This window comes from Stenella coeruleoalba (genome assembly GCF_951394435.1).
Source record: "Stenella coeruleoalba genome assembly, chromosome: 11".
NCBI lineage: Eukaryota > Metazoa > Chordata > Mammalia > Artiodactyla > Delphinidae > Stenella > Stenella coeruleoalba.
In genome coordinates, this window is record NC_137157.1 from 73,538,094 (window position 1) to 73,610,182 (window position 72,089).

General features: G+C 43.9%; 1 long non-coding RNA gene and 1 pseudogene across 5 annotated transcripts; both read right to left on the minus strand.

The window, feature by feature from the left end:
- Positions 1-4,681: 4,681 nt before the first annotated feature.
- LOC307193908 (serine/arginine-rich splicing factor 3-like) lies at positions 4,682-6,190 on the minus strand (annotated as a pseudogene). The gene is made up of 2 exons: positions 5,995-6,190; positions 4,682-5,935 (listed from the first exon to the last, which is right to left on the minus strand). The product of its transcript is annotated as a serine/arginine-rich splicing factor 3-like (transcript).
- A 2,429-nt stretch (positions 6,191-8,619) lies between these two features.
- Positions 8,620-51,998, minus strand: LOC307194098. Of its 4 annotated transcripts, XR_013830498.1 has the most exons (7): positions 51,637-51,998; positions 35,348-35,475; positions 12,352-12,551; positions 11,748-11,880; positions 10,774-11,319; positions 10,596-10,679; positions 8,620-9,892 (listed from the first exon to the last, which is right to left on the minus strand). It is a non-coding gene; the product is annotated as an uncharacterized lncRNA (long non-coding RNA). The 4 variants fall into 4 exon arrangements; XR_013830496.1 differs by having other exon boundaries at positions 10,596-11,244; XR_013830497.1 differs by having other exon boundaries at positions 10,596-11,251.
- Positions 51,999-72,089: the final 20,091 nt, after the last annotated feature.

Genomic DNA, 72,089 nt, shown 5'->3' on the forward strand with positions numbered 1-72,089 from the left:
ATAGTGTATATGTCTATTGTAAATATTATGTGTATATGTGTGTAGACATACTGTATATATACAAACTATGCATTATATATATGTGTGTATATATGTATTTGCGTATTGCATATATGTGTATATGTCTGTATGCGTACTGCATATATACACAGCTGTATATTTTTGTATGCGTGTACATATGTACATGTGTGTGTATATACACACACACCCTATGGATTCTGTTTGTCTGGAGAACCCTCAATGATACGGACACTTATGACAATTGAGCACCTGCTCTTTGCCAGCCAGGGAGCCAAACGCTTGTCCTTTCTGTGTCTCCCTTAAGTGTCACAAGTCCCGGGAGGGAAGGTGATGCTGCTCCTACCAGTTGAGGTGCCTCAGGGTCACAGAGGTGCACAGGGCAGGGGGCTGGAGTCTGGTGGAGCCCAGGTGGAGTTCTAGCAGCAGTACAGCCTAGCAGTCCCACTTCCTCGGGTGCCTCTCACAAAGACGCCGAGGGAGAGACGGGGTCTGAAGGAGGGGATGAGGAAGCTTCCGTGGGTCTGCAAGCCCAGACCAAGGCTGACTCGTCAAGGGTGTTAGAGGTCAGGACTCTGGTTACCCTGGGGATGGGGTTACACAGAGCCATTCCCATTCTGAAAAAGTATCCATTCTGCTCTTGTTTGTATGTTTACCCCCTCCCCCAAATCTTTTAAAAACAGATTCTCTTGGTTGCTGGGAGCACACAAGGGGAAGTTGTGTGTGAGGGGGTGTGATCCAGGGGACAGGGAGGATAAGCTCCCCACTCGTAGGGCCAGGAGTGGCTCAGCTTTGTGAGCTAAGGATGGCCCGCGAGGTCCCAGAGAGAAGGATCCCTTCTCCGTCCCTGCTCCGTGCACCCCGTTCCCAGCCTGAGAAGTCCAGAGCCCACCCCCCCCCCCCCCCACACACACACACAGACACCAGGGAGGAGAGCCAGTCATCCTGGCTCCCAGGCTCCGGCTCCAAGGCTCCCGGCACTAGGAGCTATTTTCAGCTTTCATGCCCTAGGACAAGGCCAGAGCTAGTGTCTCCGGAAACTCTCTGTCTGTCTCTCGCCCGCCCGCCATCCCTCCCTCCCTCCCCCGCCTCTTCCCCTCCCGCTCCAGCTGTCCTGCCCTCCACCCTGCATTTCTACACAGGATGGCTCACAGACAGCTGCTCCCCGTGCCCACCCGCCACCATTCGATGGATGTCAAAGCAAGCCCTGGGGACTTCCCTGGAGGTCCAGCGATTAAGACCCTGAGCTTCCACTGCAAGCGGTGTGGGTTCGATCCCTTGTCAGGGAAATAAGATCCCACATGCCGCCCGGCACTGCCAAAGAAATAAATGAATAAAAAATAAAGTTATAGTGATGAAACAGCTCTAGTGGTGCAAGGATGGGATGTATAGCTCTATGGTAGAGAATAAAGGTCCAGAAACAGATGAGAACTTGATATGACAGAAAGTGGGGAAATTAAGGAGTTTTCAATAAATGGCATTAGGACAATTGCATATCCATGTGGGAAAAAGTAAATTAGAAAAAAAGAAAGCAAGCCCTGAACAGGTGTGACCTTGGGCCCAGGGCCATTGGCACACGTTGTCGTGTGGGATGTTCTTCCTTAGACTCCTCCCTCCCTCCTGTGTCACTGTCACTTCCTCCAGAACCTTCCTGGACTCCCCTACACAAGCCCGGGGTGTGCCCTCACCCGCCCACCCAGGATCACCGGAATTCCAATCCCGGCCCACCCTTCCCCGCCAGTTAAAGAACTGGGCCTGGTCAATAAGACCGTAGAGGTCCTTGGCCATTGCTATTGCAGTTGGAATTGTTACTGTGTTTACACAGGGTGACCAACACCCGTCCCCAGTTTGCCCAGGACCGCTCAGGTTTGAGCGCTGGAACTGTGGGGAAACCCTCATTTCCGGGGAACCCCAGAAGGCTGGTCAGCCTATTTAGGATGGATCTTTCACTTGATATCCCAACCCCCGAGAGCCAGAAAGGGAATCTCCCCCCTCCTTCCATGGTAACCTTCATTCATTCATCCACTCATCCCTTTATTCAACTCCTTTATTCAGCAAGTATTTATGAAGCATCTACTGCATAGCAGACACTCTTCTAGGTGCTGGGGACAGTAAACTGAGAAGGTGTGATTTGTTACATGGGGATGATGTCTCGGAGACCACTGCAGGGCATGGGAGGTGGGAGAGGGAAGGAGCAGTTCTAAACGCAGGCTCTGACAGGATTGGGGCAGACCTTGCCCTAAGCCAGGCTGGTTGCTTCAACACAGCTGTCCTCACCCAGGGCCATCCTGCTTCCGCCTCACCCAGTTCTTCGGTGATGTCTGGGGAAAATCTGTGGTGGTCACATCTGGGGGGGAGGGGCCCCTGGAATCAAATGGGTGGGGACAGGGATGCTGCTGAACCCCACACAGTGCCCAGGAGGGGCCCCCAGCAGAGAATGACCCGCCCCGAATAACCCCAGTGCCATGGGGGAGACCCTGCACTAATATTATTCAGACCCGCTGGTGCCCCTAGATTCCTGCACAGGCTGGGACTCTAACCGGGTCACCTCTGTATCCCGAGGTGACCTAGAGTGGGGCAGCCAGGAGGGCTGAGTATCAGGGATGAAATGACAAATCTCTGTGCCCACTCTCCCCACCGCACCCCAGGGTCGATGGCCTCTATCTCCTCCCTGTGCAGGTTGCTTTTCCCTGAGCCATTTCTTCTTGTCAAGGTCCCTGTCGCAGGTTGTGTTCCCCGAAGATGACGTTGAGAGCAAGGATTGGAGTGCAGGTGGTTGATGTGAGACGTGCAGAGAACAGACACAGCTGCCATAGGGTCCTGCAATTCCACTCCTGGGTATAGATCTGGAGAAAACTCTAATTCAAAAATATACATACACCCCTGGGATTTCCCTGGTGGTCTAGTGGTTAAGACTCTGTGCTTCCGGTGCAGGGAGCATGGGTTCCATCTCTGGCCGGGGAACTAAGATCCCACATGCTGTGTGACAAAAAAAATAGAAGAAAGAAAAGGAAAGAAAGAAAGAAAGAAAAGATACATGCACCCCAATGTTCATTGCATCACTATTTATAATAGGCAAGATGTGGAAGCTACCTAAATGTCCACTGATGGATGAATGGATAAAGATGTGGTACATATATACAATGGAATATATTCAGCCATAAAAAGAATGAAATAATGCTATTTGCAGCAACGTCGTGGATGGACCTAGAGATTATCATACTAAGTGAAGTAAGTCAGAAGAGAAAGACACATATATGATCTCTCTTATATGTGAAATCTAAAATACGACACAAATGAACTTGTCTACGAAACAAAAACAGACTCACAGACAGAGAACAGACTTGTGGTTGCCAAGGGGGAGAAAGAGGGAGGGAGGGTTGGATTGGGAGTTTGGGGTTAGCAGACGCAAACTATTAAATATAGGATGGATAAGCTACAAGGTCCTACTGTCTAGCACAGGGAACTCTATTCAATATCCTGTGATAAGCCATAATGGAAAAGAAAAAGAGTTTTATTTATAGGTTCCATCCCTAACTGAGCTGGCCCATCCCCTCCCATGGTTCTAAGTGCAGCCCGAGGCTGCAGACTTCCCACCGTGGTCTTCAGCTCCAGAGCAAGCCACCTGCAAACCAGCCGCATCTTCCCAGGGGCTGGCAACTCTCCTTTGCTACTGATTCCAGGACACATCCAGATAGCACAAATGTGACCATGAAAACAAACTCAGGCATGTTCAAATCAGGGAAATAACATTCTTATCTCTGTTTAGTAGTTGCTTAATTTTAGAATAGTTTAGAGTTACAAAGAAGTTGCAAAGATCTGTACAGAGTGTACAGAGTGCTGTGGACCCCCGACCCAGTAACCCTATTTCCAACACGTTAGTACGACATGCTTATCCAACTAAGGAACCGAGATGGATAGGTTATTATTAACTAAAGTCCACACTTTACTAGAATTTCCCTAGCTTTCCCCTAACATCCTTTTTCTGTCCCAGTCTCCTCTGGGCTGTGACATTTCTCAGACATCCCTGGGTTTTGATACCTTGAAAGTTTTGAGGAGGACTGGTCAGGTATTTTGTCCCTCAATTTGTTTGTCTGTTGGTTTTCTGATGTTTTTCTTATGGTTGGGCTGGAGTTATGGGGTTTGGGGCGGAAGATCCAGACACAGATAAAAATGTCATTCTCCTCAGGTCACATCATCAAGGATACACACCATCAAGGATACACACCATCAAGGATACACACCATCAACGGGACTTGTGACAAACAATTTTACCCTTGATCACCTGACCAGTATCGTCTTTTTTTTTTTTTTTTTTGCTGCGTTGGGTCTTCATTGCTGCACACGGGCTTTCTCTAGTTGCGGCGAGCAGGGGCTCCTCTTTGTTGCGGGCACGTGCTTCTCATTACAGTGGCTTCTTTTGTTTCGGAGCATGGGCTCTAGCTGTGCGGGCTTCTGTAGTTGTGGCATGGGGGCTCAGTAGTTGTGGCTCCCAGGATCTAGAGCGCAGGCTCAATAGTTGTGGCCCACGGGCTTAGTTGATCTGCGGCACATGGGATCTTCCTGGACCAAGGCTCGGACCCGTGTCCCCTGCATCGGCAGGTGGATCCTTTTTTTTTTCTTCCTTTTGGAACCAAAACTTTAATCTCAAGGAGTCTCACAAAACATATTACAAATGACAGCATGAAAAAAAAATTGCACAGTAACTCAAAGTTCAGCTCTACAATATACTCTTCATCTGGCAAGACATCGGTATCTTGATAATCTCAACTTCCAAAAAACACTACAAAGAGCTATGTATTCATGTACAGCAATCACAGAGGGGACTTATGACCTAACTCAAAGGGAAACTAACTTCCTTGAAACTTCTTAGATTCTAAACTCACTGGACAACCTCTTGTCCAGTGTGAAGACTAGTGGAATTCTTAACCCTCTAATCTAGGGTAAGTGTGCGGCTTTCATTTCTACCTGCTGGCTTGTGTTCACAGCACCTTTTAAAGACTGTTTGCTTAACTACAGCTGCATACCATATCCCAGCTACAGAAAGTCTTTTCAATGTTTGCCAGTGTTGTTTCCATAATAATAAACATCACACTTTAGGTGGGCAGGAGTTAGAGTTTTATTATCAGTCTAGGCAAGACCAAAAATTCAAAGCAAATTCAATTTTGCTTAAGAGAACATTGTAAAGAAACAATTCTTCATATTACATGCCTCATATGACCCATTTCAAACCATAGAGAATGACACCTTTATGTGTCACTGTCCCAAGAGACAAACAAATGTGAACAGCTAAAACATTTAAAAAGTGCATCAAGCTTCGGAAGTCTCAAACGAAACTTGAATTTTCTGTACATACTCCTGTCAAATGAAGTTATTTCCTGTGCACCACTCCTCTTGCAAAGTGGTCTGCTATTTCCTTTCATTTGACCTGGATCGGCTAGGAGACCTAGAGAAAGATCGGGACGGCTTGCGATTTCTCTCCTGGGACAGTGATCTCTCTCTTCTCCTATATCTACTAAAGGGACCTGCTCCGGCTGCGAGAGAAGCTTCTCCGTCTTGGAGATGTGTGGTGAGGGGGAGGATTCCTCCTCCGATAATCATCTCGAGGGCGACGACCCCAAGAAGGAGGCGGCCATGATTTCGACTTCTCCTTTCCCCATTCGACAGGTTCACTCTACTTGGCAGCCACAGAGTGTTCTCCCGTCTAGTTCTCAGACAGCATCCGCTGCATCTCGGGGATCTTCATTTTCAACAAGAGTGAAGCCGGGAGGGTTTTTAGCAACCCACACACTTCGGAGTGGTCCATAATATCCTAAAGCTCGTTCGAATTCAGTCTTGTTACCACTGTTTCCAAGATTCCTTACATAAACGTTACAGTCCAACGGACAGGAATCCCGATGCAAGACCCTCCTGGCTCCTGGGTTTCATGGGCCACAGGGTGATCCCGGGCCTCTAGAATCTCGCAGCTGAATCGACTCGCACAAGCTGTCCTGTGGGGATGCTTTTCCCCCTGTGTGTCCAGCCCGGGGCCCTGCTGTCTAGGCCCGACCTCCAGGGTGACAGGGTGAACCCCAGGTCCCTGGAGCAAACACTCAGAGCCCTGGTGACCAGACTCAGGGGGCTGGGGCGGCAGCTGGACATGTGTGGCCACCCTGGTGGTGTTTGGCCCCATCTGCAGTTCCAGTTCCAGCTGAGAAAGAGCCTCGCTGTGTTATTTTCTCCTGGTTGTGTAAGGATCCCCGGTGTCATTTGACAGAAATGTAGATGGTGTGTTCTTTCTCTCTTTTCTCCCTGCTTCCTCTCGTCCCTCGCCCCCTCCCTCTCCCCCCTCCCCGTCCCTCTCCCCGTCCCTCTCCCAACTCCCTCTCCACCTCCGTCTCCCCCTCGCTCTCCCACATCCCTCTCCCTCTCCCCACCCCCTCCCTCTACCTCCTCCCTCTCCCCCGTCTCTCTCCTGCCTCCCCCCTCCCTCTTCCCGCCTCCCCCGTCCCTCTTCCCTGTCCCTCTCTCCCTTCCTCTCTCCCTGTCCCTGTTTCCCTGTTCCGCACGCCCTCCCTCTACCTCTTTCCCTCTCCCTGTCCCTCCACCTCCTTCCCTCTCTGGAGAGGGAAGGAGGTGGAGGGACAGGGAGAGAGAGCAGGAGGCGGGGGAGAGGGAGAGAGAGGGGGGAGGGGGGAGAGGGAGAGAGGGATAGAGGGAGGGAGCGAAAGACGTCTCTCCCTCCCTCCCTCCCTCCTTCTCTCCCTCCCTCCCTCTCTCCCTCTCTCCCTCCCTCTCCCTCTCCCTCCCTCCTTCTCCTCCCTCTCCCTCTCCCTCCAACTCTCCTGCTCCCTCCGTCTCTCCATCTCCCTCACTCCCTCCCAGAGAGGGAGAGATGGAGAGGCAGAGACAAGGGAGAGGGAGAGAGGGAGAGGGAGAGATGGAGGGAGAGGGAGGGAGAGGAAGAGAGGGAGAGAGATATGGAGAGGAGAGGGAGAGAGGGGGGGGAGAGGGAGAGGGAAAGAGGTCTCTTCCTCCCTCCCTCTCCCTCTGTCCTCCTTCTCTCCCTCTCCCTCCCTCTCTCCCTGTCCCTGTTTCCCTGTTCTGCTCTCCCTCTCCCTCTTTCCCTCTCCCTCTCCCTCCACCTCCTTCCCTCTCCAGAGACGGAAGGAGGTGGAGGGAGAGGGAGAGGGAAAGAGGGAGAGGGAGAGCAGGAGAGGGAGGGGGGAGAGGAAGGGAGAGAGGGGAAAGGGAGAGAGGGATAGAGGGAGGGAGCGAAGACGTCTCTCCCTCTCTCCCTCCCTCTCTCCTTCTCCTCCCTCTCCCTCTTCCACCAACTCTCCCTCTCCCTCCATGTCTCCATCTCCCTCACTCCTTCCCACATAGGGAGAGATGGAGGGAGAGGCAGAGATAAGGGAGAGGGAGAGAGGGAGAGGGAGAGATGGAGGGAGAGGGAGAGAGGAAGAGAGAGAGGTACAGAGGGAGGGAGAGAGAGAGAGAGGGAGAGCGGGAGAGGGAAAATGGTCTCTTCTTCCCTCCCTCCTCTCCCTCTCTCCCTCCCTCTCTCCTTCTCCTCCCTCTCCCTCTTCCACCAACTCTCCCTCTCCCTCCATGTCTCCATCTCCCTCACTCCTTCCCACATAGGGAGAGATGGAGAGGCAGAGATAAGGGAGAGGGAGAGAGGGAGAGGGAGAGATGGAGGGAGAGGGAGAGAGGAAGAGAGAGAGGTACAGAGGGAGGGAGAGAGAGAGAGAGGGAGAGCGGGAGAGGGAAAATGGTCTCTTCTTCCCTCCCTCCTCTCCCTCTCTCCTCCGACTCTCCCTCTCACCCTCCCTCCGTCTCCCCTTCTCCTTCCCTCGCCCTTTCCCTTCCTCTCTCCCTCTTCCTCCCTCTGTCACTCCCTCTCCCTCCATCTCTCCCTCGCCCTCACTCCCTCTCAGAGAGGGAGAGATGGAGGGAGAGGCAGAGACAAGGGAGAGGGACAGAGGGAGAGGGAGACCGGAACAGGGAAACAGGGACAGGGAGAGAGAGAGGGAGAGGGAGAGAGGGAGAGAAGGAGGAGAGAGGGAGAGGGAGGGAGGAAGAGACCTCTTTCTCCCTCCCTCTCTCCCTCTCCCTCCCTCTCCCTCCCTCTCCCTCCCTCTCCCTCTCCCTCCATCTCTCCCTCTCCCTCTCTCCCCATCTCTCCCTCTCCCTCTCTCCCTCTGCCTTATCTCTGCCTCTCTGGGAGGGAGTGAGGGAGATGGAGAGACGGAGGGAGAAGGAGAGTTGGAGCGAGAGGGAGAGGGAGGAGAAGGAGGGAGGGAGAGGGAGAGAGGGAGGGAGAGAGGGAGGGAGGGAGAGACATCTTTCGCTCCCTCCCTCTATCACTCTCTCCCTCTCCCCCCTCCCTCTCCCTCTCCCCCCTCCCTCTCCCTCTCCATCTCTCTCTCCCTCTCCCTCCACCTCCTTCCCTCTCCAGAGAGCGAAGGAGGTGGAGGGAGAGGGAGAGGGAAAGAGGTAGAGCCAGAGCGTGCGGAACAGGGAAACAGGGACAGGGAGAGAGGAAGGGAGAGAGGGAGAGGGGGAGAGGGAGAGGGAAAGGGGGAGAGGGAGAGGGAAAGGGGGAGAGGGAGAGGGGGAGGGAAAGAGGGAGAGAGAGAGAGAGAGGGACAGGGAAGGAGGGACAGGAAGAGAGGGAGGGAGAGAGGCAGGGGGAGAGATGGAGGGAGAGGGAGAGTGAGAGGCAGCGAGGTAGCGGGAGAGAGGGAGAAAGGGAGAGAGAGAGGGAGAGCGGTAGAAGTGCTGAGGAGGGGGGCTCCCTCCCCCTCCCACTCCCATCCTCTCCCTACTGCTTTCTCTTTTTTTTGCTTCAACAAACACCAGGCGCCTTTTAGATCAGCCCTGAAGTCAACGTTGATGCTTGGACAGCCTGACCTCCCTGCTGGGAGAGAAGTCCCAGCCCAGGACCACCGCTGGGAGATGAAGTCTGCGGGGCCCTGGGCGCAGGCTGCACAGGCACCTCCCCTGATGCCCAATCTCTCCTCGTTTACGAGGCAGCCGACACTCCCCTCCCTGACTCCCCAAGATTTGGGGCCTTTTTAGTATGTGTCGATAATGCCATGAGCTACTATTTAACTCTTCCACGAGGACCCATCTCCCAAAATGCAGTGGTTTTCAGCCTTGGCTGCACTAGAGAACCCCCAGGGAAGGGAGAGCCATCTCTCCCTCCCTCTCTCTTTCTCTCCCTCTGTACTTCTGTCTACCTCTCTCCCTCTCCCTCTCCCTCTGGGGTGATGCCCGATGAGCTCAGAATCGCAGATGGCCCCCCCATCCCCTCTCTGTGGCTTGCATGGGGGATGCACCTTCTCACTGTGGCCCGGGCATGGCCTTGACATTCAGACATCGGGTCCTGCATGGACACTTGTGTTTGTTCCATAGCGCATGTGGCTGCAGTCTCTGCTTCTGTAGATGGGGGCTGTGCGTGAGCCCTTCATCTTCCCCGCAGACACCACTGGTGCTCGCTCGGCCTCGTGGGTGATGCGGGGGGCACGGGGGACAGTCTTGTGTCCCCACCTTCTTGGGCTACAGACAGGCCACGCTGGTCCTGTGGTGACTGGGGGCTCCCAGGAGAACCCCACTGCAGACCGGAGAGGTGGCCCCAGAGAAGGTGGCGTATGCCTGGGGCCGGGCCTCATCAGTGAGCCACGGGCCACCTGCAGCAACAGGTGTCTCACCGTCCAGGGGCTGGGTGTTCGGGCGCCGTGGGGTTGAGCTACTGTCTGCACGGCAGCCGTGTTTGTCTTGTTGAGCCCGGGGAGGCCCCTTGGTGGCTCCTGGAAAGACTGGCCGCATTTCTTCCTGCCCTTGGCCTTAGAGCCCATCACGTTCATGCCGTTTCTGGTTCCAAAAGGACCTGTGTTAATAAAGACCACGTGTTAGGATAGCACCAAAGTGTCTAGAAATCCGGGCCAGGAGGAGGAGGGAGGGGGATTGGCTGTGCCCGCCAGTGGCCTGGGAGCCCTGCCCGCCTGCAGAGACCTGGCCCGGGGCCCGCGGGGAGGGCGTGGCCCTCGGTCCCCAGCGCCTTCCGTCTCTGGGTTCCAGGAGAACTGCGTGATCCTCAGGGAGCTGGTGAGGCTGCAGGCCCTGAAGTCCCGCCTGCTGGGGTTCCGCACGCATGCCGACTCCGTGCTGGAGATGAACATGGACAAGACCAGCCAGGTGGTGGCCACTGTCCTAGGTAACACCACCTCCCCCTGAGTCCCAGTGGGGACGGGGTCAGGCGGACCTTGACCGGACGTGGTGCTGCCTGAGACCCCACTGTGTCAGCCCTTGGGGGTCACCTTCCCAGACCCTTCATTCTGCCTCGAGGGGCGCGGGGTCGGGGGTGGCTGGGGGGCCGCCCCAGGGACGTAGCCGAGCCTCTCCCCTCCGCCCGCAGGTGAGCTGGCCCAGAAGCTGAAGCCCCTCGGGGAGCAGGAGCGGCCGTGATCCTGGAGCTAAAGAAGGCCGAGTGCCAGAGGCGGGGCCTGCACTTTGACGGCCCCATCAACGCCTGGGACCTGCGCTACTACATGAACCAGGGGGAGGAGACGCGCTACCACGTGAACCAGTACCTGCTCAATGAGTCTTTCCCCATGCAGGCGCTCACACGCGGGTTGCTGGGCATCTCCCAGGAGCTGCTGGGGCTGACCTTCGACCTGGAGGAGGGCACCAACACGTGTCACGAAGATGTGAGGCTCTAAACGGTCTGGGACGCGGCCTCGGGTAAGGTCATCCATTGGCAAGTTCTACCTGATCTCTATCCTCGGTGCGTGCGTGGGGGAACCTGTCGGCCGTGGGCCGGGGCTCCTCTGTGCAAGCGGGGCCCCATCCACGTCCCTCCACAGGGTGGGGAAGTCCGGGCACGCGGCCTGCTTCGGCCTGCAGCCGGGCTGCCTACAGCACGATGGGAGCTGTCAGATCGCCATCGCGGCCATGGTGGCCAACGTCACCAAGCCTACGCCCAACCTGCCCTCCCTGCTGCAGCATGATGAGCGGGAGACCAACTTCCACGACGTCGGGCACGCGATGCACCAGCTCCGCTCCCAGGCGCAGGGCTGCAGGCAGGGGGCGGGGAGGGCCCGGGCATGCGTGGTCCTCAGGCAGGCCCTCGCCATGGGATTCTTTCACTGACATCACCCCGCACGTGGTGACGCCCTCGGTGTCAGCTTCCATCATCAAACCTCAGGCGCGTAAATAATGGAAATGGATGTCCTCGAGGCTCTAGAGGCTGGAAGACCCAGATCAAGGAGTCAGGGCTGGTTCCCTGCATGTTAAATACATGTACTCAAGAGTTGCCTTGAAAAAAGACAAAAGAAAAGAAAGGAACGTTGCCTGCAAGTCTGCTGACAGACGGTGATGAGAACCAGAGGGAAGGCTCTGGGGCCGGGGGCGCAGTGCCCTGTGAGCTCGGGGGCTGCTGCCAGTCTCCGTGGAGGCTCAGCAAGTCCCAGTGACTTCCCCACGTGGGGGGCGCCAGCTGAGCGTCTGGGCCCAGGACCCACTGCTCGTTCAGTCTTCCTGTGGTCTGCCCTTCAGCCTGAGAGCGATGCTCTCACAGGCTGCACCGGGGCGTGTGGGGACAGTTTACTGAGCTGTACAGACGTCACTACTGCTTTGGACCATTTCCGTCACCCCGAAAATGTCCCTCACGCCCTTAGCTATCACTCCATCCCCTCGCCAGCCCCTGGCAACCAGGAACCCACTCGCTGACTCTGTGGATCTACCTGCTCTGGATGTTTCTCCTCAGTGGGGTCACGCCCTGTGTGTCCTTCTGTGTATGACTTCTCTCGCTGAGCATCGTGTTCTCAGGGTGTATCGACGCGGCAGCGAGTGTCAGGGCGTCACCGCATTGCGTGGCTGAGGGACGTAAAGAAGACAAGAGAAAAGAAAAGAACGTTGCATGCAAGTCTGGTGACAGCCGGTGATGAGAACCAGAGGGAAGGCTCTGGGGCCGGGGGCGCCGTGCCCTGTGAGGCCCTGGCGCTGCTGCCAGACTTGGTGGGGCACGGGCAGCACCGTCCCTCAGGAGCTGCTGGACAAGCTTGTCAAGTCCCGGGAGGCCAACCCAGATGCGGCCAGACCGAGGGAAGGGAAGGGGGCTTCCGGTCTGCCCGGCTGGAAAGCGCGGCCTGGACACGGTGCCAGCCCCCCGTCTCCTTCCTCCCGCCCCCCAGGCCTCTTCAACCTGTGCCAGATCGTCCTGGCCAAGGTGGTTCAGGCCCTGCACACGCAGACGCCTGCGGACCCGGCCCAGGAGAATGCCCACCTCTGCCAGGAGATCCTGGGGTTCCCAGCCATGCCAGGTAGCCAAGCGCGCACTGGGCTCACCTCAGCGGTCGGTTGGCGGCTACTGCCCAGGTCAAGAGGATCGTCTGGCGCTGTGTGAATGGGGACCAACTGACGGGCTCCGGCCGAGGCCCGCTGACCTCTGGCCTCTTCCTGCCACGGTTCCTTGGCTGGTCCCTCCAGCTGTGGCCCGTGGAGTCCAAGGGTGGGGTGGGAGGCTCTGCACATGCTTTCTAGAGAGCCTGGAAGAGGCAGGAGAGGGCTTCATACCCCGAACAGAAGGCATCGACGAGGTCTGCCCATGCGTGGCGGTGCGGACACGCCGTTCACTCCCTCGTGAGCGCTTTAACCAGCGATCTCCCCGTGGTGGAGGGCGAGCCCTGACTCATCTCTCGCAGCCTCAGCAGCTGACCTTGTAAGAGGCTTAGGAGTGAACCCTCGTGAGCTTCAGCAGAAAGTCGGCAAAGATTTATTTGTGTCCCTCCACTGAACTGCCAGCGAGGTCCCCGTTTTCTACAAGTGTTGGGCCAATACTCTCTCTAGTGGCAGGGGACTCAGACAAGGCTGCTTTGGGGCCCCCACCCCCGCTCTGGGGCAGGGGCACTGAGCGGCCAGGGAGCCGGGCAGGAGCCCCTCCGCGTGTGTCCCAGTGACCCACCTGCCTGCGACCTTCGGCCGCTTGGCAGGAAGCTACGACGCCCAGTCCTATGGCCAGTCATTCCTGCAAGAAACACTGGAACCAGTTTCTGCCAACCCACCAAAAAAAAAAACCGACTTCAAAGGCAACGTGGTGTCACAGGAAGGGCTTGTTTCTGTGTTTCTTTGTTTTTAGTTCATTAGGCCTCACTTAAAATTCTGATTCCACAATGCACTTGTTTTGGGATCTTGAACAACACTCATAACCTCTGCAAGTTTCAGTATAGTAAGTTTATGTGATTACCTTCATCTGTAATATCCCTGTGTTGCAATCTTAATTAATTCAGATTAATTCATCTTAATCTTAATCTCAAGTTCAGATCAAAGACTAGTTCCTCTGTGACTTCTCCTCTGAACTGATTCAAAAGCCTCCTCTCCTGTCCTCATTTGGCTTCTCTTCTCTTCTGGAATCTCATAAGAACTTCTATGACCTCTTTGGTTTTTTGTTGTTGCTGTTGTCTGTCTGTTTGGTTTTTAATTGAAATATAGTTGATTTACAATGTCGTGTCCGTTTCAGGTGTACAGCACAGTGATTCCGTTTTCAGATTCTTTTCCCTTATAAGTTATTACAAAATATTAAGTACAGTTCCCTGTGCCATAGAGGAGATCCTTGTTGTATCAATTCTATGCCTTCTTTGAATGACCGTAGCACTTGTTGTCTGTATCATTTTTATGTCTGTTGTGGCTTTGTGACTGAAAATTAAAATTTTCTATTTGTTCATGTCCTGGCCCTTCCTTAAAAATGTGTTCATTTACCTATTTCATATTTATTGACTACATCTTAGACACCGTGTTAGCTGCTTGTTCTAGATGTTAGTAAAACATAGACCTTCCTGCTCAAAGGGTCACAGTATTTGTGGGAAAACAAAAAAACGAACAACTTACATCTCAAATAGCTTTGTACTTCCCAAAGAGAGCACACCTTGTAGGTACAATAAATATATGTATTATACATAAATGTATAAATAGTTAATGGCATTAAAAACTTGAGGTAACTGCTTTTCTATTCTGAGGAAATGATGATAATATTTCACCAGGAGCTCAACACCACTCTGAGAATGAGGGCTTAACCCCCGACCTGGCTCACTGCATCGTTTTCTTATATGAAAATAGACAAGTCTGTACATGCTCTCTACAAAAAGGCTTATCTGGCATGAATTTCAGATAGCAAGAAGAAAAATTCAAGAGGTTCAGAGAAGCATCCAGAAGCTCAGGTGATTGTCTGGCACTAATACAACTTGCTTGACAGGAAAATAGAGTGTAAATCTCACAAAATTAGATGATCTTCTAAGAATTTCAAAACCGCCTGCTATTAATTAGAAATCCTAGAAGAACCGCTTCTTTTAAAGCATACTGATAATATGCTTTACAGCTTAATATTCAGAAGCCTATGTTTTGGCTAAGTGAGCTTCAGGAATGAAGGAAACTTGTGGTTCAGTTCCATCTACTCTGGAACCTCTGGTCAAAACACCTACTTCTGTGCTCAGCCATCTTATCATCTGTAAAATGGAGGCAACTCTAAGAAAACATAGTTACAGAGATGTTGCACAGTTTCCTGTGTCACTGTCTTCATTTGTTTCAGAAAACCAATAACGTCTAAGCTACTACTGCAAAGAGTGCAGTGTTACTTGGGGTCATCTAGTGCAGCTCTGTCAAAGTAAAGAAAAGGAAAGGGGCTTAGAATAACTATAATTTTCCCAAGAGGACGCTATTATTTTATGGCAAATCTGAGTCAAGAACCCTGATCTCTTTGATGCCATTCCATTGTTCTTTCGTTGGGTCCTCAACAACACAGAGAAAGAAAGAGAAATAAAACTCCTATGTGCTGTGTCACTGGTACAGGACGTGGCAAGATTGGAATTGGAGAACTACATATTAACAGGTATTTGGGAAATTCTTCAAACTAATTAAGATATATACCAGGTACATAAAAAACAGTTATGTTTTCCCAAGATGATTCTGTGGAATGAACAGAACTGGTAACTGAAGGTGCCTGTGTGCTGCAGTTCCAAACAGGATGGGTGAATGCTTGTTTTCTGGCACCTTTAAGACTCCACCCCAATATACACATTAAAATAAAATTAACATTTCAACTGGGTCATATTTAATTCTGCATGCTCTTGTAAGTCAGCAAAATATTCCATATATCATTTAAGTTGTCACTCACTTTCTTTTCTTTTCTTTTTTTTGCGGTACACGGGCCTCTCACTGCTGTGGCCTCTCCCGTTGAGGAGCACAGGCTCCAGATGCGCAGGCTCAGCGGCCATGGCTCACGGGCCTAACCGCTCCGCGGCATGTGGGATCTTCCTGGACCGGGGCACGAACCCGTGTCCCCTGCATCGGCAGGCGGACTCTCAACCACTGAGCCACCAGGGAAGCCCGTCACTCACTTTTTAACTTGAGTTTTAATTTCTAAAAGTCTTTCCAGACACAAAACAGAGGTGGGAAAATGGTATATGGGAAGCTGCAGAGATGAAATAAGCTTACTTCATTCGGCATAAAGATGAATACCCAAACAACTTCTGCATAGCCGAAAGTGTCCAAATCTACTATCTTCGTTTTGTAGTCAAGGCTTCCGGAAAAATATGCTAACGGATTCCTAATTACCCAAATGCCCCATATCTGTTTCAGTAAGTATCATTATATATCATGGAAATTTTTCTCAGTGACAGAGAAAGACATCCTGGCCGAGCATGCCCCTGCCCATGACACAGAGATGATGGTCTCAAGCTACCTTGAAGGCGTTGGAGCCCACTTTATCCGTTACTAATATTAATGGAGGACAAAACTTCATATTCTGTTTGCTCTGTGTTTGTTAAATCACTTCTTCCCTTCATTAAAATGGATGACACATAATTGAGTCTGTAGTGTGTATATCACTGGAAACTGAACACATTTTTGTTGGTTTTATTAACGTCATAGGTTTCTAGGGAGGGTCTACTAAATAACTAAGTCTAGTTTCACAGTTACAAATAAATTATGATGTAATTTTGAATAAATTAAGCTCATCATAAAGGAAGGATACTGATAGTTGCTACTACCCCTTCCTTGAGGGGCTCTTGTAAAGCACTAAATAAAGTAACAGAGGTTTATATGCATGCATATATTTTCAATGATATTTGAACACACTTGAAAAGAACTCTACAGAATGCATTATAAAACCTCGATGCTGTGTGTCCCTAGTTCCCAGCTCTCTCGTTAAAACTATTTAAATGAACAAAATGTTATCTATTAGGATAGCTATCAGAGTACTCCAAATACTACTTCTTGCAGTACCCTGTCCCAACCATTTGCCTTCCTCTTCCCATTAGTCCTTAATTCAGAAACCCCAGAGATTTGTTCATTAATTTATGAACACATTTCTTCATTCAGCCAAGAAAATTGATGGATCCCTAACCAAATTTCAGGCACCCTTCTTCAGTATGTTTTCTAGGCATGTTCAGGAAACACAGCAGTGATTAACACAGATGAATACAGCCTCTCTCGAGCTGAAGGGAGAGACAAAAGTAAAGAAGCAAATATAAAATCATAAGTGTAAATATGTAAATAAAAATTGAATAAATGGGTAGAATAACTAGTATATCAGGTAAGTGCTGGAGAAAAACAGCAAGCAGGGAAGGGGGATGGAGATTGTTAGCTGGTAGGAGGAGGCTGCGATCTGAAACTAAGTGATCACTGAGGGCTTTCTGGGGAAGATAATTTAAGAGGGAACCTAAGGTTGTGAGAGGGAGCAAGGTGCATATCTGGGAAGTGAATAGTACAAGCAGAGGGAACAGTCAGATGGAAAGGCAATGAGGCAAGAGTGGGCTTGGAGTATCCAAGGAGCAGAAAGGATGTCAGTGTGTGGAAAACAGAGGGAGCAAAGTGGAGAGGAGAAGGAATCAGTCAGAGAGGAAACAGAGGCCCAGATTTCTAGGGCTGTGGAGGCACTTTGAGGACTTTGCTTTTCCTGTGAAGAAGCCATTGAAGAGACTTGAGTGACATGATCTGACTTATGTTTTAACAGGATCTCTCTGGATGCCATGTTGATTAGAGACTGCAGGAGAACAAGGACAAGCCCCAGAAGACCAATAGTTGATTCAAATGTCAAGAAACATTTATGCCTTCACCCTTCAACTTCACAAATGATGCCATTTCCATTGAGCTATTGAAAAATATAATCTGGCTTTCAAAACAATAAACCAGAAGGCATTTTCTCACATAAGCAAGGTCACAAACAACTGTCAGCTAAAGTTGAAATAGCAACGAATCAAATAATAACAAAAAACGTTTTTTATAGATTTTAAAACCTTACAAAGCATTTTCTTGTCCATTATCTAAGTTAATCCTCAAATCAACGTCATGAGATAGTTATTTTTTTCCCATTAGAAGTGACCGCATATTAAATCCTTAGTGATTGCTCAAGAAAAGCTGAAATCTTGAGTGTACATCTATTAATGCCAAGGTTGGGTTTTTTTACCCATGGGAACATTGGATGCTAAAATCCACAGGGATTTTCAGCTCAAGATGGCAGACTAGGAAATATATTTACTTTCTGGTCCTCCTGAAACCATGTTTAAATAAAACTGTAGAAATACCAAAATTAATCAACCAATAAAAGCCAAGACATTGTGGAAGTCATCAACCACAGAAAGATTTCAACACATTTCGAGAAGGCAAACAATGAAATGGAGGGGCCATGAATAAAATAATGAAGAAAAGACTACCCTAAGTAGGGTCTGCACAAAGCCAGTCAGCTTTTGCTGAGCCCTGGTTATAGTAAAGGACAGAGGAAAGAAGAGGGGCTGAAAACAAGGAGACAAAAGTCATTTTAGGAAAAAACGTTCACTTAATGAGCTCCAGGTAACACTCAGCCTGCTGCCATACTCACTCATGTATTACAGTGGATTGTTGGTAAGCAAGACAAGAAAACAGGGAACCAACAAACAAAAATCAAGACACTGTTTCTTACTGAACTCTTCTCAAATGAGATCAAGAAATTAGGGTTCAATGCCATAGCTGTAAATCATTTCTGCTCCTGGAGAGGTTAGAAAGGGCTTATAATAGTTACCCTTTTTTTTCAGACAGAATTTAGGTCTGAGCAAAAGCTTTTGTGTCCTCCAACCTCAAAGTTTACTGGGGATGGAAGTCCAAATTTGCTTTGACATACCATAAAAAGAATCTCATGAGCAGAGGGTCAAACTACTTTTGGAATATATGAATTATGCCCAGTGTGATTTTAAATAAACAAAAATATATCAATTTTTACTGATCTATATGATTCTGGGTTCTGAAACTTCTACATGTTACATGCCTGATATATAACACACAATGTCAGTCCCAGGAGAGAGAAAACACTCCAATGAAGCAAGCCAAAGAAACAAGATTCGAACAAGGTAAAGTGATGTGTAGACCAAGACCAGGATTTTTCAGTTCTTTCCTGTCATGCTGTAGCTTCCAGCTCCTGAATAACAACACATGTTTCCCTTGTCCTAGACACACAAGAGTATGTCTCCTCTATGGGGCGTAAGAAGCTCTAGAGTTACATATGTGTAGTAAAGAGTGGACCCAGCCGGCATACTCACAATGACCAAATTGTGTTGATCGTACTTTATTTTAAACCAATACATCGCTCCATGCTGAAGATGCAATAAATGATATATTTGCTTTCTAGACATGAATGAGATGCCTTACTGGATATACTCCAGGAAGGCCAGAGAAACTGGCTTCTAATCCATACAGAATAATTCATTGATGAATTCCTTTCAGGATAGCCCCTGATTTATCTAGAATATAAGCTTTACATACCTGGATCCTTCAAACTAGACCAAAGGGAAAAATCTAGGCTGCAAGCCTCAATTACAAATGTGGGATGCTGCTATGCTGACAACTGGTGGTCCCTGACCTATCTTCTGAGATTAGAACCCAGTGTGGTGGATGACCAATTCACGCGTTGAACAAAAGAACACCTCCTACAGGGCAGTGTATGTGTTCATTACAGGTATGGCACTTAGGGCTAAGTATCATAAGAACTTCAAGAAAAAAAAAAAAAGTAACACATGAAGCATATATGACAAGGAGGCACCAGAGTCCAGAGCACGAGCTCTGGAATCACACAGGCTTGCTTCGAATCCCGGCTAAGCCACTACCATCTGTATACCCTGAAGAACAGTCGAAGGTTTAAATGTTCTTTTACCAAATTTCGAAAAACAAGTGAAGAAAGAACCTACCTGCCAGGAAGGGACATCGTGGGGTGCAGCATCCAGTCGCATCAGGGCTCTGCATCCCCTGCTCAGAAACCTTCACCGCCTGGCTCATGGTGATGCTGGCAGCTCAGCAGCCCTGGAGAAGGCGCTCCTGTCTCCAGGGCTCACGGACAAGCTGGGGAGGTCCACGGAGGAGGCGGGCCACAGCCTGGCAAGCTCTGGGTGCCTCCTCCACTCAGCTCTGGGCAGGCTCTGGCCTCTGGGCCCCGTTGTGGGGAAGGGCTGGCCGATACATACCCAGGGCTGAGGGGTCTGCAGAGCCGGTGCCCAGGCAGGGTGAGCTCTGGAGGAGGCGGCTTCCACAGTCCCCAACAGTCTCCGCATGGTGGCCCATCTGGTGCCAAACACCTGCCACCCACAGCGACAAGTCCCAGCCACTAGAAAGTCCAGAAGGGGTCGGGCTCTTTGCCCTCGGGCCGGGTTTCTCCAGGGGCTGGGCTTGTGTGGGGCCCCCAGCCCACCCCCTGACCCGCCCGCCCTTGCTCTGTGACACGTACAATGCAATGTCAACAGCCAGGCTGAGCCGGCCAGTGTTCAGTGCGTGCTAGACCTTGAGAAGAGTTAGCAGCTAGGGAGAAGCTCTCCCACTTTCACTCGCTCTTCTCAGATCACGCAGGCAGCCCATCTCACCCCAAAGCTATGGACACCACACCTCCTTCCCAGGCTACCGTTTTCCGTTCTGCCCCTGTTTTCCCTTTCCATTCTGCCCCTCTTTTCCCCAGCACCCCATTTACGGCTTCGGGTGTCATCGGTGCTGCAGCAGGCAGCACCTCTGACCCCGAAGCTATGGACACCACACCTCCTTCCCAGGCTATGGTTTTCCGTTCTGTCCCTGTTATCCCTTTCCATTCTGCCCCTCTTTTCCCCAGCACCCCATTTACGGCTTCGGGTGTCATTGGTGCTGCAGCAGGCAGTACCTCTTACCCCGAAGCTATGGACACCACACCTCCTTCCCAGGCTATCGTTTTCCGTTCTGCCCCTGTTTTCCCTTTCCATTCTGCCCCTCTTTTCCCCAGCACCCCATTTATGGCTTCGGGTGTCATCGGTGCTGCAGCAGGCAGCACCTCTGACCCCGAAGCTATGGACACCACACCTCCTTCCCAGGCTATCGTTTTCCGTTCTGCCCCTGTTATCCCTTTCCATTCTGCCCCTCTTTTCCCCAGCACCCCATTTACGGCTTCGGGTGTCATCGGTGCTGCAGCAGGCAGCACCTCTGACCCCGAAGCTATGGACACCACACCTCCTTCCCAGGTTATCGATTTCCGTTCTGCCCCTGTTGTCCCTTTCCATTCTGCCCCCCTTTTCCCCAGCACCCCATTTACGGCTTCGGGTGTCATCGGTGCTGCAGCAGGCAGCACCTCTGACCCCGAAGCTATGGACACCACACCACCTTCCCAGGCTTTCGTTTTCCGTTCTGCCCCTGTTTTCCCTTTCCATTCTGCCCCCCTTTTCCCCAGCACCCCATTTACGGCTTCGGGTGTCATCGGTGCTGCAGCAGGCAGCACCTCTGACCCCGAAGCTATGGACACCACACCTCCTTCCCAGGTTATCGTTTTCCGTTCTGCCCCTGTTGTCCCTTTCCATTCTGCCCCCCTTTTCCCCAGCACCCCATTTACGGCTTCGGGTGTCATCGGTGCTGCAGCAGGCAGCACCTCTGACCCCGAAGCTATGGACACCACACCACCTTCCCAGGCTTTTGTTTTCCGTTCTGCCCCTGTTTTCCCTTTCCATTCTGCCCCCCTTTTCCCCAGCACCCCATTTACGGCTTCGGGTGTCATCGGTGCTGCAGCAGGCAGCACCTCTGACCCCGAAGCTATGGACACCACACCTCCTCCCTAGGCTATCTTTCTCCGTTCTTCCCCTGTTTTCCCTTTCCATTCTGCCCGTTTTCCCCAGCCCCACCCCCCCCATTTACGCTTAGGCCGGCATCGGTGCTTCAGCAGGCAGCAGCTCTGACACCAAACCTATGGACACCACACCTCCTTCCCAGGGCTGTCATTTTCCAGTCTGCCCCGTCTCCAAGTAGAACCACTACCTATTTCACACGGCTGTTCCTAGTTCTGGGAACACACCACTCACTGGTAGCAATGCCTCAGCCCATGCCTCGACTCATTTACCTGCAACGCTGGCCAACAGATAGACCAACACTTCAAAGTTATGACAGAAAGTTGAGTAAGTTATACACTTGGAATTGCATTTATTATTATTAACAAGCACAACTGTAGTGCTTTGACTATAACAAGTAATATTCTAAGTGCTTAGCAAATATTAACTCACTTAATCCTCATAATGGCAACCGTATAGGTAGGTAATGTTCATAATATTCACCTTTTTTGGGGGAAACTGAGGCCCAGAGGGGTTGAATAGCTTGTCTAATGCCACACAGTAAGTAGCGGGCAGAAACCCAGGATGAAAACCAGACCGTCGAGACTTTCATCACTTTGCTGTGTCACCGTAATAGATGTTGTGGTTAGGGAAGGGACTAAACTGACAAGACTCTGAACTTGAGAAGGGAGAAATTAGAAAGTGACCGATCCTAGAAACTAGAGAGGATTTCAGCTCAGAAATTTCTGGTGATGAGACCCAGAAGAACAAGAACATGGTTGGAATATTAACTTGGGGTAGTATCTGAATCCATTGAGAAATGGTTTTGTCTTGTTTTTTTTTTTTTTAACTTATAAAGGCCAGTTGGATGAAGATTAATGAAAGAAAAAAGTAGAAAGGAAAAGAGGAAGGTGCCTGAAGTGAGACATAACCTCTTCCCTGTAAGTACTAGGGGTGGGTGTCCTGTGGGAAAGGATGGAGCTCTCTCTACAGGTTTGTCACCAGGATGAACAAGGAGAAACATGGCAGCCATTGTACTGGTTTTGATGATTCCTCAAAAACCAAGGCTTTAGTTTCCAAGAACTACCCACAGTAGCATACCTACTGTGTGTCAGACATGCCACCAAGTGTGTTTCCAGTCACACATTTTAATTGGAGAAATAGTTCCTATGAGGTACGCATTAGTTCCCTATGGCTGCTGTAACAAATTACTACCAATGAGCTTGCGTAAAACAAAACACACTCATTCTCTTATGGTTCTGGAAGACAGAGGTCCAAAACCAGTTTCCCTGGGCTGGAACCAGGAGTTGACAAGGCCGTCCATCCACCTTCTAGAGGCTCTAAGGGAGAATCTGTTTCCTTGACAGCATTCCTTGACTTCTGGCCACATCAATCCAACCCCAACTTCATCATCACATTCTCTTTGGAGTAAAAACTCCCGCTGCCTCTCTCTTACGAGAACACCAGTGGTTACATCTGGGTCCATCCAGGTAGTCCAGAAGAATCTCCCCATCTCAAAACCCTTACTTTCATCCCATTGGCAAAGTCCCTTCTGCCATTTAAGGTGACATTCACAGGTTCTGGGGATTAGAAGGTGGACATTTGGGGGCAACGGTATTATTCAGTCTACTACAAGGTAGATACTATTATCTTTCTCAGATGTAGGAAATGAAGTTTAGGGAAGTAATTTGTCTCAGGTCTACAATTTCCAGAGTAGAGATTTAAATTCTGCCAGTGAGACTTTAGGACACACTCTAAACAACTTTAACCTGTGTCCTTAATTACTGCATAATCCTTGGTTAAGAGTCACACTTAGGTATCAAGACCCAACTGAATATAACACAAGTACTGTCTCCTCTTTCACTATGTTTGCCTGGTGTATTTATGAATCTTGCCCAGAGCAGAAGAGTTCAGAAAATTGTTATGCACCTTTACTAGGAGAAAGCATTTACTGTTTGATGTGCACGGAGTAACGGAAGGCTATTTAAAATAAAATAAAATAAAATAAAATATGCCACCAAATCGTCAAGTGTCACAACAGAGGTAACCCCGTGGGAGTCTTGAGGAGACTAAAATTATCTCCAATTGTGCAGGTGAGAAAAGTTTCACTAAAGGCAGGTGTAGTTCAGCCAAGCCCTACGGCACAGAAGTAGGAATTTGGCTATGTACGAATGGGAAAAAAGACATTTTAGGCACGGGAAACAGTTTAATGCCGAATGCATGAGAAATATGCATTAGACCTTTCTAAATCAACTGGCTTATTAACTCAGTAAATCAGATTTGGTCAGTCAAACTAGCTTTAGCTGATTACTTATCCAGGGCATAGCTGTTGAGAGTAATTTTTGTCACAGAACAGTAAATAAAATTGTTGAACTATAGCTTTAGGCTTGCTAAGTGAAACAGATTGCTCTAGCTGATGTTCAAGTGACTTACTTGGTACTATTCACGAAATTGGGGGTTAACAACTGCTTAAGACAACATAGAGAACTGATCTTAAATAGTACGTGAAGTAGTTACTGTGTAAAGTATCTGTTCAGTAGCTCATGGTAAATGGATGTTTATAATCCCCATTGGACAACCAACTGCTTTTTTGCAAATGGTAATGCAAACTGCTGTTGCATAAACTATAGTAATGACCACCTACCTAATTTGTTGTCCAAACCAGAAATCTTCTAACAATACTGGTCTCCTAATAAAAGTAAGCACGAAGCTAACACACACTGGGTGTCTCCCGTGTGCCTGTGCATGCATCTATTATCTCACTGAACCCCCATAACAGCCCCCAAGAGAGGGACTCTGAGTGTCCCCATGCTGCTGGTAGAGAAACAGGCACAGGAAGGTTCAATAGTCTATCTACCTAAGATAACACAGAGGGTGGGAGAGCCTGTTTTTAAACCATCTGCCTCCAATTCCAGGTGCCAGGAGCCAGATTCAGCCTACAGGCCTCTTCTGCTCATCTGGAGGTGAAACCATGTGTAAGGATTAGTCAAATCCTGTCTTCACTCCTCAAGGTAGCTTGAACACTTGCACGTCCTCCAAATAGCATGTAGCATAAGCAATAAGATGTTTGCCCCGGGTATTGTCCAGGAACTTGGAATCAGCTGTGTCTAGTTAGGCTGAGCTGGTTAAGACTGGAGAGGACCACCTATCTTCCACCTGGGCCAGTGCCTTTTGACCTCCTGCCATCAGAGGGCCGAAAACTACAGCCTGAGAATGTGCTGAGCCCCGTAGCCTAGTTACGCCAGCTCAGAACAATGATGAGCACACCTTTTTCCAATCACCTTTCCTCATGCTCCCCATGCCTCATACTGCCCTGCTTCTTTCTTTATCCCCTAGATACCCCAAGCCCCTTGCCTTTGGGGAGGCGGATTTGAGACCTATTGTCACGTCACTTCCTCGCTTGGCTGCCTTGTGAATAAACCTCCTCTTTGCTGCAAACCTCAGCATGTCAGTGTTTTGGCTTGCTGCGCCTCAGACAAAATGGTAGGGAGCAGTGGTAAAGTTCCCTTGCCTGTGAGGGAAGCTGGTTACTAGTAGTCATGTTGCGGATGTTTTCTCCTCCCGGGGGGGCAGACGTCCTGCTCTTCCAGAAAGAAGGGAGAAAGGCAGGAGCTGGACCCTTGCTCTCAGGGTCACCGTCACCTAGGAGCTCGTTAGCAGCACAGAATCCAGGCCCCACCCAGAACTACTGAATTACAGCCTGCATTTAACAAGATCCGTAAGAGAGGCATACCCATATTAAAGTTGGAGAGGCACCAAGCTGGAGTCCACGTAGCAGAGAAGCAGACAGGATTCTAGACCACGCAGAGCGTTAAAGGCCAACAGTTTGTTTTCTATTCTCGAAACAATGTTTTTGAGCCATGTTTATGAGCAATGTCCCAACTTGCTTTTAAGGTTTCTTGTGTGAAGAATGGATTGAAAGGAAACAAGATACATGGACACTAGTTAGGACCTAATTGCAACAGACAGGCAAGTTCAGTATTAGGATGTTGAGGAAGAGTTGACAGATTCAGAAGAAATTCAGGAGATAAACTGAAGCGGGCTTAACGGGGTATGAGATGGAGGAAAGGAAGGTCTTAGGGAATTAAAGGGTTTACTACACATATGAGCAAAGCCTCAAAATTAATCCTTTGAACGTACAGAGGTAGAGCTCTCAAAGGACACCGGTTAGGAAGCAACAGTACGCCCTTTATAATTCCAAGAGACAACACAGATCAACTGTTTCGATGGAAAATTCGGCGGTACCGGTGCGTTTTTCCACTCAAACTTAGTTCCAGTGACTATTACTCACATTTTCTGTGCCTAAACAACACAGCTTGAGGAACTGAAGGGGATTCCATCCTGGTAATTAAGGAGGGTCCCCAACACTGACAGTCCCATCTTAAAAAGCAGTCCCCCTGCATTTTACCCGAGGAGCAATAGCCAGAGCCTCCCTTTTAAAACGATGGGGAGAAATCAGAACATCACACACTGTCCCTTTCAGCTACCGTGAACTGAGCCGCGAGACGACCAGTACCCCCTAGCACAGCGCGGATGGGCCAGCGCGTAGGGGCCACTGTGACAGGCGACAGCACAAGAGACGAAGCCCAGGCCCAGGGGCTCTGAGCTCCACGCTCCACCGGCAACGCCCACGGGCCAAGGCGTATTACCTTTCCGGGATGTGCTTTCCACCCGCCCTTCCTCGTGGCCGACGAACTGGCTCATGTCACCCCCAAGATACCGCCCACCCAACGCCAGGAGTGCCAAAGTCGCCAACCCGGCATCCCCGGTGCCAGCACAAGGCCACGAACCACAGGCGCCTAGGCACAAGCCCACGCAGCTCGCGGATCTCCTTCTACTGCGCATGCGCCACCGCGTGTCGAGATGACTGTCATCACGCAGGCGGATTAACGCGCTTGATTAGTAAAGAGGATTCTGATGCCTGCAATTTCCCTCAGCCGGAGGCTGGTAGCACACGTCCATTAGTTCGTGTGTGTACCCTGCAGAATTCCAATCATACGGGACATGGAAAGTTGTCCGACTCTCCCAGTTCCTTGTGTGGTTCTTCCAGATATTTCCCAAGTGCTTACATTCACACTTGTATCTTGTATGTAAGTATTTGTACGTAACAGGTATCCTGTAGTTTATAGAAGAGCAGCACACTATACACATACTATATACATAGTCTACAATGTGTCTTGGATAGTGACGCTGTTATCTTTCTAAAATATAAACTTGGCTGGATTGCTCTGTTGCTTGAACATCTTCACTTAGCACAGAATACAGCCCAGGTTGTTAGCATAGCATTGAGAACTCTTTATAAACAAATTATCAGTCTGTCTCTCCAACTGAATTATATGTTCAAACTATGACTTACAAGGACCTACATCATCCACCTCCCTCCTTTGCTCTGCCAGCCTCCCCTGATCTCATTCTCTACTGCCCTGCCCTCACTCACTTTCCCCTGTCCAGCCACACTGGCTTCCTTACTAGTCCTCAAACATGCCAAGCACAGTCGTGCCTCAGGGACTTTGCACCTACTATTCCTTCTGCTTCAGAACACACCCTCCCACCCCATCTCCACTCTCCCAGAACACACCCTCCCACCCCATCTCCACTCTCCCAGAACACACCCTCCCACCCCATCTCCACTCTCCCAGATAGCCAATGGCTTGTTTCTCACTTCAAGGCTCTGCTCAATCGACATCTTAATAGAGGGGACTTCCCTGATCACCTACCACATTCCCTCACCTCTTCATCTTCTTTTGTTATTCTCCAAAGCATTTACCACCGCTTGACACTCCATATATTGACTTATTTATTCATCTCTCTCCCCCACTAGAATGGAAAGTACGTAAGGGCAAGAACTTTGTTCTCTTCCTACTTCCTAGAACAGTGCCTTCAACTTAGAAGGTGTTATACAAATATTTGCTGAAAATCAATGTATGACTTCTTTGCCCTTTCACACTACCCTCTAGTCACACCAGAGGCTGCCCCTCCAGAGCACAAGTTCAAGCCCTGTGCCTTCTGTACCTGTCCCCAATACCTGGGCTGTCCTTTCCTCATTCCGGCAAAATCCTCTTCCCCCAAGCCCAGCTCAAACGCTGTCTCCTCAGTCAGGCCTTCCTCAATTTCTCCTCTATATTCCTGCTGCACTTGATTCTTTTATCATAATTAACCCACTTATACTCACTACATGTTTCTCTTCCTAGATAACTGTAAGTTGCTACTGAACAAAGACTTCTACTCACCTCTGTATCCCCGTGCCCTAACAACAAACCTATAAGGCTCTCAGTGTTTACTGAAACAATTTATTTTCTGAGTCTCTACCAATTCTAGGGAGTGCATAGTACAGTCTCCTCCTCATTATCAGTGAGCCTGGCACCTGTGGGAGGGCCTTACAGCAGAGGAAAGTCACCAATGGATCATAACTAAGGTCCTGAGACTGCAATGGCAGACAGCATGGTGAAGTTAGCCCACTGCATGCAGAAGACCCACAGAGGAGTCAGCATATGCAATGGACTACACTTGGTATAACATGTGAACAATCAAGGTTTACAAACGTGTTCTCATGCACTTGTAAGGATCTTCTAGCCCACGCGGAACAGACAGAACACACACAAAGGAGCCTGGAGGAAGTGAGTAGGCCGGCAGCTGTGCCCTAACATCTTAAGAGGTAACATTTCTGTGACTACAGTTTAAACAAATCAGATAATTTGCCTCCTTTCTAGACACCCTGGTTATCACAGGACAGGCCAAGCCTCTCAAGTTTTAAAGCTAAAGTACACAGAAGATCTGTGGATAGGGCTTAAGATATTTAAGAGCTAGTACCTGCATTAAGCAACCAGGTTATAGAATGAAAATTTATCTTGAAATTCCCGTCTCTCCCTCTCTCTCTCGCCTCCTATCCCCTATCTTCCCACCTCCATCTCTATCTATTCCTTCTCCCCTACTCCCTGTTTTATGTATATACATGCATCATTTTATATATACACGGAATATTTACTGTCTGTTACGTTTATTTAATAAAGTGCACACTCCTCAGGCTAAATTTAGAAAGAGGACAAAATGAACACTTTCACATGGGCGTCAGTGGTGTTCCAAAGACAAAAGATTCCTCAGTCTTAAAACATGGCAAACACCATGTTCCTTCTGATAGTTAGATGCTAGAAAAAGGCAAGTGGATCCTTAAAATTCACACGCTATTAAGACCTACTATCAACAGAGTAGATCTTAAAGTGGAAACAAGAAAACACCAGCCTTTTAAGTTCTTCCTGTCTGAAGATAAGAATAAGAGGTGGTAGTGTTCTTCCTCACTTGCACCCGAAGTGTAAAAGCAGCAAAAATACCTTAAACACATATATGATGAGGAAGCCGCTCTTCTGATCCACTCTGTTTTGTTTTGCTTCTAGGTATATGTCTCACTCCGAACCTTTGCTTTTTGTTTTCTCTTTTATGTATGCTAAGAACCTGAGAGTCTTAACCTTTTCTTCCACCTCTCAACCAATAAACAGGACAAAAGAACATTTTTATGTTTTTATGTATTTTCCATTCAAATTTTTAAAAAAGAGATAAGTAAGCTAGCTCAGTTCATATTTCTCACAAAAATCACTTTCCAAACGAAACTAAATTGTTTGTGACCATAAACAGGAAAAACACCGTACTCTATTAGCACCATCTGACATTTCCACCTTAATGTTACCAAACACAACTTGACACTAATGTCAGAACTATTAAAAATGTTAAAAATCCCCAACCCCACTCAAAATGCATACCAAAGTTCAGGTAAAGGAAAAACAAAAACAAAAACAAAAGCAACTCACTGTTATCTTTATGTTCTTTCAGAAACCCATTAACAGCACACTGGAATTTAAAACTAGTGTCGTCATCTGGCCTGATGCCCAATTGTACAAATTTTTAAATAAGGAATAGTTTCTGGTAAGTCCTATAAGGCAAAACCATGAAAATATGTATTATTTCCTTTGTAGGGAAAGAATAAAAAATTAATTAGAGAAGGCAGAATATAAACCAGGAGAGTACATTAAACTTTGTATGTCAGTTATTCTGATGAGAGCCATTTTTTCCAAAGCTGCTTTAACCAGTAATTATCACTTGATTTTCATTAAAACTGCAGAATGGACAGTTACCAGGCATGCAAAAGGAAAAGCAAATCTATGTGAATGAATGCACATGTAACTCAAAATGATATAAAGCAGTTCTACCTACATTTATGTTCTATCTTACATTTCAAGGGCCATAAAGCGGCTGTGATTTAAGGAGAGGAGTAGAATAGAGTCAGAAGAACTTGGATTCGAATTAGGAAATAGAGGCAATTTCAGGCATTGTTGAGAACTGGTATTCTTGGGGTGGGAGAAAGTAGACTATCAATAGAAGACAGAAAAGGATAAGTGAAAATTCTCTAGTTCTGAATTTAAATGGAAAGTAGCAGTAGGAACCTATGACATATTTTAAAAATATGAAAAACAAACATACATAGTTCCTAGCTCTGACCACTGAAAAAGTCTAGAAACAACAGATGTCATGTCAAAAGGACTCAGGAGTCACTGAGAAGCTCCAACTGGCCAAAGATAGGGCCTCAGTTAGAATAATAACTGTAACGGAGTCCACGGTGATAGGAATAAATAAAATTTTACAAAACTGGTCACCACTGGAGGATATCTGTGAATCAACTCATTATTTTGAAAACTGTTAAATAAAAGAAGAGAATCATGCCTCTACAACTGGGCAACCAAACAGTTGATGAGGGGAATCTTCTCCTCGTACAAATATACCCAGCTAATAAGTGAAAAAAAGAACAACAGAATTCACCATTCTTTGGAGCCTCAACTGAATTAATGGATGTAGGTATGAATCATCAGTGACTGCTAATACCACAGAAAGAGACAATTATATATGTCTCCATGGAAGAACACATCATCACCTATGAAACTGTCTTGCCAAAACAAACCATGCAAGCTTCATTCTGATCAACTACCAATTTACAGGAAATAAAAGGATTGAAGAATATGTTGCCAACACATGGAATGTAATCATCGACATCTAGATGGGACAAATTACCTGGTTTCTTTAAAAACAAAATTCAAGGAGGAAAAAAAAAGTGAGAGAGACATGGAGGGAGAACCTATAGATTAAACAAGACTTCAGAGACCTAACAATCCATGGCAAAGTGTGGACCTTATTTGGATCTAATTCAAAATTCTTATAAACAATTTTTTATGACGTTTAGGAGAGAACTGCAAATTTGAGCACTCACTGGGTATTTAATATTAAAAAATGATATTAAGGAATAAAAGTCCTATATTTTAAATGCACGTACCAAAAACGTACAGGTGTAATTACATGTTGTCTCGGAGCTGCTTCAAGATAATATGGAATGGGGTGAAACAGGTGGGGGTATAGATAAAACATGACAGCCATCAGTTGGTAAATAAGAAAGCTGGAGGAGTTCATGGGTATACAAGGAACACTCACAGTATTTTTATACTTTTGTATATGCTTAAAATTTGTGATAATTGTTTAAAAACAAGACGACACTGTAGAAAACAGTTTGGCACTTTCTCAAAGGTTAAACGTAGAGCTACCGTATGATCCAACAACTCTGCTACTACCTACACTGCACATCTAACAGAACTGAAAGCAGGGATTTGAACAAATATTCGTACACCAATGATCATAGCAGCATGATTCACAATACCTACAAGGTGGAAAAAAACCAAGTGTCAATCAACCGTTGAATAACAAACTATGGTCTATATACACACAATGGGATTTTCTAAGCCAAAAAAGAAATGGCATTTCCTTACGTGCTACAACATGGATGAACCTTGAAAACACGATGTTTAGTGCAATAAGCCAGACACAGAAGGACAAATACTGCAGATTCCACTTACACGAGGTACCTATAGTTTTTGACAGCACTAAGAACATTTCCATTATCGTGCAAAGTTCTATTGACCAGAGCTGACCCATAACATTTTTATTTAATTTTACATTTATTCCTCTTTGCTAAGCAAATCCTCTCTCTTACTAAAAAACAATATTAGCAAGATGGCTAGATATAAGCTCAAGATGCAAAAATCTATTGGATTTCTATAATCCAGGAACAAAGGGAGAGCTTAAAAATTATTTAAAATGGAAAAAAAAATACCTAGGAATAAATCTAAATAAAAATGTGCAAGACATTTATGGAGAAAATAAAACCTTATTGAAAGATATTAAAGAAGTCTTATATAAATGGAGAGATACATCTTGTTTATGGATAGAAAAGACTCATCATAATGATGTAAATTTTCCCCAACTTAATTTATATAGTCAATACAATTACAATAAAAATACTTAATAGAGGTTTTGCAGGGTTGCCAATTCTGCAATTTATTTGAGTGGTCAAGAACAGCTCAGACACACCTAAAAAATCCATTCATTCCAAAATGGTGCCGGAAAACTTAATTATTCATAAGAAAACAAAGAAATTGGGTAATACAGACAAGTCGATTGTAAGTGCATTAATGGCTCGAATATAAAACAAAGATACACTAGAACTTTCAGTAGAAAATATACTATATCTGGGTAGCATTAAACTAGGGAAGGACATTTTAAGTAGAACAAAAAGACACTAAGCTAAAAGATAAATTTGATTTCATTAAAATTGAGAGCTGCTATTTATCACAAGACAACATAAAAAAAGTGAGAAGGCATGAAATAACTTATTTGTGTCATATATAGCTAACCAAGGATTATTTGCTTGTATTTAAAGAACAATAGAAATAAGTAAGAAAAAGATAAACAGTAGAAAAATGGACAAAAGATATTCTCTGAACTTTCACAGAATAGGAAACATAGGCAACTATTAAACAAATGAAAGGATTCTCAACCTATCGGTAATTAGGGAAATACAAATTAAAATTGTTATGGACTGAATTGTGTTCCCTAAAATTCGTAGGTTGATGCCCCATCTCCCAATGTGGCTGTTTGGAGACAGGGACTTTGAAAACATAAATATGGTTAAATGAGGTCATAATGGTGGGGCCCTAACTGATATGACTGGTGTCCTTGTAAGAAGAGGAAGAGATACGAGGGAAGTACACACACAGAGAAAAGGCCATGTGAGGACATAGCAAGAAAGCAGTGGTCACCTGCAAGTCAAGGAAAGAGGCCTCAGGAGGACCCCAAACTGCCAACATCTTGATCCCGGACTTCCAGCCTCCAGAACTGTGAGAAGATAAATCTCTTGTTTTTTAAGCCACTGAATCTGACGTATTTTGCTAGGACAACCTGAGCAGACTAATAACAGGGAACAAAAGACTAGACTGGCCATTCTAACTGGTGAAGCTATAGAGCAAAAGGACTGAAAATTGATTCCATAACTTTGGAAAACATTATTTTTTAAAGCTGACTATTTGAATTCCCTACAACCCAGCAATTCTACTCTTAGTATGTCTACTCTTTTACTTATGTTAAATCTTGCACATGTGTACCAGGACACATTAAAATAAATGTTCATGGAAGTACTGTCCATAATAGGCCCAAAACAACCCAAATATCATTAATAGAATAATAAACACATTTTCTTGTATTTATACAATAAAATATTATACAGTAGTACAAATGAATGAACACTAGTTAAAGCAAAGTGGATGAATCTTAGAAGCATAATGTTGAGTAAAAAAAGCAAGCACAGAAGACTAAAGTATGATATCAATTTTATAAATCTCAATAATAAGCAAAATCAGATAAAAATTATGTGGATGTTGAACATAAAGCCAAGATCAGAGTGATTTCTTTGGTGAAAGCAGGAAGGTGGGATCAGGGTAGAGAACAGAGAAGACTCAGCAGTTTTGATTCTAGTTCTTAGTTTTGGTGGTGTGTTTGCAGGAGTTTTTATTATTTCTCATAACTTACATACAATTAAATATATTCTTTTTTATATTATCTAATAATATTTGAAAAATCAAAATCCATTATATGCCAAAGATAACCCCTAGACATTAATTATAGAGAGTCCACTTTGAAACAACATACATAGTTACTCATAAATCTTCTGTAGTTTAAAGCTTTTAGCTATGAAATTCTTCCCCTTTCACATGAGGACTTTATGTTCCATAATGAAGGAAAATTGTTCCTACTTTGGGACAATTTGCTGTCTTTATTTAAGTGATACTAGTCCTTTGGCTGCCTAGAAATTTTAAAAACAACTGATAACTACATCTACTGCCTGCAGGAGAATAAAGGAAAAGGAGCATAGGAGGCAATCTCATACATTATTGATAAACACATACAAAGACAATATTGGTACAAAGCTATTTCTCCATATAGCAACTCTGAACTTTAATAATATATATATATATATATCAATCAAACATTAATAAAAGAATAAAATTATCCAATATGAGTACATTTGCTCTTGTTTTGCAATTAGTTCCAGGATTCTATTTTAGATTACTACTTCATATCTGCGAGAGTTGGGTGTGTGTTTGGTTTTGTGGAAGCTGCATTGTGCTAAATTTTACATTTCTTTCTTGAATTAAATGGCTTTTGTTATCCCTTGGGAATACTGAAGACAGCAACAGCAGATTACTACCTACCAGTGGAAAAGTATAAATAGCAATTTTAGCCGCTAGTGATTCTGAAATTGCCCTTAACTTTGTCCTTATAAAAATGCTCCAAGAATTACGTTTTGCAAATCCACAGATTTACTATCCATATTCAAGTCATTTATGTGGAGAAAGAATGTAGCCAGCCTTATGGGTAACACAGGATGTTATAGCCATCAAGCCGTCAGCCACTGAAGCCACACCCAAAGCTGCACCCTGAGGGGATTCAGGATGGAGAAAACAGGATACTGGCCCTAGATAATTAAAGTGCAAATCAAGGGACTGATTTCCATGAGACCAGATTCTTGCATCTCACCATATATACAAAAGTGCTAAATTTATTAACTTAAGATGTCTAGTTTCTTTAATTAACAGTAATCTTTTGATGTTCCAACTACCTGTTTTTTTTTTTTTTGCAAGAACCCCTAAATACCCTGTGCCCTCCCTTACCTCTTCAGAACAGTCCCTCAGAGCTATCTGAGAGGCTGTCTCCTGACTTAAGTCCTCAGTATGTCCTCCACATAAAACATAATTCTCAACTTCTAGGTTGTGCATTGTTATTCAGTCAACATTTAATTGTATGGCTCATGTAGGTACTATGCCTAAATGTAATGGGATGAGCTGTAAATTATTAAAACTAGATAAATTCTGTCAGCTCTACCACTAGCTGAGATCCAGGCTTTCACCTCTGGATACTTCTGTCATAGACCTTGGCAGATATGGGGTCTGTGTTGGTCTTAAAATTATTCTTAGAATTATGGGGACTCATTCATTCTTTCAACAAATTTTATTGCTTATACTCTGTGTGTCAGTTACAGTGCTGGGTCTTGAAATACAGAAGTCAACACACGAAAATACAAGGATAAAACATTTTCTACCATATTAACTTTTTTCATTCATTAATTCATCCCTAAGTCATTCAACACGCATCTTCTTATTGAATACTGATGAGGGGTCAAATGCTATGCTAAACACTCAGTATATAACTGCAAACGAGATGGATAGGCCCTGATTTGGATGTCACTACTATCTTTTGTCCTGCCATATAATGGGTCAGCTTCATTATTCCCTTTACCCTAAGTTTTTATCACAAATTGCTAATGAAAATAAAGCTGTCCGTGGAGTTTCAACATGCATAGGTAAATGAGAACACAGAACTCCCCTTTCGCATGCCCCATTCTCCTCCTTCTAACTCCCTATGTGAACTCACTTTGTGCCAAGACCAAGAAGCTGTGCCCCGATAAGAACCAAGTTGATTTCCTCACACTGACTGGGGCTATTGCTCACTTAGAAGACTTGATGCTTAATTTTGATAAGCAACTAGAAGACCATGGAGACAACCTATAAAAATGATTTGTCTTGGGAGAAAATACTAAAGAGGGTTAATGTGCTGTTCCACATGTCTAACCTCCTGGGATTAAACCACAGGCACCAAGATCACCAAGTGTACTTGGCAACAATGAGCTAAAAATAAAAAAAAAAAGCATCATACTGTTATTGTATTCATTTCCCCCCAAGGCACTCTCTGATAAACACCACAACCTCTAAGGGAATTGAGAACAGCTTCCTTGTGGGGTAGGTTATATAATATATATGCATCTTTTTCCAAGCAGTTAAATCATATCCAGCTATCAGCACACCTTACTTAAGGTGATCGTAATGTATGAGATTAAATGTTCCTACCTGATTGGAAACCTTCTTGTCCTCAATTCATTGGCTGTACTGGATTTGTTTTTCTTGGGTCAGACCTTCAGACTTCTACCAGAAATCGTTCCTTTGGGGAAACCAGGCCTTCCCAGAAACTCAGGAGACTGAAATGGAGACAGCAAGAGAGAAGGAAATTATTTGGACATATAGACCTCAATTGTTTGGTTTTAAGTAAACGTCCAAGCAAACATCTTCTAAATGGTATAATAACTTTAGGGAAATTCACGGTTTATAAGTTTGTGTACTCATAAACTGAACATATTATGATAAGAGTACAGGTTGCACTTTGTGTCTTCAACTCAAGCAAAGACTTCAAAAAAGGCCCAGTTATCCTTTGTTCATCAAGACACAAAGAGAGGGCAAAAAGGGCAAGTTTCGAAGTCTTTTTCTTTACAATTTACTTCCTTTCTTCAGTCTTCAACAAGATCATCAGGAAATTAACTTTACTAAAGTTAATTATTCATAAAATAAACATAGGAACCTGCAGAAGACTATTTCACAGAGACCTGTAATGTACAATATCCATTGCATACATGCACCATGAGCTTGTCTTTTCTAGCACTGGCATACACAAAACTCTGTGTGTGTGTGTGTGCGTGTGCGTGTGCGCGCGCACATGTGTGTCTTTTTTTGTGATGGAGCCATAGGGAGAAAATAAATCTATTGGCTGCAATTCAGTGATGTAGAAAGATTTAAGGGTAAAGGGGAAGGTTACATCAAGTGAAACAATAAAGTCATGAGGTTGTGGTTCCATAATAATAACAATAGCAGTCTTCTGTAACCGAGGGAGCAGGCTCCTCAAATTACAGTCACACCTGTTAGACCATCTGCCCATACATTTCACACTATCATTAATGGAAAACAAATGGCACTGTCTCTCCTTCCCTTTATCCATTGGCCATCCTCATATAAACTCTTTTTCTCTTCAAGGTCATGCTCTTTCCTATCTGTTTAAAAATATTAGGATTTAGGAGGAGTGATATGTAATGTGCCGTGCCTTGGTACTTGTACCAGTGACGGCTCTGTAAGGAGCACTGGGTTGTTAGGAGGCTATCAATTGAATTCCCCTAGAAGCAGAACTTGAGGCAATAATTTGAATGCAAACTGCTCATCTGGGAGGTGCTTCCAGAAAACTCAGAAGTGGAGTGGGAATTGAGAATGGAGGCATGGAAGGAAGCCAACAGAGGTGCATTACCGAATAAATTACTCCTGCAGGGAACTGCTGCCAGTACTTCAGGGGAGTTCTGTGAAACTCTACAGAACATGTCTCAGAGTTATCCCAAGAATCGGTGAGAAACTTGAAGTACTTATCTTCCAGTCCCCTCTGTCCTTGGTTGAAAGCTACACCCAGATACTCCTGTACACTTCTGGCCTGCCCTAAGGTGGATAATTGCAGGTGGCAGCATGATTCTATCAGCATATACTGGAATGATGAGTGCTGGGGAGATATGAGTGGAGCATCGAAACCATCTAATACAGTCGGGACAGGAGATATTAATTATTGGCTTGAAAGTCCAAATGGATAACCTTAAATTCCTGGGTTTATGGTTTTACTTTGAGGTATTTAAGCATGATGTATGAGTAAAAATTTCCTCTGTTAAATCAAGTTTAAGGTCCTAACTCCCTAATCTTCTGGAAAACTGTGGTATCTTTTAACAGATTTTGGAAAAGTAACATGATTAAGATTTCAAATTGACCATTCATTCATTCACTCATTCAACAAACATTTATTGAACACCTAAAGTATGTCATGGGTTAAACTAGGCACCAGTGTTACTGTTACTAAAATCATTATAGTGCCACCTAGAATTCAATGTACTGTGACACTCAAATAAGAAGATCCATAGTTACCGTAAAAGATATTACAGAGTGCTATAGGAAGACACGGTAAGACCTTAATTCATGCTGTGGACAGCAGTATATGGGCGATATCAGTAGGGCTTCCTGTAGAAGGCAATTGAAATGGATATGTAACATGAAGGAAGGGTGAAGTTTTGAGGAAAAGAGAAGATAAATTCATGGTGCCAGAAAATGAATGGTTAAGGATCAGTCCAGAAAGGAGTTCCATTCATAATCAGTATAAGAAATGCTCACTGGGGCTTCCCTGGTGGCACAGTGTTTGAGAGTCCGCCTGCCGATGCAGGGGACATGGGTTCGTGTCCCGGTCCGGGAAGATCCCACATGCCGCGGAGCGGCTAGGCCCCGTGAGCCATGGACACTGAGCCTGCGCTCTGCAACGGGAGAGGCCACAACAGTGAGAGGCCCGCGTACCGCAAAAAAAAAAAAAAAAAAAAAAAGAGAAATGCTCGCTGGAGTGTAAGAAAAGAAGACAATGGAGAGGGTGGTAGAAGCCAGATCATGCATGGTCCATGTATGTATAGTAAGTGCTACGGTCTAGTCTTTGTGTTCCCCTCCAAATTCATACGTTGAAATCTTAATTTCCGTAGCTGATAGTATTAGTAGGTGGGGCCTTTGGGAAATCATTATGGTATTAGTGCTCTTATAAAAGAGACCCCACAGAGCTCCCTAAGCTCTTCTGCCATGTGAGGATACAATGAGAAGTCTGTGATTCAGAAGAGGGCCCTCATCTGACCATACTGGCACCCTATTCTTGAACTTGCACCCTCCGGAACCGTGAGAAAAAAAATTCCTGGTGTTTATGAACCACCCAACCTGCCGTATAAACTTACAGCAGCCCAAAAGGACAAAGAGAGTTTGGATGTGAGATTTTACTCCAAGAAAGATGGGAATCCATTGAAGGATTTTACCTGGTAACTTAGAAGAGAGAAAAGTTTCATAACACAATCAGGTATTTTTATAAGAAAAATTTGTTTCTTTTTCAGAAAGATCACTCTGGAAATACTGTGACTAGATTTTTGGAGACGTGTGATGGCAGGCCCGGATATAGAAAGATGAGTTAGTAGTCCATTAATATAAGTCAAACAAGAAAGTGGATATAAAAAGTGTGAATTTGTGGCTGAGAGTTCTTTTCTTTTAGTACTTGAAAAATGTTATGTCAATGCTTCTGACTCCATAGTTTTAGACAAGAAATATGCTGTCATTGGAATTGGTTTCTCAATAAGTGATGCATTGTTTCTGCCTGTCCACTTTCAAGATTTTTTTTGTCTCTACTTTTCAGAAGTTTAATTATGACGCGTCTTGACAAGGATACCTTTGTGTTTTTCCTCTTTGGGTTTGCTCAGATTCTTGAATTTGTGCTTATGTCTTCTAAAAAATTGGGAACTTTTTAGTCATTATTTCTTTGAATACTTTGTCAGTCCCACTTGCTCTCTTTTTTTATTCTGGAACTTTGATGATATGAATGTTAGTGCTTTTGTTACTGTTTACAGGTTCTTGAGATCCTGTTCTTTCTCCCATCTCTACCCCTCAGTCTATTTTTCTCTGTACATTTGGTACGTTGTATTGATCTCTTCTAAGTTCATGATTCTATGCTTTGTAATCTCCACTCTACTCTTGAGCAAAGTTTTTTGATTGTTGTATTTTTCAGTTCTACTGTTCTCATTTGTTTTTATTCTTATAACTTCTAGTTCTTTGTTTACATTTTCTGTTTCCCATTTCTGTCAAGGAACACATAATTGCTAATTGAAGCATTTATGTGACAGCTTATTTAAAATCCTTGTCTGATAATTTCAACAGATGTTTTCTCTCAGTGCTGGTGTAGGTTTATTGTCTTTTCTCATTTATTCTGTGATTTCCTGGTTCTTGGTGCCATGAGTATTTTTCAATTGTATTCTAAACATTGTGAGTTATTACATGACTCTGTATCCCATTTAATTTTATTATTACTTTTTAGGAGGAAGTCATCCTATTGGAGGTGTAGTATGAGGACTGGGGGGTTACGTACAGATTTCCATTGGGCCCTACTGTCAATACCCCAGCGAAAGTGGGCACTTACATTGTCTCACTGCAGACAGATCAAGTAGAAGTTCAGCTATCCTATTGGCCCTTCTGACACCTTCCCCCCAAAAGTGGGAACATTAATATCATTGTGTTGCCTTTTAGTAGGAGTGCAAGTTCATCTCCCCAGTAGATTTCTTGACACCAGGGCAGGGGAGAAGTGAAGTGTTTGCTGTCCTTCCTCCCACTTCATTCCTTCTTGTTGATGCCGGGTGTGGGTAGAGGGTCAGCTACCTGCTGGCCCCACTGACACCAGGGTAAGAGGAAGAGAACTGCCAACTAGCCCTGCTGGTGCCATCTCGTTCTGTCTTACTGCCTCAGGACGGTTATGGGGATTCAGCACCCCATTGGGTCTCACTGGCACCATGTGTTGGGGGTTAGTGGGGTGCCTACTCCCTCCAACCTGTAACATCCTATTCTTATTGATGTCAGGGAGAGACGGAGGCTAGGTCCCACCACTGGACCCCACGACTGTGTGAGGGCAGCCCAGTGTTAACTAGCCTGTCAGGCACCACCTTTGAAAGTCTCTTTGCTAATGCAAAGGGGTGGAGGCTCAGCTCACCACTGCACCACACTGAAACAGCCCTGGTGGCGAATCAGAGCGCTGCCTCTTCTGGAGGGCAGGAGTGGGGTGGTGTGGAAGATCAAATCCTAGCTTGGCCCAACTGAAACCACAGGACATAGGGGATGGGTGCAATATTCCACTGGCACTTGGCTCGAGTAGTGTGCATATTATTGTCCAAATGGTTTTCTGTCTTTGGCAACCCCTTTCCTCATACCTTGGCTAGGGGGAACGGGGGTTTTGTGTTTTCTTTTTTGAAGCTTTCTTGTCTGTTGTTCTGTTGGTGGTTATTGATTGGGGGTTCCTGTAATACCCTCTCCAGGATGTATGGGAAGCAACAGGAAACACAGGGGACTCACCACCATGTTATTCCTCAAGTCCCAAAGTCCCTAGTTAAGCCTGCCTTCTCATTTCCACCTTTCAGTGTCTTCCTATGTTTGTTTGTTGTTATGTTCAGGGCTTTAGTTTTAAGTGGAAGAACCTGGGAGAAACGGGCTACTTCATCTTCTTGGAAGATGGTCTGGAGGCCTGGAGGCCTATGGTCTGGAGGCCTATGGATGTTACAAAGTACTGCTGACTGTAAATTAAAATTTGATGATATACACCTTGCCCTTTAAGAATTATTCTGCTAGATGATGTGGCTTCCCAAAGTAGTTACAATTTGATTTTCATACTTCTAAAAGTCAAGTGTTTGGCTGGAGTTGAAATTTAAAGATAAGCAAGAGATGAGGCTAAGATGATCTATGTGGTAACAGATTAAAGTTGGAAACATCAATATACATTCATGTTTAGCTTAATATTGCTTCATATTACCTTAATACACATGGTTATGTAGAGAGATACTTATAGATATGTGCATATACATGGGTAATGTACACACATATTATCTCTTTGCTCTGTCAGCTGAGAAGACCTAGAAGCAATGACATCCGGGCAGCAATTAGCACACCCCACACCCAGATCCTGCTGTCTAATACTGTTCTCCACTAAAAAGACCTAGTTATCCTTGAAGAAATAGCTGATTCTAGGACTGGGGCAGTAAATATACAAGATTTATATACAAGACCATCTTATAGTGTCAGAAAGTAAGGAAGTTCCAAAAAAATATATAGGATGGGGATACCTCAGAGTGGCACACGAGCCACTGAACTGAAAAGAGTTCACAAGGGTCAGGACTAGAGCAATTTGAGGAACAAAGTAACTAACGTAGAATTAGATTATAACCCAAAGTATAAAATAAAAATCCATGAGTTCTTCTGATATAAATAAATAATTGGATACATAAATAAATGCGGGAGAATAGATAAATCCCCAGTGCAAAAGAATTCCAAATAGTTTATGTAGTACTCCATCTTAAGCATAACTCTCTATTCCTTAGTTGTGGGCTGAGCATATTGACTTCCTTCCAAAAAGTACAATAGGAGAAGGGAAAACAGTAATTTTACAATGGAGAAACCTGAAAAACACTACCTCAGCCTGGTGATCAAGGTCGACCTCAGCATTCATAATGCACATTGATACTTTGTACACTTGATGTGATCTGACAAAATAACCCTTCTACTCTTGTGGTCTTCGTCCCCAAAACACATAATCCCAATATTCATGAAAAATGCATCAAACAAATTCTAGTAGTGGGCATCCTACACAAACCTAACTACTCAAAATTGCCAAGGTCATGCAAGGAAAATCTGAGAAGCTATCAAACCCAAGAGGAGCCTAAGGAAACATGGCAACTAAATGTAATGCGATGCTTGGGATGAAATCCTGGAATAGAAAAAGGACATTAGGTAAAAACTAAGGAACTGGACTAATGTATGGACTATAGTAAACAACAATGTATCAATATTTGTTCATTGATTGTAACAATGTAACATACTAATATAAGTTGATCATCATAGAGGGAAATGGGTATAGTGTATATGGAAACACTTTATACTATCTCCTCAATTTTTCTGTAAAATTAAAACACTTCTATAAAATAAAGTCTATAAAAACGTTGTGTTTTCTTGTTTTATGATTATGTGCCTGTATTTCCTAATAAATATGTAAATTTGCTTTGCCTTCCTTGATACTGATATTAAAGAAAATACTAAGTAACTCTGAAAGAATTTGTAACTCCAATTTAACAAGCAATAATTCTTGGTATTAACTTTTTAGGAGAACCCACTGAATAAATCAAAGCAAATTGTCTTTAAATGCTGAATTGCTTTCCAGTGTTTAATCTTTTATATGATTAATGCATACCACAAGCATGGTTCTGTTTCAAAGGGCAGAAAACATTGATTGTAGGCCATGTCTAAAATACAGTGAAACATTAATGTATGATGCTATAACAACTTTAATGTATTTTATGTTTTCAAAATGATGAATTGTTATTTCACTCAATAAAGTATTCACTTTTATACATTTCCTACCCACCTTTTCCCAGAACACCCACAAGGAAATGATACTATCATATGATATTAGGTTCATCAATTTAAATTGGAGTTTTTGGTAGCTGTGGTTGCCAACGGTACTGGAATGTGCGATACTTTTACAAATCCTCTCCATGGCAAAATCTGATCTTCACAAAGTAAATCACAGTAGGTGCCTAAAGCCAAATGACATAGAGCTTTGTAGCTAGATTACCATGCATTTTACTTAGAGGCACGATAGAATGTAGAAAAGGCCATTTCTCCTTCTGTCTTTTTCTGCTCAAAGGTCACTCACCATCTCAAAAGTTTTCCATAAATTTAGACTATATAATGTCACTTAATGTGAATGTAGCTCAACATTCTGTTTTAGTACAGCTAATCTCACAGTATTTTATTGGTCCTAAATATGTAAATCATCAGCAAATTTTTGTACTTAACTTTTCTTTTTTTGATATGGACCACTTTTTAAAGTCTTTATTGAATTTGTTACAATACTGCTTCTGTTTTATGTTTTGGTTTTTTGGCTGTGAGGCATGTGGGACCATAGCTCCCCGACTAGGGATTGAACCCACACCCCCTGCACTGGAAGGCGAAGTCTTAACCACTGGACCACCAGGGAAGTCCCTGTACTTAACTTTTCAAAATAATTAAAATAAGCTATTCAACACATTTTTCCTTTAAAAAAAAAAAAGGCAATTCTTCTTAGGCTGGCCCTGGGCACATACATGACTTTGCCATTTTTTCCATGGATTATTTTCTTATCTGTTGTACTGTGTCACATTTGTTCTACCTTTTCAAAAAGAAGCATTTAAAAATTCATCTACGCGTTCATGCATTCATACATTTATGAAATAAATCTACTGAACACCTACATACGGCACAGAAAAAGAGGCAGAAAACTAATCTGGGTTGCACAGAAAGTAATGAACTCAGTTAAAATTTTTGGTGAAAACAGGTGTTACTCAATCTACTGGAAATTACATTTCATTATGGGGACTCACAGACTCAAGGAAAACCAAGACCTAAATAATAATCAAGTAATAAAAGTACTAGCCATTTACTGAGTGCCTGCTTTTACCTGACTCTGAAACTCTAAAATCATTACGGATGTTTTGAGGATTGTCTGATATAATTGTAATTTCTATTTTACAGATGAAAATAACAAGGTTCAGAGACATTAGGTTACTTGCCTAAAGTGAAGTGGCCCAGAAACTACAGAACTGGAAATTGAACCTTAGATTTCATAATGCCAAAATCTGTGCTTTTAATCACAATGTGTGTGTGTGTGTGTGTGTGTGTGTGTGTGAGAGAGAGAGAGAGAGAGAGAGAGAGAGAGAGAGAGAGAGAGAGAGGGAGGGAGGGAGGGAGGGACGGAGGATGTGTTTAATAGAGAACTTCTGAGAAATGGCAAGAAAGCTGCCAGGTACCCATAAAACAATAAATGAGGGGCTTCTTACTATACAAGTAATTGTTAACCTTATGGCTGAACTAAGGATCTCTCACTTTTGAACTAAGAAATCAAAAGCTTCCAGAAGTTGAGTCTAAATTTTACACTTACATAAGATACTTCATACAGAATGCTAAAGTATACTAACTAAAGAGCTCTGAAAATACTGGAAGTATTCATACTAGTATGATTTCATAATGTGGATAATAGAGGATTTAAGAAATTGGCAGATGCAACTGCACACTCATTTGTTATCATTTCTGTGAAGGGCAAGATAAATCAATAAAATGAGAAAAATGAAAAAAGAATGGCTAGCAATTTTAGGTAGTTTGCTTAATCTCCATACTAGGAAAGACTAAGCAAAAAAAAAAAAAAAAAATTCTCGAAATTTTATTTTGAAAGCGCCTACAAGTGTATATGGTCTTTTTATACCAAATAACTTGGAATTATGAACTGTCAAATAAGTCTAATCTTCTCTGATGATAAAATTGCTGACTTTATTTGAAACTATGAAATGAAAAATGAGGTAATAATCAGAAATTCTTAAGAAAAGGAGCAGACAAAACAAAATTATAAGAGTTATGTTAAAAAATATTTTGAAACAAACATAAAATCCCCATTACTGGTACAGAGCTTTTAAAACTTTATTTTGGTTGTAAGTTTTAATAAATATTGATATGTTTACATAATTACTGTCATAAGGAAGACACAATTTTAGGTCAGCTTTCTTCATTCTTTCTTTATTAAGCATTATTTTATTTTGTTCCATCATCTTGTAAGTATAATATAGTAACTGTGTCATTTTCTACTAAGCGGATATAATTTCCTAAACTGTTTTCCTATTGTTAACAATTAAAGGTGTTTCCAATTTTTTGTTATTACAGATGACATGACAATGAGCATCTTTATATAATAATTTTCTGGATTATAAATTATTTATTGGCATAAGCTTCCAGAATTAGAATTAATGTGTAAAAAGCTATTAACATTTTTATCTTGCTAGACATTGCCAAATTACTTGTCAAAAGATGGAACCAAATTATATTGCAAAAATCTTTGCCAACAGAAAACATTATATACAATTTTTGATTTTGCTAAATTAATAAGTTGGAATCCTATGTTCCATTTCTTTGAATTCTTTGATAACAGAGTGCTGCTGGAGGCTGGGAGGGCAGCCATGTCCATGAAGGCTCCCCAGAGTTGGAGCGGGGAAGTGGAAAAAGGTAAAAAAAATACTAATTGTATTTTCCCTCGATTGTTCTCTCTCATTCTTTTCTGCCTCTGTGTAACTTATATCCAGGTAGCTGGAGAAAAATCATGTGGCAGGGCAAATTGGTCTTCCAATAAATTAATAATCACCAACTTCAAATGGATTTTCAAGACTGGAAATATTGCTCTGACTTACAGTAAGTTCTTTCTAATTCTCCTTAAGGACTATTTTCTTAGAAGCTTTCCCTACCCTCCTCAAATTTTCCTCCATCCTCTCTACTTCCTTCACTCTGAGCTGGTGAGGCGCTTTATAACTCACTAGGAACACAGAAGTCAGTAAATAGTCCACTGCCAAATCCGTTAATTCATTAGCATTTGCATTGATCTTTGTATTCCCTTTCACTACAGGAGTTCAAGTTCAAAGGCCACGTGCACTACAAATAGCATTTCATTTTCTCTCATCTTCTCAAGTACTTCACAGCACTGCATTTTCTACAACCCATCTACTCCTTATGAATGATTCTTGCCAAAATTCAACCTCATTCTAGACTAGTAACTCCAACTTAAAATGTTAAAAACTATACATGTAACATGAAAGCCTCCCTCCTCCTCTAATCCCTGCATATCTTCTTTAGCCAATTCATGTCTGAACTTTTCAAAATTGTTATCATCATATATTGTTTCCATTTCCTCACGTCCCATTTACTCTATAATTTACAACCATCTGACTTCTCTCACCATAATCTCTCTGCCCATTGTCCTGAAATTTTACTTATGAAGGTCACCAGCGATCTCCATGTCAGTATAGCCAATGAATAGTTTTTGTCCTATTTCTAGGCTCTTTCCTTCTTTAAAAAAGAAAAAGAAAAACAAAAACCATTTTTTTTCCTCTATGCTTTCACACTCTCATCATCTTCTGTCCTGGTATATTTTACTGGCTTTCTGTGTTTAATCTGATTTCTAATATTCTAAGAGTTTCCTTTACCTTCAGTGGAATAAACCACTATATGAAGGATTATTCTCAACAGTTAGTTCTCATAATAACAGTACTAGTAGCAGCAGTCAATACTTCTATAATGCTTATCACGTGCCAGACACTATTCTAAGACACTGTTTAAATACATATATATAGACACACACACATATATATAGTTTTCCTCCTCATAGGCGTATGAAATAAGCCTATTATTATACCCATGTTACAAATGAGGAAACTGAGGCAATGAGAGGCCAAGGTCCCATGATCAGTACTTGGTGAAGCCCCACCTGAGTTAATGCTGGAACTTTAGAGTAGACAAGTTAAATAATGTCTCACAGATTGGCCTTAAAAGTGAGCAACATTCAATTAATGACTTGTAAAAGTATCAGAAAAAAAGGAAACATTTTAGTTAACAGATATTGGCAAAGATATAAAAATAATTAGAATGCCAATTTCCCTGCGTATTCCCTGTGTACTTTAGGGGTAAAAATAGTATTTGTAAAGTGATTTAAAAATGTGCAAATATTACCTCTGGGATATAACCTACGGGTGAAGAGCACTAACTCTAAAATTAATTTGCCTGGATCTTTTTTCCCCAGCTCCACCACTTATTAGTGGTGGGAGTTCAGGAGTGGTACTTCTTTGTGTTCCACTTCCTCTTTGAAAATCAAGGGCTTAATAACCTCACCCATTTTACAGGGCTGTGGCGTGGAATTAATACATGTAGAGTGGTTAGGAATCCACGCCACTCTTAAGTCTTTGAAAATCAATCTTACTATTGTTGTTACTACTATTATTAACTTGTTAGCTGTCCTTGAAAAAGTTTGCCAGCAGTACTCACTTGCTCTTCTTTTTGTTGTATATTCTCTACATCCCACTTAAGCATTCTACCAAGCCTTAAGAGGCTCTTTTCAGATATTTTACACCTCTTTACTTGTTTGTCACAGCAAAAGTAAAAGGAGTGTGGCTCCCCTTGATCAAACAAACCAGAACTTTGGTTTTCTCCCATTCATACACATTGGTGAACAGATGTGAAAAAACGACTCCATGGGGCTTTCAGTCTGGAGCCAAACATCCAGGCTCTGTGTAACTCGACACTATTATGCACACATGTTGGTCCCTTAGGACCCAAAAGAATCTCAACTAAGCCCATCATTATTTCAGGAATATGACGAATGCTTTTTGTGAAGTAGGTGAATGTAACAGAAATACAAGAAAAGACAGGGGTGTTTTGTATCACAACTTTTTGAGAAATGCTCAGTGCTCTAAGATGTAGCTGACAATTCCCCCATCAGCTAATGCTTTCAAAGTGACCATAAATTTCACCATAAAGACATTTTTTCAGCAATGGCAATAACGTGGTGACTATACTGCTCAATTCCTCACAGTGTCAGCATTAAATACATTAAAAGGGTAAGTTAAAATATCTGTCTGATTGCTTCTGACATAACTCCGAGATCTCTTTTACTTCTGTACTCCATCAATTATAATGTGGAACATTAAGACAAATTATTTCTAAACACTAACAAGGAATGTAGCAACAAGTGGCAGACAATCAAGGGGAATTTTGCCACAGCGTGGTGCTTATTTTGTTACAAGCCGGAGTGCAAACCCAAAGGATGTAATTTAGAGGAAACTCTGTCCTGTCTATTCTCTAGGAACTAGAACAAGGAGACTGAGAGAAGATGATTCTGGGTAAATCAAACCGTTTTCTCCTAATTACAGCTGACTAATAGGGAGCAAACTCCCACGGAAGGCTGTGATCTGCTTGAAGAAAGCTACGAGGTTGCCCTGGTTAGGGTCTTTCATATACAGTCATTCAAGCTCAGACTTGATCATCTGTCAGGGATGCTACAGTAGGGAGAGTTTTGCCGTAGCTCTGAGACTCAGCAAGATCACTTCCAACTCTAAAACCTACAATTTTAATCTAATCACCAACACCAGCCATCATTAAGAGCGACCTTAAATAACTCCAAATCTGTTCATCTACTCACATATTCTTTACACAGTCAACAGACCTCGAGTGATTACTACATGCCAGACACAGTTCTAAGACACAGAATAAGGGATAAGAAAGGTAACAACCTCTGTCACTGTGGGGCTTGAGTTCTTTGGGAAGAAGTTCATCTAAATACAAAGAGACACCAAAGATAATATTTGTTTTTATGATTATTCTGTGAAAGAAGTAAGGTAATCTGATAAACTGGGACTAAGTTAGGCCGGTAGGACAATCAAGGAAAAAATATCTTTAAGAGATGAGTGCCAAAGAATAGAAAGGAATCATTTATGGACAATTTTTCTGGAAATAATATTTCCAAAACATGGGAAAAACAAATACAAAGGCCCTGAGGCAAGGTGGAGCTTAACTACAATCAAGGAACAAAAAGAAGCTAAAAGGTTAGCTTCTTGCACCCTCTTGCACTGCTGGTGGGAATGTAAATTGATACAGCCACTATGGAGAACAGTATGGAGGTTCCTTAAAAAGCCAAAAATAGAATTACCATATGATCCAGCAATCCCACTACTGGACGTATACCCAGAGAAAACCATAATTCAAAAAGACACACGCACCCCAATGTTCACTGCAGCACTATTTACAATAGCCAGGTCATGGAAGCAACCTAAATGCCCATCGACAGACGAATAGAAAAAGAAGTGGTGGTACATATACACAATGGAATATTACTCAGCCATAAAAGGAACGAAATTGAGTCATTTGTTGAGACGTGGATGCATCTAGAGACTGTCATACAGAGTGAAGTAAGTCAGAAAAAGAAAAACAAATATCGTACGTTAACGCATGTATGTGGAACTTAGAAAAATGGTACGGATGAACCGGTTTGCAGGGCAGAAGTTGAGACACAGATGTAGAGAACAAACATATGGACACCAAGTGGGGAAAGCCACGGGGGTGGGGTGGGGTGGGGATGGTGGTGTGCTGAACTGGGCGAGTCGGATTGACATGTATACACTGATGTGTATAAAACTGATGACTAATAAGAATGTGCTGTATAAAAAAATAAATTAAATTAAATTCAAAAATCAAAAAAAAAAGAATACTGTCTACTGTCCTCCGCGCCCCCTGGAACACTCACTCTAAATATCCAGGAGGTGCTTGCAGAATGAATGAATCAATGAACAAACAAGCTCACTCATTTCAAACGTGCGGTCACATGAGTAATCTGACCTTCTAAGAAGTTAAGCTTCTGGAAGGAGCCCATTTTCTTAACGTATTCAGCATCGAGTCATCACAAAATATGAACTCTTAAAAGGAATGCCCCCTCACTTCCCATGAGAAAGCAAAATTCCTCAGCAGGGAAATGGGAGGGTAGCAGACATTACCCGCAAAGCTTTGGGAAGGCTGCGGCTCGCTGAGCACTTCACTAGGGCCCCTGACCGCCTGCCTGGTAGTAGGACAGACACACCAGGAATGGCTGCTGACCGGCAGAAAGAGCGCCCGGCCAGGCAGGCAGCACACCCCGCACCCTGCCAAGCGAGGTCCGGCCAGCAAGGGAAAGACGCTCTCTCCACTTCAGCACCGCCCACCACTAGAAAGCCAGGTCCTGCCAGGGCCTGGACACACGAAGCCTTCCTTACAAGGGTTACAAATCTGTGGCCTTGCTCTGCCTCGAATAAAAGACAGAGACGGGGACAACGTGACCATCTCCAGATGAACTTTCAACTTCGTTTCAAGTCCCTGGGTGCTGGGTCACAGTGCATTTCTAAACTCTTCCAATACTCAAAAATACCAATTTCTAAGATGCAGAAGGGTTGTTAAACATACGCTTCGCACAGATCCCAGTCCCACTCCTGAGTATTTTCTCAAGTGAGGTAAAAACCCAAGTTCACATGGAAACCTGCCCTGGGATGTTTACAGCAGCTTTATTCCTGATCCCTTCAAAACTGGAAACATCCCACAAGTCCTGCCACCCGCAGGTGAATGGACAAACGGAACATGGAATACAACACAGCCAGAAAAAGGAGTGGCTTCTCATACCCGCAACAACAGGGATGACGGACTTCCCTGGTGGTCCAGTGGCTAAGACTCGGCGCTCCCAATGCAGGGGGCCCGGGGTCCATCCGTGCTCAGGGAACTAGATCCCGCACGCTGCAACGAAAACATACTGCACGCGCCAATGAAGATCCCATGTGCCGCAACTAAGACCCGGCACAGCCAAGTAAATAACTAACTAAATCAATGTTTAAAACAACAACAACAAAAAACAAACGCGGGATGAATCTCGCATAGGTTTTGCTGAGCTAAAGCAGCCAGAATCAAAAAGCTACATGCTGTTGTTCCGTTTATCTGGCTTTCTGGAACAGCCAAAACCTTAGGGACAGACAGGAGATTAGCGGCCAAGAAACTAGAGGCGCGCTGGCGCCAAAGGGCAGCCAATGGCATGACAGGATTGCTCTGCCTCCTGACGGCGATCATCTGTCAAAACTCCTACAACTGTGCACTACAAGTGAACTATGCTTCACGGCTACTAAGGATAAACAAATGATTACATTTTGAAAAATGTGCCGGCCAGCCAACCCGTGCATGACAAGTGCAGTAAGAGGGGCGGGGAGGCGAGGCAAGTGGATCAGCTGGACTTCTGAAGGTTCTCCCCACTTTCAGTGTCCCTCCCTTGGGATGTCTCCCCGCCCTGCCCACTGCTCAGGCCGCCCACCAGGGCCACCCGGAGTTACCCAACCAGAAAAGCCTGAGCTCAGGCTCAGCCGCGCCTCCAGGCACAGGAAGGGCAAAAAATAGAAAGCGCCAGTGCGCGGTGGCGGGCTGGAAACCCTCGGACCTCAGATAACTGCGGGGAACCGGGGCCCGGGAGTCAACATCGGCTCCCAGGCGGTCCCAGCGTCCCGACCCCGACCCCGGCCGCGACACACTTTCCACAAACTGACACACACGGAGCCCGCGCGAGGGCCGGGTCGCCTGGAGGACGGTCCCCCGCAAGCCGAGCGCACGAAAGGGCGCCCCAAAGGCGCCGGCCCAAGACGCCCGCTGCGCTTTCCCTCCGGAAGGTGGGCTGCGGGGCCCAAGCGTAAACCCTGAGACAAGGAACACGCGCACCACGCCGCCACGGGGGACGAGAGGCCGAGCGCCCACCTAGCCGGACACCCTGCATTTCTACAATCACCGGACGCCTGTGTAAATTTCCGACTGGCCTGTCATTTTCCAAAGGCCACTCAAGATCAGGGGACAGAACGCCTCCTCTCCAAGTGTCCTGCCAGCCCACCCACTCAAGATCAGAGGGACAAAATGCCTAACTAAAACAAAACAAAACAGAAACAAAAAAAAACTGGAGGGAGGAAAGGGTGCCCTGAAAAAAAAAAAAAAAAAACAACTAAGCACGTTGACAGCGCTAAGAATACACTACCAGGAAAAAGAAACCCTACATGTCAGATCCTAAAGTACAGAAGGGCAAGCCCGCCGGCAGTCCAGGCCCGGGGGAACCGGGGTCCCCAGCCCTGCAGAGCCAACCGCAGACCGGCTCGGGCGCCCCTCGGAAGCGCGGGGTCCCCGCGGCCGAGTCGGCGCCCCCGGACGGCGCCGGCTCCCCTCTGCCCACTCTGCGCGCGGGGGCTGGAAACTGCCGCGGAGAACCACGGCGGGGCGGGAAGGGGGGATCCAAAGAGGGTCTGGAGACTCGAGTCGCTCCGTTTCTCGGTGGGCTCAGCGCGCGCCGTGGGGGAAGAGGGGAGGGGGTCCGGGAGGAGGGGACGGGCGGCACTTACGTAGACCGGCAGCGGCCACGGGTAGACGGCGGGCTCGGTCCCCAAGAGCGACTCCAGCCTCAGCTCCAGCTTCTCCCGCATGTCTTCGCGCGCGGCCCCCGCACCGCGCTAGTATGGCGATTGGGGGAGGGGCGCGGCGCCGCCGGCGGGGGCGTGGCAGACGGGCAGGCGGGAGGCTGAGGGGAGGGGGCCTGGCCTGGGCCTCAGCTGCCGCCACCGTGCTCCCGCCCGGCCCCTCGGCTCCCTCTTTGTGCTCACAGGCCCGGGGCCCCCAGCGCTGCTGCGAACTCGGGCCGGCGTGAGGCGAGCACAACGATCCGAGGGCCTGGCTGGAACACTCGCGGCGCGCGCGGCCCACCCCGCGGCCTCGCACGCTCTCACGCACGCACGCACGTACGCATGTACGCACGTCTTCGGCTGCCCTCGGCCACCCCCACCGGCCCGAAGTGGGGACCCGGGGAGACCATTACTCTGGCTTGAGGTGCTTAAAGGGAAACTCTACATTCTTGTCCAAAGCAAGGAAAGTTCTTTTCAAGAGCGAAAATGTTGGAGTTGGAATGACTTGGGCTGGACTCCTACCTTTACGTTTTGGGTAATTGTTGCAGTTTCCCTGAACCCTAGTCCCTCATCTGACTGTGGAAATAAACATAACATAAATGAATAGCTCATTAAATAACTGATGTCTTCTCTCTCCCATCCTTGCTTTAATCAAGAATTGGTTCACTCAACACTGATTCTCCTTTGATTTGCTCTAACACAGAGACAAGAAAGCTAAGTATTCAATTTTCCGAGCTGCAATCCAGCTAGCAGTGGAGATATGACACAGTTCTGACCAATGGTATGTAAATTTAGTCTGATGGGAAGGGCTTCCATTAGGTAGAAGACCTGTGGTCCTCCTACCTTCTTCTTGATTGGGAAACAGGCATGATGGCTGAAGGTGCAACACATCTCCTGCCATCATGAGGATGAGAGTCATGTCATAAGGATGGTGGAACCAGAGGATAGAAAAAGCCTGGTCCCCAACAATACCGTAGAATGGATATTAAATGATACCGGACAGGCAGAAAGGTTCATTCAGGAAAAAACTTTTATTATCCTTCATGGGAGATTAGTTTTCTTCCTATTACCATAACACAGAACCCATTTCATATAAACAAATCATCTGGTTTTGCTATGCTAAGAGAGAATGTGCCTCCTCATTGCCTAGAGTTACATTTCAGAATGACTGAATGCTGGAAATATCGTGTGGCTCAACCTTAAATATCTGACAGAAGCAGGACTCAGACCCAAGTCTTTCTGATTCCGGGGCCCATGTTATTTATCACTGCACTCACATGTTGCCCCGCTCCGGGTACTCAGTAAACTCTTAAAGAAAAGTTGCTGATTGATGATGAATTAAATAATTTCTCTCTATTTTTACATTAAAGAGTCTCTTCTTTCAGCACAATCTCATACACTGAAACCAAATGTCTCCATTAGCGGATTCTTCTCTCTGTAGAAGTGAGAACTGAGCTGGGAGACAGCTGAAATAAATTTCGTGTGGCGTTGGCCTTGAATGTACTGATGAAAGGCACAACCCGGAGTTCTTTGGCTGGGCCCCGCAGGATAGCACACTTGTGGCCTTAGAGGCATGGGACTGGGGAACCACTCAGAGAAAACTGTCAAGTGCACACACAGCAAGAATAAGCCTCCACCTCGGATGGCCTTGCTTGGCTCCGTAATCGTAGCCCTTTTAAGGGATCATAGCAGAGACAGCAAATTCCACATTAATCCACTTTTTAAGAATAGAAGAGATGTTGTTCAGTATGAGCCAATAAGCTGTCGTGACTCAAAATGGGTCACAGACATTGCCTTTTGCCCAGGTTGAAGGCCAAAAACATACTGGGCATTGTGTCCAAGCTGTCTAGTCTAAGTCCAGACAGCTTACATCCTTGATTCTATGGCTTAGTCAAGCATTGTGTTCATTGGAAATAGAATCTAGATTTCCTCCTACTTATCCAAATCCTGAAGTATTTGTTTCAGACACAAAATGCTTGGGACAGTTATATATTTCCCTCTAAGTGCTCTGTTGCTTCTTTCTAATAACATAATGAAAAAGCCTCAGTTAGACACTAATGATAGTAAATTTTTAGTCAGGAAAATAGTATACGCTCATAGTTGAATTTTCAAATAGTATCAAAAGGTCAAGAGGAGCATCCACTCTGTGCCTGGTGCTGGACCAGGACTTTTATCCGTTTGTGATGTTTTCTCATGGATGAAACAAACTCATCCCGTTGTAGGAGACGGGCTGGAGAGTGTGACATGGAAGGTCTTTCTCTACCTCCAGGGACCTGGGAGACTAAGGAAGTCGTGAGAAAGAATGGTTCTGTCACAGGGTGATGCTGTGTCAGAAATGCTTTCCAACTCAGCCATGCTGGATGGGAGGTCTGTTTTGGGAAAGTGGCTGAGAGTGTGTGTCACTAAACTTACATATCATTGGTCAGAACTGTGTCACATCACCACTGCTAGCTAGATTGCAGCTAGGAAAATTGAATACTTAGTTTTATTGTCTCTATGCTAGAGTAAAGCAAAGGAGAATCAGTGCTGACTGAACCAATTCTTGGTTAAGGCAGGGATAGGGGAGAGAAGACATCAGTTATAACCTAAACATCAGCCAGGTAGCCTAAACGTTAGTAATATGAAAACTGACCCAAGAGATGGGATAGGCAAATGAAGCTTCCGTAGCAACATATGCCTCCAGGGGAGACAGGTCCCTCCTGTATCATCCACAGAGGTTCTTTCTGCACCCATGCTGTGCGCCTGCTGACCACAGCAGCTGCACTGAGCCGGGCCCCATCTTGGCCTTGTGGGTTTGGTGGTCAGGGGCATGTGGCAGCACAGTGGGATGCTTCGGTAGTGAATTAGCCAAGGGGGGCAGGCGGCTTTTACTCTGAAACAGTGGCAGCTGCAGCCTCATTGAAAGTATGCAGCCACCTGTGGGACTGAGCAGCTTTTCTCTCTGTAAAACAAGGGCTAAATATTTGAACTGGGGAAAGCCCTGGGAGGAGTGGTAACCTGAAAGAGGCCAGAAGAAACTTCTTAAGATGTTAAGGTGAGGGGGCTGCGGGTGGTTAGAGAGGTTTAATTTAATTCAAATAGCTGGGTTTGAAGTTATTTTATACCCTACCTGGGTAAAGAAGGAAGACACCCATCACTGCCTTTAATCCTCAAAATATTCAGAGGTCCGTATTATTATCTACATTTTGTGTATGAAGAAATTGAACCTGAAAAAGATGAAGGGGGCTTGGCCAAGGTCACGTGGTTGGCCGGTAGGTGGACACCAGTTTGGCCCGTAAGATGCGTTTTTACCACAAGCCATAGCATCTCAAGACTGAGACATGCTACATGCTAGCCTGAACGTGCTAGTTTAGGGGCTAAGTGCCCAATTTTACCAGCATGAATATCCATTCCTCTGGGCCATCTGATAGCCAGGAGGATCACATAGCTTGGCAAGGAGATCCTATTACTGTGTTTTGTAACAGGTATTATTAGGGCAGAGCGGGATGACCTAAGATGTGGAATGGAATTGGTCCAGCGTCTAGGAGCCATTCCTCTATCCTTAACCTTTCTCAAAATCATCAGGTCGAGTCTGGTTAGGCTATCATAGTAGAGTGAAGGTTCACTTGCCTTATAGGCAGCAGTTGGCAGGGACCCCAGTTAACTGTGTTCAGAGACTATCTCAAAATTGTTTCAGGGGTTGCCAGTAGCAGTGAAATTATACTAGGGTAGAGTTTCTGAACTTCATATTGTGACAGGCCTGTAGTCAGTGACTCTTTAAGTGCCTGCCTCACCATGAACTCCCTTTTGAGAAAAGTGCACGTAATTACATACTTTAGTGCTTGCCAACTCAGATGCCTACAAGGGTCAGGCATGTAAGTAAATCAGTGAAGCTGGTTGACAGTAGGGATATTGGAGACTATGTTGAACTGAGAGCTTATGGGTCTCTAAAGGGGTCACGGGTCACTCACTACTCAATATCTGTTGACTGTGGCTAGTGTTGTCTGATATTCCAAATTTTCAAGGGCAGCTGGAAATCTGGAATTTTACATGAAAGCTTTCTATTTAAAAATGTTTTTAAGTTAACCTTTCTAATTAACTTAAAAACAACACTGTGTAAGTTTTCATGCTCCACCCACAGCACCACTGTGCCGCCTTCTGCTCTCCGGGGAGGAAATGTCATTGGGGTGATGGCAGGTCTCTTTAGCTTTTGCCCAGAAATGACCCGTGGGAAGCATGCTCTTCAACATGGAAGCCTAATACTAGAAGGTGACTGCTCGGCTCAGTCAGACCCTCGCTTTTGTGGAACTGGACCAGAAGATAGAGAGAGTTATGTCATAATAACAGGAGGAGAAGAAGCAGACCCTGAGACTTAATGCCAAGAAACCTTAATGGCAACGCATTCAGACTGGAGGCCTGCTGCTGAGAGGCTGATCACGTGATGGAATGGTTAGTGCTTCTGCTGTGTGCAGTGCATTGCTAGAGCTAATGTTTTCTGAATGAACATCAGGTTTTACTTAATGTCCCGTTTTATCTTTACAATAAAACCCACTGCCCAGGGTAAACCTGAGTATGTCTGGGGATCTTGTAATTTCAGAGATGCTGGTCAATGCAGCAACCTGTGCCCAGATACATATATTTGTTTGTGTTAGAACGCCCACTCTTCCTCATGATGATTGGCTCTGACGACCATGTGATCCTGCCCCTCCTGCTGATTGGATAAGTGGGGACTACATCAGCCAAGTTGAACCAATCAGATTTTACACCTTGTGACTTCGAAGTCTTGTTAGTTCATTCAGGATGAATGCTTGAAGAGACAATATAAACGCAGGACTTGAGGTTCTTCTGATGGGATGGCCATTTCTAGTAAAATTCATTAACATAGTTTAAAAGGCCCAGCCAGAAGTGACTTCTGTTTCCTTTTCTAACCTCATCCCTCGCCAGTCTCCCTGACACTCCCTCTGCTCCAGGCGTCCTGGCCTCCTTTCAGGTCTACACAAAGCTGTGCTCATCCTGCCTCAGGGCCTTTGCACGTGCTATCTTTCTTCCTGGTGACCAGTTAGCTCCTAGGCAACCTTTCAGATCTCAGCCCAAAGGTCACTTCTTCAGAGAGATCTATTCTTAAGCTTCAGGTTAGATCAGATCCCCGCATTCTTCCTTTGACCCTCATTACATACTTCTGTGGTACTATACATTTTCTGTTTCTTCATAACATTAGTTCACTATTGCCCTTCATTATGGTTTTCCTTCCTGCCTCTTTTCCTTGTCACAGAAGTAGTTAAGAGCATTACTCTGGGGTCAGATTTTTGGGCTCAAATCCTGGTTCTACTATTTACTAGGTAGGTGACTGTGCACATGTTTCTTAACCTCTCATAATCTTAGTTTGGTCGCCTATGAAATAAGGATAGTAATGGTAACCAGAAAACTTCCTGTATTCTCATTTGGGGCAGCTACTGAGTTTGAGTGATTTTTCCATCTTTTTGTGTGCCCTCATCTTCTACTTGCAAAAGACTAATGCTTTTTGGAATGTCATTTTAAACGTTTTTATTCCTAGAATTTCGTTCTGCTATTATGTAACAGGAAAGAGGTTCTGAGCTCATTGTCTCAGGAATATGATGGCACATCAGAAGGCGAAAGAAAGAGTTTTTCCTTGATATTTGTATTTCAAAAGTCTAAGCATTCAGAGGGAATCTGAAAGGATACATATGAACAGACTATCCCAGAGATTTGGGAAAATGCAAAGGAGGAAAGAGTCATAAACAGCCCTAGTGAGTTTCCTGTAGTTCTGTCTGGCATAAGTACAAAGAATGACCCTGAGTGTTTAGGAAGTTAGCCAGGAGAAAGCCTAGAGTCAAGAGTGGAGACCATAGGGACTTCCCTGTTTGGTCCAGTGGGTAAGACTCTGTGCTCCCAATGCAGGGGGCCCGGGTTCCATCCCTGGCTGGGGAACTAGATCCCACATGCATGCTGCAACTAAGAAGTCTGCATGCCACAACTAAGAGTCTACAATCCGCAACTAAAAGATCCCGCATGCTGCAATGGAGATCCCACGTGCCGCAACTAAGACCCGGCACAGCCAAAATAAATTTAAAAAATAAAGAATGGAGACCATCTATTCCAAACATGATTGAATCAATGATTGAAGACAGGAAAGGGGACCTAAAAAGGGAGACAGCTCAGTTGATGCCTGTGAGGTTAAATAAGCCAAATCAGATGCCCTCATCCCAACCATGCAGGATGTAGTAGCACTCCTTAAAATCCCCTCAAATTAGAGGTAACCCCTTTCAAAGGAGAGGGACTCCTCAATTTCTTAAGATTAAACCTCTAGTAATCTGGGAAATTGCAATAGAAATGAAGTCAAGAAATTAAAACAAACATATTTCTCACACATTTGAGCTTGGAGACTATCTTTCTGACATATTTTCTAAGGAGAGTATGTAATGAGGTTTTTGGGGCACCATTTGATAAAAATCTCATCATTTTCCCTGTAGTTCATGATAGTTGCTCCAAAGGTAACCAGACCTTGTACAGCCCCTTGGGACAGTCTTGTCAGCAATGGCAAGGGTGACAGGTGACTATACCTTATTAACATTAATGACAACTCTGGCAAGGAAGGCCACCTGGGACCACTTTCCTAGAAAAGTGACTGGGTTTGTGGCAGACACTTAAGAATTTATGAACTCCTTAGAGATAGGGTATCTTTGGACCATGAGGCTTTGAGGAGAGAGATAGGACATTCAAGTGGATTAGGATGCATAATACAGAGTCCCATTGGGATCTCTGATTAATTTCATAGAGGTTTTGCTTAGTGTTTTCAGACGAGCATTGTTAGAGATTTCACACTCTATGTGAGGGTTGCGAGACTCTGAGGCAAGTTTGGGTGCCCATAAAGTGGAGGTTTCAAAACATAGGATTGGTGCAGAATGGAGAAATCTTAATTCGATTTTTGCTGCATTGATAGATTGAGGATGGTGAGATTTCCGGTCTTCTTGGTGAGGCCAGATGACAGTTGAAGAGGAACATGTATAAAGTAGAAAGCAATTAAGAGAGTGAACCATGTTATATGAAGGATGGCTGAAGGATCTGGGAATATTAACCCACAAGAAAGAGAGCTCCATGTGACACGATTGTCAGCTTCAAATATTCAAAACCCTGTCACTTGGAAGAGAGATTACACTTATTCAGTATGGCCCTAGGCTACATCTAGGTTCAATAGGTAGGAGTTACAGAAAGGCAACTTTTAACACAGAGCAGAATACTCAAACAGAGATGTCTGAGGATTGGATAGACTGAGTTCATGGCCAAAAAAGGAAGTCAAGTGTAGGTTGGCAGCAGTATCATAGAAACAAAGTGGTGCAGAGTATTAGTTGGGACTTAGGGATGGAATTGAGTTCCAGTTTTGGCACTTACCAAGTATAGGACACATAGTAAGTTGCTTCATTTTTCTGCTTCAGTTTCATAATTCTTAAAATGAAGAAAAGGCATAATTGTTGGCAAGGCTTAAATTAAATAATTAACTTTAGTTCTTAGTTGTCTAGAAAGGAGGGGTGTGTGTGTGTGTGTGTGTGTGTGTGTGTATTATTTGTGTGTGTGTGTTTGGCATTTCTAGTTCCTCTTAACCTGAAATTCTATGATTCCAAAGTCTTTGTAGAGAAAAGTTGAAAGAATAAGCTATTCTGCATTCCTTAGGTACTGCTCAGTATTTTGAAATGAGCTTAAAAGCCTTTGGAAGTGTTCCATTTTCTTATGAAATTGTTTTGATGTGGTTTTCTCCAATCACAAATTCAGTTTAGAACAGGTGGAAAATACTTAACTCTCATTCTAGTGCCATCTAAGACTGAAAAATATCCCTCCCTTCGCCTGTGCAGAATGAGGTATGAGGATGTTTTACCAAGAAGTTGAAAAAGACAGAGAAGGATGAGCAATCACAACTCGATCCCCTGGTTAATAGTACGATTTGGTTATGTTTACATATTAGACTTGTGTTTGGGGACCTCTGAGCCTCTGTGCCCGTTTATCAAATTGCAAACAGCACCACTTATGCACAGCTGGTGATAAAGTACTACCACACAGTTGAATAGCTCTCCCAGTAGAAAATTATTATTTCCCAAGATAAAAGCTGGCTACATGATGCCAAAGCAATTCATCGATTCAATGACAAAAAAAAAAAAAAATCAGACAAACCACTCTTTTGGTATAGTGTAGGGTGAACAATTGGTTGATTGACTGGGTTTTGGCTGCAAATACAGCCAAAGCAAACCTAAAGCAACATTAGTTCATGGGAATTTTCATTATAATGTAATTTTTCTGCTGAACTTTCCAATTTGCTCTCAAGTTAACTGTGGGAGTCGAAGTTAGGTGTTCTCATGATCATTAAGGGTATTGTGTTTGTTTGCAAACATGAATTGTGGTTTTCATTTCCAATTTGATAGTACTGTGCCATTTTCCATGATAATTTATCTGGACGGGGAGGTTTGGTTTGTAAAGGAAGAAACTCTATCCTGATATCAATACACCGCAGGGGAGACATCTTAAAATCTCAGAGCAAGTGCCGTTTGAGTTTTGTTTTTCTAGCCACAAGTAAGGTGGAGTAGGATAACCCTGGACTATGAAGTAAGAAAGAACTCATTCATTTGCTCATTTACTTAGCATATGTTCATTGAGCTCCTTTTAATGTGTCAAGTGCTATGTGACGCTCTGGGGATTCAGCAACAGACTGAAAAGCTGCTTGCTCCCCTAGATGTTACAACTTCTAGAACAGTGGAGGTGGAGAGACCAGATAATGAACATACAAATACTCCTTAACCCTTGGCCTCTGTATTTGCTTTCTTTTCTTATTTTGTGCCCTAGGGTAAGTTATTAACTTGTGCAACAGTGTCTAACACACAGCAGGGCTCAGCAAATGATAGCTTTCTCACCTCCTCTACTCCCTACCCTACCGGGCTCTAGAAAAAGAACAAACTGTCTCCTTTTCAGTTTGGTTGATGCCTTTCTTGAGGCCAGAAAAATGAAGATCCTTGTCATCTTATGAACTCTGGATTCAGGATGAATTGGGTTATTGTCTAATGTTCCTGTGAGGGTCTGTCTGTCTTTTAAGTCCTAGAGCTAATCAACTTTTTTTTTTGGCTAGCCGAAGAGAATACTTCCAGATGAACTACTTTCAACCCATAAATGATTTTTTTTTAAAAGCACCTACTGCAAATAGCTTGTCTTGACTGTAGACCCATTCTATCTTTTCCTGAATTTCCATCAGTTAAGGTGTTTAAGGAAAGATGTGAAAGGTAGCGGATTTTACAATCACTCTCCAGGAGGTAGAAGTTGCTTTGGGGGTATTGCTGGGATGACTGTGTAGTTACCTGGTTAGAAATTGGGACACAGAAGAACTAATGGTAAATCGATTGATAGGGAAATAAATATCATTATTAATAATTATAATTTTAAGTGCAAACACAATTTATGATGGATAAAATATGTAGCCATAATGCTGTTTCTCAAATAAAATATGTCTGGTGTTTCACACGATTGAACTGAAACAAATATTTGTACTACATTGGCAGCCCACTGGGAAGTTGAGGGAATGAATAAGATGTGAACTGAATATTCCCTTTACCCCTCTCATTACCCTTCCCATGCTCCAGTACTTATAGTTTATCCTTCATCCTTAGTATAGATTTCATATGTGCTACCAAAATCTTTTCTCCTCGAAAACTGAGTACATCTATATTATATAGAGAAAAAATTATTTGAAATCTTAACGTAACTCCCACTCTCCCCAGAAGATGCTTGTGCTGCTCTGATTGATAAATCAATCCAGCTCTTTAGCTGTGTTAATTGGACATGGTGCCAAAGGGAAATCTGGAAAAGCCTGGAAGAGACAACAGGGATTTTCATTGGAAAGGCAGAGTTACTGGTAGGAGGGAAAATATCCAGAAAGGATAAAGGAATCCAGAAAAGATGGAGACAGGGAGCCTGTTGGGAGAAATCTTGAAAGCTTAGGGTGGGTTGGAAAAGATTTTGTGAGTAGCTGCCATATATGGAATACATAGAAAAAATGATGAAGGAAAGAAAGAGGATTTTAAGAAGTCTGGCTCTGCATTGAAAATGTAATTTACTCCTGGCCTCTTTTTAGGAGAATACAGTAAAGATGTCAATTACATTCCAATTATTGTGGCTGATAGGTAGGGCTGTCTTTTTTCTTTTTTTTCCTTATGCAATACTAAGGAGAGATGGGTCCTCAGAATGGCTTTATAAAGTTTAACTTTGATAAAGCATTTAAGCCATTTTTGTGCCTTAAAATGCTTTGTTTCTCCAGGCATCCTTTAAGACATTTCTTCCAGCTATAAAATAAATAAGTAACGAGACGTATTGTACAGCATAGAGCATATACTCAATAATATTGTAATATCCCTATATGGTGACAGATGGTAACTAGATTTACCATGGGGATCATTTTGCAATGTGTAAAAATATGAAATCACTATATTGTACACCTGGAACTAATATCATATGTCAATTATAACTCAATAATTAAAAAAGACATTTCTTCAGTGTTGAGGAGAAATAGCTAAAAATCCAAGGTCTTTGAAGTTAGACAAATCTGGGTTTGAATCCTAACTCCTCACTTGCTAGCTTGTCTCCTAGGACAAGTTATGTTGCCTCAGTAAGCTTCAATTTCCTCATTGTAACATGGGGTTAAGAGTACCTACCCTGTAGGGCTGTTGTAAACACTGAAATAAAGGGACATCTGGAAGAAAACCTTGAAAGGATTGGGCTTCATCAGCCTGAGTCCCTTTAGGAAACAGGTGGTCCATTCAGAGTAGGAAAATTTGAGGAAAGTGTAGTAGCAGGACTATTTAAAAAATGTATATGTAAAGTGTAGGAAAACCACAAAAGATAATGCAATACTCCATTTACAACAGCCAAGACATGGAAGCAACCCAGGTTTCCATCAACAGATGAATGGATAAAGATGTAGTGTATATATATATATATATATATATATATATATATATATATATATATATATATATATATATACACACACTACAGATGAATAGGTAAAGATGTAGTGTGTGTGTGTATATATATATATATATATATATACACACACACACACACACACACACATACATGCAATGGACTATTTCCAGCCTTTAAAAGAATGTAATAATGCCATTTGCAGCAACATGGATGGACCTAGAGATTATTGTACTAAGAAAAACAAATATCATATGATATCACTTATATGTGGAATCTAAAAAATGATACAAATCAGCTTATTTACAAAACCGAAACAGACACACAGACAGAAAACAAACTTATTGTTACCAAAGGGGAAAAGCAGGAGGTGGGATGCGGTGGGATGGGCGGGCTAAATTAGGAGTTTGGGAGGAACAGGTACACACTACTGTATATAAAATAGACAAACAACAAGGACATACTGTAGAGCACGGGGAACTATGTTCAATATCTTGTAATAACCTATAATGGAAAATAATTTGAAAAAGAATATATATATGTATATGTGTAACTGAATCACTTTGCTGTACACCTGAAACAAACACAACATTATAAATCAACTATACTTCAATAAAAAAATAAGATAGTGCAATACTCTAGGGATACCAGCTCCAGGCCTGAAAGTCTGGGTAAAAGCAGTGTTTCCTGGGACTTGGAGACGGAGAAAGCTGTGCCGAGGGAGCTGCCAGAGAGGTGCTGAGACCTCCGTGAGAGATATTGCCAGCCCTTGGCAACAACTGGGGGCCTGGGAAATGAACAGAGTAGCTTCCCTCCCTCCCTCTTGCTTTCTCTCCCTCCAATTCCTTCAGAATTCTCTAGTGGCCAAACCCAACTTGAAGCCATTTGGTAAGAGAGTCCATTAAGGTCACAGGAAGTGATCTGGGGAGCAGAGTAGAGAGAGATGGAGAGTGGATCTGGGGGCAAATGGAACATGCCCAGCATGCTCAGTAAGCGTATTTTCTTTATTTTTCTCTTTCGGAGACTGTAAACAAGAAGGTGTCTTTCCCTTGGAAGAAGAAGCATACAGTAGAGCTGCCACTAGCCTCTGAAAGACTGTGCCTTATATGTGAGGTCTATAGATTATGATACATCACAGACATAGCCCTGGAGTTGGAAAAAAACACATATTAATCTTTATTTAAAGGACAATGGGAGAAGCACAGATGGTCTAGTTGTTGATTCTCCAAGAGAGTGAATGATGCAAAGAATCTGATATTCTGGTCAGACAAAAACAGGAGCTCTTATTTCAATAGTGGCTTTTCAAGTTTGCCTCTTGGCATGAAGCTAACTCTGGCAGAGGGTATCGTATAAACAGGGCACATGCCTAAGCATGTAAGCCAGTCACTACTTGTTGGATACATTTTCACCCTCTAGCCCATGACCCACAGTTAGCTGACAAAGCTGATGGCAAGGCATCTTTTCAGAGAATGTGTTATGGACCACTTAGATCTTTTCAAAATTTGTAAATGAGTTGAAGGTCACCTTTGGAAAAGAGTGCTTTGTCATCACTGGTGGTGCAGCAGATCTTTGATTCACTCCACTTGTAAGCCCTCTGACCTTTGGGTAAATAACTCTTCTCCTGTCAACACATAAATAAATAAATAATCCTTCTCCTTTGCCTCTCATAGTGTGCTCAATGGTGACCCCCCAAAAGATATATCCATGTCTTAATCCCCAGAACCTGGGCAGGTTATCTTATTTGGCAAAAGGGTCTTTGTAGATGTAATTAAGGTAAAAGATACTGAGATGAGAAGATCATTCTGGATTATCTGGGTGGGCCCTACATCCAATGCCGAGTATCCTTATAGGAGATATGCAGAGGGCAGGCACAATGAGAAGTCTATGTGAAGAAGGAGGAAGAGATTTGTGTGATATGTGGCCACAAGCTGAGAATGCCAGCAATCACTGGAAGCTGGAAGAGACATGGAATGGATCCTTCCTTAGAGCCTTTGGAGGGAGTATGACCCCTGGTTGTGGACTTCTGGCCTCCAGCATTGTGACAGAATAGATTTCCATTTTTGCAAGCCAACAAGTTTGTGGTATTTGTTACAGTAGCCCTGGAAACAAATACATTTCTTGTGAAACCATCTGTGCTGACACCTTGATTACTAAGCAGATTGAGTCTTCGCAGCCTGGAGAATTACAGAAATAGTGCAGAGAGCGAACATCTTAGAATATATATTTCTGACGATTATGAGAAGCCATCTCAAATCCAGGGAAGTTGTGCTATCTAAATTACACCTTAAGCATTTGCAATGAAACATCATTAAGTTGAAAGAGAGGCAGAAGAAAGAGCATTGGAGGAAGGAATCAAGTGTCCTGGATTCTATTGCTGACTTTATTATTCACTGGCTAGTTGACCTTTGAAAAGTCATTCAAATAGTCCAAGCCTAGATTTTCTTATCTCTAAAATACTTGTCCCACCTACTTTACAGTGTTGGCAAGAAAGTTAAATTATACAAGGTGCTCTGAAATAGTAAAGTGCTATCCATTAAACTGAAAAGTAGTATATGATACATTTACTTATTCATAATATAAATACAATATGTACTTGCTCAGCTAAATTAGATCCTATAACTCAGAATTTGCCATGATTGGGAAAAGGGATACATAGGAGTCAGGAAATCAGGGTTTTTGTCTTGGCTCTAAAGACTAAAGAGCCAAGTAATCTTGGACAAAGTATTGAACCTTTTAGAGACACAGTTTTCATAATTGTTAAGTGAAGGAGTTTGACTGGATGATCTCTAACGTTGCTCCCATATCTCTCATTCTATAGAATTTTAAGAAAATTATGATTAGCAAGATGGTTCTCTCCCTTGGTGAATTTTTTTCTTCTCATCGATTAAATTTTCACTAAATTCTGTCAATCCTGAACTTGTCTGCTGAGCTTCAGATTTATATAACCAAGGATCTGGATGTCACATATAATATCAGCTGAGAAACTCTGAATGTAAAGGAAAGGAAAAACAAAATTTACTTACACAAGAAAGAAAAGAAAGAAAGAAGAAAAAGGAAAATAGAACTTATTGGCTCACTTAATTGGAAAGTCTATGAATAAAGTTAGTTTTAGCTACAGCTAGATTTATGGCTTAAATAATGTCATCTAGATTTACTTTCTTTCCATCTCTCTGTTCTGTTTTGCACAGGGCGGGCTCGCTCCATTCTGCAGCTTCACATGGTGTAATAGTGCTGTTGCATTATCTCTTAATTACAAGTATCAAGGAAAAATAAAAGTATCTTCCCAGATGCATAACAAGAATCTCTTTGCATCTCATTGGCTCTGATTGGCTAAAATGTCCATCTCTGAACCAGTCACCATGTTAAGAAGAAATTCAGTGTGCTGACTGGCTTAGATCTGGGTCATGTGATTCATCGCTAAACCAGAGATATAGTCCCATTGTACCAGGGCCAGTTGATTATAACATTCCAGTAATTTTCTGAGTTGGTTGTTAAACTGTTGGGAGAATTAAATTTGAAAAGGTGGGAGTCTTCACACTACAAACTAGGGCTTTATTTGTTTACTTATTTTGGAGAGATCATTTACCAGCACATCACTGGGTACGGCCCTGTCCAAGCAAAGTGGGTGAGGATAGGATCACCTTGTAAAAATGAGGCTGTTAACAAAATAAGACAAAAATAAATGCTGCAGTGGCAAGAAAAAAAAAACAAAAACAAAAACCTATTACTATTCATTCACTAAAACTGGAAGCTCAAACTCAAAATATCTAATGCTGAATTTTCTCTTTCTCCTCAATCTGCTTTGTCTCATGGATTTTCCATCTTGATTGGTAACCATTACTCCAATCAGACACTCAAGTCTAAAATATGACATCTAATTTTTGAATGCTTTTATTTCTTTCATAACACAATTTTGCCTCCTTAGCATTTTTTAAACCCATCTCATCCTCTATTGCTACAAGTTACTTAGACTTGTTTGATCTCTTTTTGGGATATTTCAGGATTCTTCTAATTTGTCTGCAGACCTTCAATCTTACCTTTCTCAAATCTATCCAGTGTATCACCAGCAGGTTGATCTATCTAAAGTATGTCTGACCCAATTATTACTTCTTCCTAAATTTCTTTCCATTGCATAATAGATAAGGTCTGTGATGGCTTTCAACATGTTCACAAATTCTTCTCCCTTTAAGAGGTGGAGCTTAATTCTCTGGCTTTGAGTATGGGCTCAATGAATAGAATATAACAGAAGTGATGCTGTGTGGCTTCCATGACTAGGTCATAAAAGGAGTTGCAGTTTCTTCCTTGCCCTCTCTCTTGGATGACCCACTCTAGGGAAAGCCGGCTATCATTTTGTGAGAACACTCAAGCAGCACTGTGGAGGGGTCCATGTAGTAAAAAACTGAGGCCTCCTGCCAGCAACTATCTTGGAAGCAGAAGAGTTTAAACGATTGCAGTCCAGTCTGATGTGATGACTGCAGCCTCATGAGAGATTCTGAACCAGAACAACCTAGGTCACTCCTGAATTCCTAACCCACTGGAACTGTGAGAAAGCAAGTAATTATTATTTTAAGCTGTTAAATTTTGAGCGTAGCAACAGGTCATTTGGTCTCAGCTTAACACTTTATTTTTCCTCCATCACTGAACTTACACTTTACAAAACCATATGGGTTTGTCTTCCTCATTATAGTCCGAGCTTCCTGAGGGCAGGTACTGTAATTTCGAGCTCACTGCTGTATCCCTGAGTAGTAGATTGTATTGCTATTTCACAAAGATGGCTGCAACAATATCTCCTATTTCAAGTATTCTTCTAGAACCTTGTCACTTCCCCATTCAGAGGTGGATTCCCTGTCTCCTCCCTTTGAAACTGGATGGAACTTTGTGACTGTCTCAAACAGTAGAGCTGAAGGGATGATATGTTATTTCCAAAGGTAGGTCATAGAAATGCCATGCACATTTGCTTCTCTCCTTTAGACCCTTGCTGTTGGAATCCAACCACTGTGCTGTGGGGAAACTCAAACAATCTGTAGAAATGTCCACAGGGAGAGGAAGCATGGGCCCCAGCTCACAGTGGGAGCCAAGCTCCCAGGCGACAGCCAGTGCTAACTAGCCATGTGAGTGAACCATCCTGGAAGTCAATCTTCCAGCCCCTAGTTGAGTCTACCAAGCCAATGCCACGTGGATCAGAGATGAGCTGCCCCTGCTGAGCTCTGCTCAAATTGCAGCTTTGTGAGGAAGATAAATGATTGTGATTGTTTTAAGCCACTAAGTTTTAGGATAATCTGCTATGCAGCAGTATGTAACGGGAACATCCAGCACAGTATCTGTGACACCACAGGCATTTGACAAGCATTTGTAAACTGATTGAAGATGCTAGTTTCCTTATACAGCTACTTTCTGGGCACATTAGTACACGTGTCTTTCTTTAAACAAATCTTGAACTCATCTGACTCAAGATTTGTGTTCAAGCTGTTCCTTCTGCTATGAATTGCCTCCCTACTTTCCTTATACATTTACCTGCTCAAGTCTTATGCTTCTGAAAAAATGCTGTTGAAACTTCCTTTCCTCCCTTCCTTGCATCCTTTTAATAACTATGTCGTGAATGTCTACTATAAGCCCAGGATACCATATGGAGCAATATAGACAAAATCCCCATCTTCTTGGAGTTTTACATTTCAATGGGGATCCAGTCAACAAATAAATGTCATTAAAAACTATAGAGTGTATTAGCACCTTAAAGGAATTAAACAGTGTGCAGTAATAGAAAAAAACGGGGTGGGTGGGAGGGGCAGGAGGAATGGGGTCCTATTTTAAATGAAGTGTCTTGGGAAGATCTCTTTAAGGAGGTGATATGTGAGATCTGAACAATAAGGAGGAACAAGTCTGGAAGAAAAGACCATGGCATCCTGGGCAGAGAAAACAGCAAGTGCAAAGCCATGAGATGAGATAAAAAATGTTTTCTGTTGGATAAAATAAAGGAAGCATTTATGGCTGCAGGATAATGAGTGGAGAGAAGACATTGACTAGATGAAGTGGGAATAATAAACAAACACCAGATCATGTATACGTAGAGTCACGAAAGGAATTTAGATTTAATTCTAAATACAAATGATATTTACTGGAGGACTTTAAAGTGGGGGAGTGCCACAGTTGGATTTGCATTTTAAGCTTACCCTTGCTGTTGTGCAGAGAATGGATTTTAGGTTGGCAGAAAGGGGTGCAGGGAGATCAGTAGGGAAACCAAACTGAACATGAGATGGTGGCACTTTGGGTTAAGGTGGTAGCAGTAGATAGATAGATAAAAATGATGTATTGGGATAAAATTCGTGGCTATAACTTATAGGACTTGTTGGGGACTCAAGGAAAAGGAAAGGAATAGAGGATTTCTGGCTTTGGTAAAGGGTTTGTACTTATTGTAAAGCAGTAAGGAGCCATGGGTGGATTAGCAGGGCAGTGCATGCTCCACTTTCTTTCTTCAAGAAGCCTCTCTAGATGCCTCCTGATAGAATTAATCTCTCTCTCTTCTGGGTATTTATTCATAGTTTTGATTCTCACAGGGAATGTAGCATAAAGTATGGATTAAAAGCGTAAGGAATTTTGGGGGCTGAATTGATATGAGTTGATCTGGGTTCCACCACTACTTTATGTGAGGTGTAAGACTTGGAGAAGCCCATTCATCTCTGTGGCCTCAACTTCTCCAAATGTGGGTAGCATCTATGTTACAGGCTTGTTGGGTTCATTAAATGAAACTCTGGAGGAGAAAGATATACTTCAGAAAGGATAGGGAGAAGACCTAGCTTTACATTAACTTTAAATTCGCTTAATAACTAACTCTAACATTTATGGAACACCTACCCTGTGCCTGATACTAGGTGTTTTACTCTTTGTAACAACCTTGTGATTTAGCTACTTTTGTCATCCTCCTTTACAAACAGGCACAAAGAGCTTAAAAATGTACCCAAGGTCCTGCTGTAACACTTAACTTGTATAGATTTGTCTTTCTATATCCCTATTTCTCCTCATTTCTCTCAGATAACAGGGAGTGTGTGTGTCTTGTTCACAACTTTCTTCCTCATCTCTGACACATGGCAGAAAGTAACTTCATGTATGCTGAGTGAGTGAACTTTCAGGCATTGACTCACATGTCAAAGTTGACAAGACAGAGGTCAGAGTTATGGGGCCTTGACAAGACAAAGGTCAGAGTTATGGGGTACTGGCTTTACTTGAGTGGGTCCACCCAGCTGAGCTGGGGAGAGTCCTGAGCCAGACTAGCTTTGAAAGCTGGTCAGATCCATGATGAGGTCAGATCCTCACGTGGTCAGATCAGATCCCCCCTGCTGCCTCATCTGTAGTACAATGATAATGTGCCTAATTTACTTATGCTGTTTGGTTTCAGAAGTGTAGCAATGGCACAATACAACCTTTATTAACAAGACTACTGAGAGAATGGCGTATTCCGACTACTCAGGCAGAGATGAAAGCTCCTTTGTTTAAACCCTTTTGGAAAATCTCTATAAGATGTAGTGGCCACTGTTTCGCCTTGGGAAGGACTGTGCAGTGAATATGATTTGTGTCCTGAAGTTGAAAAGCTGCTGATCCTCCTGTCTTACAGTGGTCTCCGTGCTTTATTCTAAATATGATTATTTCAGAGAGGAGAAGGTGGGAGGAGATTGGGCTAAACATATTCTTAGATGAGGCACTACCTTGAGATGCTCATTTTAAAATAACATTATGATATGGGCTTATGTTCCTTCAGAACTGACACTGTCCCTTAAAAAAATAGAGTGATGGGAAAAGGGAAAATTAATGAAAGATTCTGTTCCAAGTCTTTAAGTCTTCCTGTAAATATCAGCTTAATTTCTCCCATAAGAAGACTGTAAAATGATGTTTACTTATCAGAACTGGGCTTGCTGTGTGTGGTTTGGTATATGTAACATTTTCCCCCTGGTCTGTAGAGTACAAAAGAAGACAAAGGGGGGTAGTCACAGATGAGGGAAGAGTCGAGAAGGGACTGTTTTATATCCTTTAAAGGGAGTCTTGAGGGGATTTACCAGGACAGCAAAGTGCCCTGCGATAGAAGGGGACATGATGTGATTTTAGCAGGCACTGAGAAGGTCCTTCTGCCAAAAATAGACCCACCTGCTTGTGAATGTGTGGCATTCCTTTGACTGGGGACAATGCCAGAGAGGCCAGCTGTTCCCTCAAATACTCCTCCCACAGTCTGGCTGAGACCTGAAATTCCAGCCTTGAACTTAAGGCTAAATTTTCCTCCACAATCTACCCTAAAGCATGTGCTTCTCACTTCCTCCCCTTCCTTCTCACTCTAAAACAAAGGTGTTACCAGCTATTTACACCGAAGTATGAATTATATAGATTTGTGCAAAGAACAGAAATTATGGAAGCAGGAGAATCCTTGGTTCCCTCCTCCCCACTTAACTCTGTGACTTTTGGTCAAGTCCTTAACTACTTATGCAGTAGTTTCTTTTTCTATAAAATAAGACTAAGCCAAACCAACTGGACTCTTCGGAGGGCAAAATAAGACAAATGTAGAGAACCAATTAGCAAAAAGCTAGAAACAACCCAAATGTCTATCGAAGGGAGGCTAGTTAAATAAACTTTGGAGCATCCACACAATGCCATATTATGTAGCTGTGAAAAGGAATCAGGAAGACCTCTACGTCGTAATATAGAGTGACGGCTGAGACATATTGTTAAGTAACAAAAACAAAATACATCACAGTGTTTGCACAATGCTATAGTTTAGATAAGAAAGGAGGAGACATAGTAAATACATACTTATTTATAATTTCAGTAGCTGGATAAACCAAAAATTAATTAAAAAATGGGATGGAGGGAAAAAGGAATTAGAGGATATGGAGGGGACATAGACTTCTGTATGAAATTTATTTTGTTTTTTTGACTTCAGAATCATGTAAATATTTTACATAATTAAAAACAAAGTTAAATCAAAGAGAAAAGCAAACAAAACACAGCAAGCCCTAAAACTTTAAAATAAACTGGAAAGAAGTGAACTTAACTTTGTATCAATTCTGTGGCATAACCATCTCAAGAATTATTTCAACTGATTTTAAAAGACATATTTCGATTTTACATTCCTAGGGAGATATATCCTAAGGACAAAAAAAACCCCATAAAGATCTCTTACATAAATGAACTTTTCTACGAAACAGATACAGACTCACAGACATAGAGAACAGACTGTGGTTGTCAAGGGGGAGGGGAGGTGAGGGAGGGATGGATTGGGAGTTTGGGGTTAGTAGATGAAAACTATTATATAGAGAATGGATAAACAACAAGGTCCTACTGTATAGCACAGGGAACTATATTCAATACCTTGTGATAACCATAATGGAAAAGAATATGGAAGAATGTATATGTATATATAACTGATCACTTTGCTGTACAGTAGAAATTAACACAAC